This window comes from Coffea arabica, chromosome 2e, assembly GCF_036785885.1.
Source record: "Coffea arabica cultivar ET-39 chromosome 2e, Coffea Arabica ET-39 HiFi, whole genome shotgun sequence".
Lineage (NCBI taxonomy): Eukaryota > Viridiplantae > Streptophyta > Magnoliopsida > Gentianales > Rubiaceae > Coffea > Coffea arabica.
The window spans coordinates 46,996,336-47,068,424 of record NC_092313.1 but is presented as its reverse complement, the minus strand read 5'-3'; the positions used below and the strand labels follow the sequence as shown (position 1 = coordinate 47,068,424).

At 34.9% G+C, this 72,089-nt stretch overlaps 1 protein-coding gene and 2 long non-coding RNA genes across 10 annotated transcripts; all 3 read right to left on the bottom strand.

The window, feature by feature from the left end:
- Window positions 1-5,408: 5,408 nt before the first annotated feature.
- LOC113732538 (uncharacterized) lies at window positions 5,409-11,760 on the bottom strand. 4 transcript variants are annotated; one of them, XR_011840819.1, is made up of 3 exons: window positions 7,548-11,721; window positions 6,908-7,437; window positions 5,409-6,547 (listed from the first exon to the last, which is right to left on the bottom strand). It is a non-coding gene; the product is annotated as an uncharacterized lncRNA (long non-coding RNA). The 4 variants fall into 4 exon arrangements; XR_011840817.1 differs by having other exon boundaries at window positions 5,409-5,723; window positions 7,548-11,719; XR_011840818.1 differs by having other exon boundaries at window positions 5,409-7,437; window positions 7,548-7,878; window positions 9,674-11,715.
- Window positions 11,761-24,418: 12,658 nt separating this feature from the next.
- On the bottom strand, window positions 24,419-27,305 carry LOC140037296 (uncharacterized). The gene is made up of 5 exons (XR_011841219.1): window positions 27,256-27,305; window positions 26,850-26,897; window positions 26,271-26,331; window positions 24,971-25,048; window positions 24,419-24,490 (listed from the first exon to the last, which is right to left on the bottom strand). It is a non-coding gene; the product is annotated as an uncharacterized lncRNA (long non-coding RNA).
- Window positions 27,306-38,926: 11,621 nt separating this feature from the next.
- LOC113732536 (F-box protein At3g54460) lies at window positions 38,927-53,088 on the bottom strand. Of its 5 annotated transcripts, XR_011840815.1 has the most exons (10): window positions 52,411-53,019; window positions 46,803-49,424; window positions 46,506-46,719; window positions 46,130-46,387; window positions 45,987-46,046; window positions 45,762-45,892; window positions 45,333-45,447; window positions 41,646-41,794; window positions 41,135-41,390; window positions 38,927-39,199 (listed from the first exon to the last, which is right to left on the bottom strand). XR_011840815.1 is itself a non-coding variant. In XM_027258361.2 (9 exons), the coding sequence occupies exons 1-8, from the start codon at window positions 52,905-52,907 to the stop codon at window positions 41,648-41,650; spliced, it is 4,044 nt and encodes a 1,347-aa protein (XP_027114162.1). In that variant the 5' UTR covers window positions 52,908-53,088; the 3' UTR covers window positions 38,927-39,199; window positions 41,646-41,647. The 5 variants fall into 5 exon arrangements, 4 of the variants coding, with proteins under 4 accessions (XP_027114162.1, XP_027114163.1, XP_027114165.1 ...); XM_027258361.2 differs by lacking the exon at window positions 41,135-41,390 and having other exon boundaries at window positions 52,411-53,088; XM_027258362.2 differs by lacking the exon at window positions 41,135-41,390 and having other exon boundaries at window positions 38,927-39,188.
- Between the last annotated feature and the right edge of the window lie 19,001 nt (window positions 53,089-72,089).

The window sequence follows — 72,089 nt, the reverse complement described above, 5'->3', positions numbered from 1 at the left end:
CGCCTCTCAAATAATTATAAAAATTAACTAAACAAATATAAGAAAATTTGAATGAACATTTAGATCAAATAAATAAAGCATATAAAAATATATAAACACATAGAAACACGTAGGAGCACATAAGAGTACGTAATTGACATTGAAATGATAATAATAGGGGTACCTCCCTTTTGAAGTGGTGACTAAATGGAGTCAAATTGCCCTATTTATACTCAAAATTAACGAAAGAATCATGGCACCAATTTAATTGAAAAATAATAATAATGATAAAAATACTAAATTCATCTTAATATGTCAAACGTAAAGAAATTTAAGAACATCTAAAAATTACAAGTTAAATATATTCAAAAGTAACATAATTAGCTATTAAAGAAAAGAAACAATCATAATAAAAAAAAAGAGTCAAAATTCACTAGGGACTAAATTGCAAAAATTGAAAAACTTTTGAGGTTAAAAATATAATTTTTCCAAAGTTTAGGGGTCAAATTAAATAAAAGATAAAGTTCAGGGACCAAATGCAATTAATTTAAGGACCCAAGTGAAAGAAATTTAAAATGTTCTAGGCTGCAGTAAAATTACTCCAAAGATCAGGGACTTATTTGCAAAATCTGTTTCTGGTGTCTTAGGAAACAAGGGCACTGGGCCAAATTTTGTTTATTTTCTGTGCCAAAAATCCCTTCAGCCCAAACGAATACCCGAAAAGAGGAACTCTAGCCCACCAAAAAAAATAAAATTTAGCCCAAACACTTTTTCTTTTCTCTTCTTTTTCTTTTCTTTCTTCTTCCTCCCCTTCGGTTTCTTCTTCTTCTTGCCTGGCTAGCTGAAATGCCGGTCGCCGGCGACCTCTCCGGTCGTAGAAAATTACCAAAATACACTCTCTCACTCGATTTTTCGCGTAGATTCCATTTTTGAGCTTAGTTTTTACAAAAATGAACTGAAAATGACGAAAATGGCAAAAGACAGCCCAGTTTTTATTTTTTCAAAACACCATATCCTTCACCAGAAATCATAAAAATTATACTATAACACTTCTTACAACTTCTACAATACAACTATGATTTTAATTTGATAAGAAAACAACATAAAAGGGCTAAAATAAAGCAAAACAGCCCCTAAAATTCATTTTTTCCATTTTGGCATTTTTTCAAACAGTTAACATGCATATACAAAAGCCATTCTTCTTTTCCTAATTTTGTTCATGACCTATCCCAAAATTCAGCAACCCAACAACCAAGGAAACCAGCAAAAGCAAAAGGAAATTAAACAATGAAGCATGGATTTAATGTGCTAAACAAAACTAAAAATTACCTCAATGTAGTTGGCAATCCCTTAGTTGAAGTTTTTGATGCAAATTCCCAAGATCCAATTATCCAACCGATTGCTGCCTCCCTTTTTGTTGTGTACGAGTGTGTTGGGAAACTATTGGGAGAGAGGAGGGTCAAGGGTGAGAGTGAGGATGTATTGGTGTGTGTTTGTGTAGTGGAAGTGTGCTGGAAATTTTTTCTTTTCTTGAGGAGAGGAGGGCAGAGAGCTAGATGGAGATTGAGGGAGAAAAAATTGGAGTGTTGGTTTTGTTGAGAGCCAAAGAAAAGGCCGAGAGCTTAGTATATGGGAGCAAGAGTGGAGTCTTCGAGTCTTTCTTTTTTGTCTGGCTTTTTGTCCAGTTGAGAGACAAGAGAGAGCCGAGAGAGTACAAAAAATTTGGTGGAGTTTTTGGTTAATCAAAACGATGAGTTTTCCACCAAATGAAAAGAAAGATGCATGGAACATTGAGTGCAAAAAATGGATCAATAGTGTATTTGGTGAAAAGAGAAATAATTAGGGGAGGATTTTATCTTCTATTTTTCTTCTTTTTTTTGTTTTTGTTTTTGTTTTTGTTTTTGTTTTTGTTTTTGTTTTTTTTGTTTTTCTTTTCCTAAAACAAACCTGTAAAATGAGAAAAATACACATTAAAGTGCAAGAAAATAAATAACTCATTAAATAGAAAATTCCAAGAAAACATTAAAAATTGACAAAAATTTGGTGTCTACACTAACTAGAAAAAAGTTTTAAATCGTGATTACAAATCACTTTCCTCAAACCTTTATTCATCCACTATAATGTGCAAAAGACCAAGGATGAATATTCCCTAGAATAAGATGTGCAAAAATTCTGCACTAAGTTGTTACAACCCCAAAAGAACAAAGAAGAGAAGACCAGAAAATTTTTCTAGACTTTGTAGATCTTTTTGTCTGCAGCCAAAATACTACAAATTGATCCATATAAATAAGATTTCATGTCCTTAGATGGTTATTGAATGTTAGAAATTTGTCTAGAGATGCATCCCTTCAAATAGCGGTTGAATCATTTGAAACTCGAAAGGTTGTAAGCACAATTGCAGAAAGCTGCTAGGTGTGACCTTTGAAATTAATTGAAAATTTCTTCAACAATTTGTATCGGTTTGCTATTGATTTAAAGCTTACGAGATATGCTTGCTTTCTTTATGTGGATATTGATCCGTATTTCGAAAGATTCCTCTTCCTGCTCTTCCCTTTGTCTTCCTTCCTTTGATAATGTTTGTTAATGACTTTTTGCTTCTAGAAATCCATCAGTTGGGCATGTTTGGGCGTAGGTGTGGTTTCTCGTTCGAGTTTAGGTGAGCTCTCTGAGTTATTCATTTTTTATTGGTTTTCTAATTTTAAATATAGAAACTTTAGTTTACTACAAATTTTTGCTCATTTCTTGATAAAATTGGAGATGTTTCAAAAATATATTGTCTAAGTTTAATTCTGTGTTAAAACGTTATTAGTTTTGATATTTTTCTACTTGATTAATTTGTCAAATAAGTTGAAGTTAACTTCAAAACCATTTCCTCTGCTCCCAAAAAAAAAGAATCATTTGCTCCAGTTTTACTCATACTTAACCATTCATTTATCGTGGATCGTGCTTAATAAGGAATTGCACAATTTCTGTATTCGGATGTTCAAATCTAAAATGGTTTGAATAATGTAGATTTCTTTCTCAATTTCATCTTTAGCCTTGAGAATGTTCCCGAGGACTACTACTGAACAATGGTGGACACCAGGCTTAGAGAACAATGGTGAATTTGACAGCAATACCCAAAAGGCTAATGAGTTAACAAGACTTGAAAGGAATTGATGCAATGGTCCACGGATGGCAAACTTAGTGAAGACTCGAAAAGCTTAAAAGGGAATTGAGAACAATGGGAAGCAAGATAAGAACAATGATGTTCGGAGCGCTACAAACCTTAAGAAAATAACTGGTCCCATCTCTTTGAAGGTCGAATTTCGCAGTAAACAAACGGATTGAATGATGAATGTTAAGACTGCAATTGATTATATTTGTACGAATAATGTTGGAGAAAATTGTGTTCAAAACAATCAATGTCATCAACAACTCTTCTAAATACCCTCCTAAGTGATATCTAAGATTGAGTTCACAAAAGTTGCATATCAAATAATTACTTCATACTATAAACTTAAAATTTTTATTCTACAGTGCTTAATAAAATATATTTCTCTTCTGATAATCTATTTTCCAATTTAACTTGCTACATTTTTAGCAACATGTACTAAAGGCCATAGCTTGATGCAGGTTGCATCCATAGTATATTTTATGGATTAATCTTATATACACTGTCAGTGTATACACTATCACCATTAAATATATGACACATGTGCAAAATTTGAATTTAAAATTCAAAATTTGCTCATGTGTCATCCATTCAACCATGATAGTATATACACTGACAATATATATAAAATTTACTCTTTTCTTAATGCCTATAGTACAATAATGCCAACAAAGAACCCCACTCTATCTCCTCTTGTGAGAGCTTCTTTCTCTTCAATGAAGAGTACATCTTCTGGTTTTGGGAGGCCCCTCACCAAAATGTTCAAAATTCAAAATTAAACTACTAGATCGATAGAACTTGCCAAGATCTGCTTTTATCATCGCTAAATTTCTTAATCCATTTCTGTTTTTGTATCGACAAATTAGGATAAAGTCTTGTGTTTTGTTCTGATCTGTGGACTATCCCTTCCTCTACAGAGAGAAGAAAAAGATCTTTTTAGGATTTGGTCTTATTTTGTTCTATTAATCGTGTTTCCTCAATCTTCCTAGGGCACTGATTGCACTGTTTCTTTATTCCTAAATCCTTAGGATTCATCAATCTTCCAATCATCACTGGAGATTAGCAAGGGATACTTACTCGCACAACCCTGACAGAAAGCTCTTGAAGCAGCATTCCAAAAATTTGATCTCTCACCCACTAAGAAGGTAGGAGTAGATTTAAGCGAGGCTGATATTGAAATAAGTGTGAAGGAATGTAGGCTGAGCTCGATAGGGAAACATGTAGGGGAAAAAATAGCAAACTATACAGGACTCAAAAACTTCACGAATCATGCTTGGGGTTACCCAGGAATTTACAAGTGACAGAGCTAAAGGCCAACATCTTCCAATTCATTTCGAATTTGATATCGATAGAGACAAAGTTCTTAATGGGGGCCCATAAGTCATGGATAACCAGCTTTTGGTGGTTAAACAATAGGACTAGGTGGTAACACCGCGCTATGCGCGGTGGTATACATGCCCAGTTAACGTTTAGCTAGTAACACAGGAGAGAATGAAAATTAGCAGCACAAAATGGAGCTATATTATATAGGAATATGAGCGAAAAATCAGTTGTACTGGAAAGGTGTAGTTATATGGGCATTGTAAATATGTAAAGCAAACAAAATAATATATCACCGTATAATGCTGCCTTACATTTTTTATGTACACAAAAACCTGTGACTTTGTAGCTCAAAATGAAAAAAAAAAAAAAAACAGCCCAATGTAGTATTGCATCAAGGCTTGGCCTTGTTATTAGAATCTGATACAACCAATCACCTGTTTTCGTAATTACATATCAACCTTAGTGAGATAAACTGCATTTGACCAAAAACGAAGGAGGATTACTAATGCAGGGTGTATCCTGTCAATACATCAATAGCATAGGGGATGGTCAACTACTTAACACACACAAAAAAAGGAAAAAGGAAGTTACACAAGCCTTGATGCAATTCTACCCTTGATCATTGGATGGACGTCAACAGCTAGAATCCCATAAAAGGAAAGATGAGTGCATGAGATAATGTACATTTATGAAACTTAAGACCAGTAGACCGCAGTTCAGAGGTTCTCATTACATATCAAACCTGTTCCGGAAGAAAAAAAAATGCAGAGTGTAGTGTTGCATCAAGGCTTTTCCTTGTTATTAGAATCTTACACTTCAAACTAACCCAAGGACCAAAAAACACATTACTGTGTAGTACAATAACCAAAAAGGTTTTCATTAGCCTGTAACTTCAAGAAATCCGATGAAAAGAAACTCTGCTTACATATCACCTTTAGTGGGATAAATTGCATTTGACCAAAAAAGGAGGAGGATTATTAATATAGGCCACAATTCTATCCTCTGAATACATCAGTAGCAAAAGGAATGGAAACTCTTAGTACAAAATAACTGACCAAGTTGTACAAGATTTCAATCCAAACAAAAATATCATGATAACACCATCCACGTGAGATATAAAGCATCAAGAGCTGATATACATTTATAGTAGGTAATACAGAGATCGCATAGCTACTGTTAGTGCAAAAATCTAGTATCCAGGGTCATACGCTTCCAGGCTTTGATCTCGATAATGCTTCAAGGATGGCCGATTCTGCTTCCTACATAACTAAACACGTAGTTTTGTTAATCATATGGCAGAAGCATTCTTGAGTGGTACTGCAAAAATCCACTTTATACGGTTAAATATTAGCAGCAATTACCATATTTTTCAAAAGTATATCATATTTTTTTTTCTTTTATCATTAGCCCTCCCATTTTAAGCTAACTTTTTTCACTTACAAGAACATCAACATCTGTGTCTATCTATGCACCTATATGCCAGACAAGCTTTTTCCATATAATTATCCCTGAAAGCAAAAGTATGGGGCAAAGGTTTTTGTACAATTCATAGGTTGGGGCATACTGCACCAGTGTAGCCAAATAATAAATGAACAATCTTCAATTACAATATAAAACATGCAATAACTACAAATACACAATTTTCCATTACATTATTATATACACAATACAGACACCGTTGTAAAAAAAATTTCCATTCATAGAGATAGTTATATTAAAACGAAAGGTGAAATAAAAAAGGTTACAATCAGCACTTTAAAAGTAGTAGAAGGCCATTATTTGCTTTATTATATGTCGATAAATTTAATACCTAATTCCATCATGAAGAGCCCGGTGTCCATCTAATTTAATGCTAAATAAGGACACAAAGAAACCATTTGCAAGTTAAATAGCAGAAAAGATAATCAACAGAAACTTAATCATTTTCTCTTAATCAATAGAGGTATCTACTAATTATTAATATACAAGCACATCCATTTGACTAAGATATTTTGCTAAATAAAGTGTAACAGCTTACCTGTCCAAAGCTGAACTATGCTAAAAGCCCAAAGCTTGGGCTTAGACTGACTGATACAAAACAAAGCATTACCCCTATAAAATTCAACCCAAAAAGTGAACAACAATAAATATGAGCAAAAATAAATTGTTCATATGCAAAATGGAAACAAATAGAAAAAAAGAAGGTTATAAAATGTTACACAGAAATAATTACCAAGTTTTTAGCCAAAGACATTGTGCTTTGAACAACCCATGAATCCAAAACAACCAAAAAATACACCAAGCAATTTTCCCATACATAATAGAAAATCACATAAGTTTGTACAGGTGCTATAGAAGGGCAGGGAAAAAAGGACAAATAAGTAACAGGAGAACTATTAAAAATGCGTGTAAAAAAATAGTGAAAAAACTGAGATCTAGAAGAATGAAACTGAAAGAAGCAAAATCACATACAATTTTTCTTGATAATGATCTTCTCTTGACAGCCTCGGTCTCCCAAGAAAGCATGGACAGAAAATCAGATTTCCTTGTTTTTGGATTTAATTCTTCCAACCATACTTCTTGTTTTGGAGAGCGAGAAGGGATCGGCGAGAGAAGAGACGGCAACCCTTTGGGATTTGAAGGAGATGATGTCGAGATAGGGTTTCTGGAACTACTACGTTGGTCCAAAAAACTTTATAAAATTTGTTAGTAAATCCTTTTTAATATTTTTTGGGCAAGAGCAAAATCAAGATACAATTTCTTATAAAGGCATTAGATCGGGAAAAGTTCCAAGAAACTTTCTCAAATTTATTAAATCCTTTTTAATGCTTTTTGGCCAACAGCAAAATCAAGATACAAATATGGCAAGAAAAGGAAGAATACAAGGCAAAAGAAAGGGGAAAAAAAGAGCAAAGCTAACCACGTGTTTTAGAACCCAATTAAAAAAAAGGGAAAAAATCTCAGTCTCACAAGAATGGTGGAAAAGATTCGAAAATTTTCACCTGCAATATAAAAAATATATACCAATTAGATTAGATTAGATTAGACAACTAAAGCTAAAAAGAAACACAAAAGGCTAGAGAAATTCAGGGAGGGAAAGGAAAAAAAATACCATCTGTTTTGGTCCTGATGTTGCCGGTTATGGAGAAGAAAAGAGATAGAAGGGCTTTGGGGGCATTTAGGAAAATGAAGAAGAAAACAGAGAGATGGGCTTAGAGAGAGAGGAGAATGGCGATGAACAAGGAAAAGAAATGGGAGAGCAAGTGACCTTCTTCAATCAATCACATCTGCGTTTAAAAAGAATGAAAAAGTAAATGAAATGGGAACCTAAGAAAGGCTTGGACGAACACTCTCCAACCAATCACATGTTGCGGCGTCAGCAACACAAGCACCCTCTTGAGGCATTGCATTCCCCCTTTTATATACATGTTGAAGAAAACAAGCTATGAACCAAAATTTGAATACATCAATACATTGAAACTGCATATAAGCAAGCTAACAAATGAATTTCAAATCAAATATTAAATAATGTGCAATAAATGAAAATTTTCATAAAAATTTAGAAACTACAAAATTACAAGGATCTCATGGTAAAAGAAACATAAAGTAAACAACAATACATCAAAAGACTAAACATACCTAATTAAGGAGAAAAAGGCTAAACATAACACAAACTTAAGTAGCATTAAAACTGGTGAGAATAATCCAAGCAGATTCCCTCCTGGTGAGACGTGTCTGTCGCGCCCCATTTTTCGCGATGGGAAATAAAAGGAGTTTATAAAAGATGTGATTTTATTTTAAAATAAGTGAAAAAGGACCTAAAATGGGACTTTGAAAAATGCGACGATTTGGGTCCAAAATTTAGTCTAAAAAGGGTTTTTAAGAAAAAATAGGAGTCGCCACTTGGTATTGAGTTTGGGTGTACCAAGTCACCAAAAAAAAATATTTTTTAAATAGAAATAAAATAAAACCCTTTTTGACAACTCCAGGTCTTTGAAAACAGAAAAAATGAATTCGGGAGTCACGGTTGAAGAAAGGGAAGGCAAAGGTTCGATTAACTCAAACCTAAGGCACCCTTTCAACCTAGTCTAAGCTAGTTGCGAGGTTTAGTCAAAATTTTCCTAATCTAACCCTTAATTTACCACATTTGGATGTATCTTACATGGATGCAAATAAAAATATCGAGAGAGACAAAATGTTCATTCAAGGATTTAATTGATACCAGTCGCATTAATTGCGAAGGCCAAAACAATACCTTGAAGGAGTCACGAATATGCAAATGATGAAATCAAATAAAAAGAAGAAGACAATTAAATTCTATACATAGATATAAGTGATCAAAGAATAGGGATGCATCGTAATGGGTACGGGAGACAAAAACTCGTGACATAATTTTATTATACAGGGATTAATGGGATATTTAAACTAAAAAAGTCATAATAACCCATTTTCCTGTTCAAAGAATAATTATTCTAATATGAACAAGCAAATGAACTAACTTATTCCACAATTTCTTAAATGAAATGCAATTCTAAATGATATGATTAACATATGTAGAGGGTAAGGGGTAGAGGATAATATAATAGAAAATATCATGCAAATGAGAAAAGATCCTAAAAAATAAAATATGCATGAAAATGTAGTGAATATCATACGACAATGAATCTAATGCATGAACCATATACGGGTCTAGCGTTGGACTAGCCCATTTCTAAAAATCCTTACTAGCGTTGGACTAGCAAGTAAATAGAGGGAGAAGCCACAACTAGCGTTAGACTAGTGTGGTGACGTTATGCATTAACAATACATAGTAAACAAATAAAATATAAATTAAAATAAATAAACACATAAGAGCACGTAACACATAACATGTAAGCATAATATCTAGATGCAAATATCCTAAGAAAAACAGTAACACGTAGCAAGAAGCACGCAAATCACACCAAGTAAATAAAGCAAACAAGCCCTAACTATTACATTAGGGGGAAGCCTACTACAATCTAAAAGGGAAATAAAATAAATAGTTAAAATAAATACCTAACTATTACAATTGTGGTATTTAATTGCCTTCTCAAATAATCAAGAATAAAATAAAATAAAATAAATAAAATTAAAAATGAATCACAATAATAAAAAGAAAAGAATAATAATAAATAAAAGAATAACACTCAAAGCATGTAATTGCACATAAAACACATTGGAGCACATAAGGGGATTTAAAATGATACAAGAAGATACCTCCCTTGAAGTGGTAATTAATGGGAAATTGGATTTGCCCTATTTACCTCCAAAATTAACAAAATCATCAAGGCACCAATTTAAATAACAAATAAATCATAGCAAATGGAAATAAAAATGAAATCAATCAATTGAAACACTTAAATGAAGTGTAATCAATGATTATAGAAGAAAAGCAACTTCTATTTAAGAAGTCCAATCTGTTAAGGATCTAATTGCAAAAATAAACAAAGTTTTGGGATCCAATTCAATTATCACAAAGATATGGGGTCCAAATTAAAGAAAAATAAAATTAAAGGACCTATTTGCAATTACAACAGGGACATAATTGAAAGTAATAAAAGTCATTAGGGCCACAATACAATAAATAAAAAGTACAGGGATCAACAGCAAATTTGTCACCAGATCATTTAAGGAAATGGGGCATTGGGCCGTTCTTTATTTTTCTTCGGGCTAAAATCAACTCAGCCCAAGTAAAGTCCAAAGGAAAACCAGCAAGCCAACCCACTTTTTATTTACTAATTAAACCCAATCAAATTAATCAAAACCCAATCCAAAATCCCAACCCAAAATGTTGGATTTTAACCTCCTAAACCCAAGTAAAAAAAAACTCAAAAAATAAACCAACAACCCATTTCTAAAACCCAAGCAAAATAGGCCAGATTTTTATATCAAATTCCAACCAAACAAACCTCAAGCCAAAAACTCCAATTATTTTACCAAACCCATTCAAAATAATAAATTTATCAAAAAATATTAAACCTTAAATTTCATCCTAAAATTCATAAATAATCTGTTCAAAAATCATATTAAACAAACCAAAGAAATTTAAAATTTAAAGGGGAAAAATGATCGATTTTTCATATTTTCCGGCCACAATAAGATTATATAAAAATTGAGGGCCCAAAAATGCAAAATCCCATTAATCATTGCAAAGTATCTGAATCTTCATTCCGCTGCAAATTTCCCTGCCACATTCAGTTGGCGGCAATGGCTGTGCCGACAGTGCCACCGATCGCTGATCGCCAGCGATTTTTCGGTCACCCAAAAATTATCAAAACACACACTTCCACTCGATTTTTCGAGTAGATTCCAAATTCGGATTTAGTTTGTACAGAAAATAATCCGAAGATAGCCAAAATGCCAGAAACAATCACGATTTTTATTTTTTCAAATCACCTTATCTTTTACCAAAAATTATAAAAATTATACTACAACACTCCTTGTGATTTTCACAATATAACTATAAACTGAAATCAATAAAATCAACAACAAATATTACAACATTAAATCAAAACAAACCCCCTAAAACTCTTTTTTGTTATTTTTGCATTTTCACAAGGACTTGACATGCATTTACAGAAATCATTTTTTTTTAATGTTTATTCATGGCTTCCCCAAAAATTCAACAACATCAGTGAAAGAAATAGACAAATAGGTAGCAACGGATGAGTTTAATCTAATTAATTAAGGAAAAAGAAAAACTGGAAAAAATAAAATAAACAAATACCTCAATGAAGTTTGTATTGTCTTGGCTGAAGTTTTGATGCAATTTCCAGCTCCAATTGTCCAGTTGTTACCTGCTTGTGTCTGAATTGTATGTGGGTGTGTTGAATTTTGGGGAGAGAGGAGGGAGCATTTTTCTTTTTGCTCTGTTTTCTTTCTTCTGCCCAAGTCCGAGAGAGAGGAAGAGAGTTCGGGAGATGATCCAGGGACCTCTACTGCAAATTCCTTCTCTTTTCTGCCTCTGCCTCAGTCGAGGTCCTCGGAGCAATTTTCTTCCTTCCCTTCTTTTGTTCCATTGCTCCACCGAGAGAGATTGAGCCAGGGATCCGTCTGCCAAAATTAATTCTTCCTTCTTTCTGCCCCTTGAACCAGCCGAGAAATTTTAGAGAGTTGGGAGAATTGAGAGAATTCCGAGAGAGTTTCGTGGAAAGGAGCCCCGGGGACTTGTTTGCAAAAATTCCCCCATTTTTCATTCTTCCGTTGCTGCTTTAGTCCGTTGCCTGGTCAAAAAGGAATGAATCATGATGTCTAGACATCATGATGCCTAGAATCATGATGTCTTCCACCTTTTCTTTTTTTTATTTAATTTTTTTTGAATTTTTGTTTTTCTAAAAATTGATTTTTCTTTTTTTGTTATTTTTCTTTTGCTAAAACAAACCTGCAAATATAAGAAAAATACACATTAAAATGTAAGAAAATAAATGACTCATCAAATAGAAAAATAATCGAGAAAAATATTAAATTTGATAAAAATTTGGTGTCTACAGCTTGCCCCTCTTTGTCTAGAGTTTCAAGGAAAGTCAAGACAAAGACGTAGACACCAAATTGCTTACCTGTTTCTTCTAACTGCACCTGTGTTAAAATAAACAGGTCAACGATTGGCTGAAATTATTGAATAAAATGATGCAATAAAGTTGCAAAACACGTGACCGAACTCCTATAGAGTTGCCTACGTATCCCATCATGGGAATCAGGTCAAACGTAGTTCGAATACAAGTGAACCACAATGAAACCAGTGCATTGACCAACTGTGATCTTTGCAAAGTCAAAAAAAGTTTGAACTCTTAGATCTCTAAACATGAAACACAAAATGAATGAGAAAGCACAATTATTAATCAAAACAGTCAAGAAAAGTAACTTGTCACAACTATAAAAACATGCGCGGAGGGACGCGGTTACGCTCCAACAGGAAATCAAATGCAATTGTCAAGAATGGGAGGTAGAAGGGTGCGCGGTGGACGCTAAAACTCACCAACAAGAATTTAAATTGATGCGCGGAGGGACGCGATTACGCTCCAACAGAAAATTAAATTTGTCAAGAATGGGAGATAGAAGGGTGCGCGGTGGACGCTGAGACTCACCAACAGGAATTTAAATTGATAGAAGGGAGATAGAAGGGTGCGCGGTGGACGCTGAGACTCACCAACAAGAATTTAAATTTGTCAAGAATGGGAGAAAGAAGGGTGCGCGGTGGACGCTGAGACTCACCAACAGGAATTTAAATTGATGCGCGGAGGGACGGATTACGCTCCAACAGAAAATTAAATTTGTCAAGAAGGGGAGATAGAAGGGTACGCGGTGGACGCTGAGACTCACCAACAGGAATTTAAATTGATTCTTCTGATCTGTCAAGAAGGGGAGATAGAAGGGTGCGCGGTGGACGCTGAGACTCACCAACAGGAATTTAAATTGATGCGCGGAGGGACGCGATTACGCTCCAACAGGAATTTAAATTTGTCAAGAAGGGGAGATAGAAGGGTACGCGGTGGACGCTGAGACTCACCAACAGGAATTTAAATTGATTCTTCTGATCTGTCAAGAAGGGGAGATAGAAGGGTGCGCGGTGGACGCTGAGACTCACCAACAGGAATTTAAATTGATGCGCGGAGGGACGCGATTACGCTCCAACAGGAAATTAAATTGTCAAGAAGGGGAGATAGAAGGGTGCGCGGTGGACGCTGAGACTCACCAACAGGAATTTAAATTGATGCGCGGAGGGACGCGATTACGCTCCAACAGGAAATTAAATTGTCAAGAAGGGGAGATAGAAGGGTGCGCGGTGGACGCTGAGACTCACCAACAGGAAATTAAATTGATCTTCTGACTTTTTTGATTTTTTTTTTAATTGAAATTTTTTTTTACTTTTTGATTTTTTTGATTTTTTGATTTTTTTTTTTTAAATAACAGATTGGTGGGATAGACCCGGATTCAATGAAATACTGAAAGAAATGAAAACACAAGTCCAATACTATCAAACTGAAAGATTAAAATGCATGTTGCTCAAGTTGGTGGATTTGCAATCTTTTTTTTTCTTTTTTTTTCTTTTTCAAACTTTAGAAGGAATGAAAGAAACACCCCTTTTTTTTTTCTTTTTCTTTTTTTTTTTTTGAAAAAAATCAAAAGTGACGAATTTTAAAACTTGAAGAATACCAATAACAACTCTCCCCTCAAGAGATCTGAGAGGTACATACATATGTCACTATCTTCTCGACTTTAAAAAACTCTCTTTTTTTTTCACAAAGCCGATTTAGAATGTATTACCAAAATTGGAGCTCACTTCTTTTGATATTTGCCCCAGTGTAAATCATGTTTAACGAAAGCCATATTTTTCATGCTTTTGAAAAAGCAAAAAAAAAAGTGATCATATGATACCAATACCATGTGATTCCTTGTGCTCCTTTTGGCCTTGAGAACCATGCAAGCATGATCTTTTGATGTCAAAATTGCTCTTCAAGAGTTGTGCTGCAACTTGTTTTGAATCTTCTCAATTTTCAAGCATCAGTCAGCCATACCTCACTTTGTACCACAAATCAACTTTTCTAATGACCAGATTTGAATGAATGGCCAGTATCTCAAGTATCAGCAACCCACTTTTCGTTCATGATTCTCTTGTGCTCCAAAATCTCACCTTGATGACCTTAACCTTTCGGATTTTCACAAAGGTCACACCTTTTTATTTTATTTTGTTTTCATTTTCTTCTTCTTCTTTTTTTTTTCTTTTTCATCCTTCTCTTTTTTCTTTTTTTTTTCTTTTCAATCCCTTTTTTCTCTCTTTTTTTTCATTCATTTGAAGACACCCTTTCAGGTTTTCGACATTTATCAACTCAGAAATGTATTTAAAGAAGGGATGGCATCAGCGCGACAACCCTTCCCATGTAAAAATGGTGAAGGTGTATTGACATCAATTGCCATTTGATTAAGTGATTTTTATTAGAAATACCACTAAGGCGGAGGTCGGGAATTTATGATTTTGATGATGGGGTCATGTGGGGTGTAGAAAAAGTGTTAAGGTTTCAAAGCAAAATCTTCAAAGAGGTTTCAAAAACCCTAAGACCGCATTCTATCAATATTTGCCCCAGTATGGGGGTATTAAAACTGAAAAAATTGCGCCAGTTTGGCTTTTGACTTCTTTTTTTTTTTATGACAAATAGGAGATAAAAATTGCCCCAGTATGGGGTTTGCAATCTTTAGGAGGGCTATCAAATGAAAGGTTAAATTATTCTGGAGGTTCAATGGGGAAAACTAGGGATAAGATGTTCAAAGAGAAAAGAAGAAGGCTCGCCTTTGATCCGCCATAGATGGTATTTCAAAAAGAAAAATCACATAATCAGATAAAGAATTTATCACACATGTCTGAATTGATTGGATTGGCAGAGGAAAGACCTGTCTATCCAGTTCTGTAAGAATGGATGTTCCTCCGGATAGCACTCTTTGAACAATAAATGGCCCTTGCTAAGTTGGAGCAAACTTTTCTTTATCCTCCTCTTGAATCGGAAGAATTTATTTCAAAACCTTATCCCTCATTTCAAATAAGCGAGATTTATCTTTCTTGTCATAGCCAACGAACCATCCTTTGATGATAGCATTGTCCATGACAAACATTCAACCTCTTTTTCATCAATAAGAGACAACAACTCAGTGTGCTCCTTAATCCATTTGATTTCTTCTGCCGAGCCTTTGTCAAAATGTGCAAGGACGGGATCTCGATTTTGGCATGTATTACCACTTTCATTTCGAAGCATAAGATGTTGCCCCAACTTGGCAATGTAATCTCCAATGAAATTCTCCCAGAGTTCAATTGCAAAATTTGCAAAATCGAAGGAAAAACTCTCTTTTTCTTTTTCTTTTTTTTCAATCCCCTTTTTTTCTTTTCTCTTTTTTTTTCTTTTTCTTTTCTTTCTTTTTTCATTCCCTTTTTTCTTTTTTTTTCATTCCCTTTTTCTTTTCTTTTTTTTTCATTCCCTTTTTTCTTTTCTTTTTTTTTTTCATTCCCTTTTTTTTCTTTTCTTTTTTTTTTTCCTTTTTTTTTTATTCCCCCTTTTTTTTTTTCAAGTTGGCTACCGAAGTATGTACTTCTTTTGCAAAAATAGCCGATCCTCCACTTTGCAAGGTAGCATTATTGCCTTCCTTTATTCATGATAGCTCTCCAAATTTGCAAGATTTTCGCTTGTATCTTTTCCTCGATCTTAACCATAAACACCTGCACAAGTGGGGGATTTTTCGAAACAATTGAATCTTCAAAATTCTTTTTCTTTTCCTTTTTCTCCTTTTTTTTTTTTTTGAGTTATGATATAACAATTAAGATCCATGCAAAGTGTTGACTTATCAAAAAATTGAAAAATATATACTTGACCTTGGACATATCCTACAAATGTATTATAAAATTTTGCCTCAATTTGAATTTATTTGGTGAAATCTCACAGATATATTACAAAAAATTTTGCCCCAATTTGGGCTTATTTTAGTTGCAAAATAATCACATACAATGTGAATAAAAACCATATTTGTCAAATGAAGAATTTAAATGTCATATCCAAACTCATATAGAAGATTCCATGATAAATCTCTCAAAATAGGACCAAATTGCAAAAGATCTCTTCCTCATTTTGGGATCGGTGTTGAGGGAAAAAGGTCCCCTTCTTGTTAGCTCATCTTTTAGAACCAATCAAATGGATATTATTCAGGATTTTGAGGTGGCTCACGGAGATGGTATATCAGGATCTTTTTTTTTTTTTTTTTTTTTTTTGGGTCCAAATTGTATCCAACACATTCAATATCACATCTTAGTGAAAGCAAATGGTTCATCACTCTTATTTCTTGAGAAAATTTAGTCAACATGTAGGCCTGTAATGTATGGGTAGAAACGATAGTTAAACATGTGAAAACTGGTTATACCCTTATGATTACAAAATGATTGATGGATTTCTTATGAGCATAATCTCACTTTGGGTTGTCATGAAGGATAAGTCAGCGATGGACTTTATGAGCTTGTAATGTGGCTTGAAAACGATAGTTAAAGAATAAGACTTTCAAGGACATTGCACCGAAGATCGCATTTTTCCAAAATTGCCCCTATTCTGAACTCAAAGATCTCAGAATTTGTTTGCATTTTCTCAACATTCACCAGGGACTTTTAGCATCAAATCTTTTTACATTTTTCTTTTGCATTCGCTCTCTTTTTCCTTTCCCTCAACTTGGTGGGTTTTCACAGTGCGCGTGGCGTCAACCCCATACCCAGGCAGCTAAAATTTTCAGCATCAGAAATTTTCTCAAGAAGGCCATTGCAAAGAACAGAAGTCAGGACTTTCGGCTTTGTAATGGGGTCAGGTGGGGTGCTTAGAAAAGTTAAAGCTTGAAAACGGATTTCAAAAGTGGTTTGAAGAATCTGAGATCGCATTATTGTGCCAACTCTATTTTAGGGTTAAATCAAAATTTGCCAGAGCTTGTGCTCAATTGAGGCTTTTTCTCTTTCATTTTCTTTCGATTTTTCAGCCTTCTGCCATTTTTTTGAATTTTCACAAAATTTGCCCCAATTTATTTTTTGAACTGAGGTTCTCTTTTCTCTTTTCCTTTTGATTTTGTTGCATTATCACTTTTCATTTCTTGAAACTTTTCAACTCAAACTTGCCCCAGTGTGGGGTTTGCGATTCTCAGAGGTTGCCAAACGAAATAATTTATGATGAAGGCTCAAAAGGGATAACTAGGGATAGAATGTCTGATTGAAACTTACAATAACCCTGAAAAGAAGCTTTCATTAATGCGAAATTTCTTGCATGTATCTGAATTAACTGACTGAGGGAGACCCTTGTTCATCCATATCTGTGGAACATAGGCGATTTGTGCGGACAAAACTCTTCCCTTTTCTTTTTTTTTTTTCTTCTTTGTCAAAATTAAAGCCCAAATATTGATGGTAGAATCAAATTTCCCCAACTTGTAGCATTTTCTCCCTTCTTTTTTTTTTTTTACCTCTTTTTATAAAATTCTCCAATCTCCTTCCCCAATGTCGGGTGCGATCATAAGTGCTTTTGAAACGAACCACCAATTTAGGCTCAAATGAGGATGCAGGGGATAAAAGTGTTTAGATTGCAGAAACGATGGCCAAAGCATCATTCTTACGCTTCATGACAAACCAAGAAAATAATAGCTCATTAAGAATCCATTTTCTTTTGACATTTGAAATTTCTTTTCATGTAAGGTCATGATCATTGAGGCTCTTATTTGAAACGAAGTACTTTTTTTTTTTTTTATCTCAAATGGGAAAACAAATGATAGGATCTGTATAGAGAAACAAAAGCCTAAAGTATCATTCCAAATTTTCAAAACAAATAAGAAATATGTACATTTTTGCTTTCACTCAGATGTGGATTGAATTTGATTAGACACAATGGACATTTTCAAACCAAGGCTGCCCCAATTTGCAATTTATCAATCAATGCGACTGATTTTTTTTTTTTTTTTGAGGGGCCAAATAGTGGTGGGCAAAATAGGGATTGTATAGTGAAGGAGAAAAGGTATCTCATTGGGCCTTTTGAATGGCCTCTCAGTTTGAGTAGTCTCTTTTAATTCCTGGCACTCTTATTGTACAGTTTGGATCACTATTTCTTGTGAATTTCCAAGCAAGAGGTTGAGGAAAAATCAACTTGGTCTTATTTCTTAAAATTCATCATGAAATCTCCAATGAGCAACAGAAAGAATGAAATGTACATGATTATATACAAAACAATAATTGTCTAAAACTTTATTGGTGAAAAAGTTTAAAACAAAAATTTCTCGTTGAATTATAATACAAATGAGAAGAGAAAACTTCTACAAAACCCCACATATACGCTTTTGTCTCCCTTTCTTTTGGAACAAAATGTATAATCAAATCAAATAAACGAAAGTTCCGTTTGAAAAATAATTATAAAGTCTCTCAGAGGCTTTAGCCTAGAGCTTTCAGATGGATCTTTCATGTTTTTATTGTAGGATCTGCCCAAGAATCAAATAATACTTGTAGTTCTCAAATTTTAGCAGACATAGAAAAATATTTTCACCTTATTGAAGCATTTTTATGAATGCAGGGGAAGGGGGAAACAAAAGAAAAATACCCCGAGTCAGTAGGTAAGACTACAAAATCGGTATGCATGTCCTATGGGGGAGCCCTTTTATGCCAAGGGTAGGCCTAACATGAAAATGCAATCCTCTAGTGTAGGCACCATACAATACCTGATGAATCCGATCAACTGATTGAGTGAAAAAAATGATTTGAAAAACTTGACCAATTGGAGTGAGAAGAGACATTTGTTTGAAAAATAAGGACAAAGTCCGAATGGATTGCTTGCTTTGATTGACACATAAAATCAATTTAGTGTGAAAAACTTATTTTTGAAAGAATTGAAATGTCTCGACTAGTTTATGAAACTTGGATCGAAACGTTAAAAGAAATTAACTGATCAAATGAATTGAATGGAATTAATAAATAAAGCTAGTCAAATGAATTGAATGAAACTGATGATTTATTCAAAAATTGATTGTATTGTCCTAAAAATGAATGAATGGATTGAGTTAATGAAAAAATGAATGAATTGATCCAATAGATGAAAAAGAGCTAATGATTTATTCAAAAATGACTTGATAGTCATAAAATGAATGAATTGATAAAATATATTAGATGAAATTGATGAATAAATTGATCAAATGGATTGAATGAAATTGATGATTTATGAAATTAAAAATGAACAAAATTGTATGGAATGGATGGTCTATCCCAAAAAAAATAACTCAATCATCCTAGATTTAAAAATGGAATGGATGAAAATGATGATTTATTCAAAATCGATGGATTGCTCTCCCATTGTGATGCATTAGTTTATGAACCTTCTAAAATCAAGATTTGACCACAATATATTTATTTTTCCAACAAGAAAACCATTTTTGAATTTCTTTAATGTAGTGTCCTTTATGCAAGGAATTTTACCAACTTTAACAAAATGGCCAAAAAATGATTATTAGAGACTCATATTCTAATGTGCAAAAACTATTCTATCATTCTCAATGTCGTTACACGGAGAGGATCGAATCCCACCTTACCTTGTGCACTACCCCTTCGGATGGTACAAAAAAATATAAACGTGCAAGTCTCATTGGATTATATATCCGAGACATAAGGTGGTTTATTCCTAACATGGGATTCCCTATACGGCGTTCCCTCTATAGTTGATGCATGATGCCAATTTATTAAAGCGATTAAATATGCAATGAAATAATTGAAATATGACCTAAAAGTGCCCCCTTTAAATGCCGGGGTAAGCCTAAAATGATGTGCAATACATATGCATATGCAATTGACTAAAATTTAAACATGCTTGATATAAGAGGCGGTCTTATCTTAAACGAGTACCATGTTAGGACTCTTATTTCTAAAGTTTGTGTATGCAGAAAAAGGGAAAACAATGAGAGGTTAGTTCAACAAGTAACATATAACACATTGTGACAATAAATGATACAAGAATAAAAAGTAAATAAAGCAAAGAAAGAGGGGTAAAATCCCTCCCCTCGTGCTTAGTGTCCCTAACTGGATAGGTTGACTCTTATCTTAGGTAATTTCTAATATGAATGCATGAGGTTTGGCTTACTAATGCATCTAGACTCGATAAAGCTCAGGCTCCCAAGCCTTCAGACAAAAGGGCGAAGGGTCATCAATCCCAAGGCCTTCGGTCGGTGGCTTGAGTGATCCCTTAGGTACCGTTATGGGCGCAACGCACACCATCCGCATACCTAAGGAAATCGATTCTAATCCTACAAGGAAATGTGGGATGGCGCCCACGAGAAAATAAAAATAGGGTAAAAAGCAATGCATGCACGTATGAGGTGCTTCCTTTTGAAGGGAAGGATTATTAAAACAAGCATGGAGGCTCTAAGGTGATATTTTCCCTCACCCAAAATGCAAGCGCGATACAAGTATATAAACATAAATAAATGAAAGTAAATAATAAATCATCGTATATGTGAATATCGAGAGACGGTCGCGTGTGTGAAATGCAATAATCCTAAAAATGAGAATAAAGAAAAATTAAAAGGAATACGCAACCTAAACATCCAAATATGATAAGTGAAAGGGTTAGAAAAAGAAAAGACAACTAAACCAAGTGCTTGGACTCTCTAGCGTCCCCAGTGGAGTCGCCAAGCTGTCGCGCCCCATTTTTCGCGATGGGAAATAAAAGGAGTTTATAAAAGATGTGATTTTATTTTAAAATAAGTGAAAAAGGACCTAAAATGGGACTTTGAAAAATGCGACGATTTGGGTCCAAAATTTAGTCTAAAAAGGGTTTTTAAGAAAAAATAGGAGTCGCCACTTGGTATTGAGTTTGGGTGTACCAAGTCACCAAAAAAAAATATTTTTTAAATAGAAATAAAATAAAACCCTTTTTGACAACTCCAGGTCTTTGAAAACAGAAAAAATGAATTCGGGAGTCACGGTTGAAGAAAGGGAAGGCAAAGGTTCGATTAACTCAAACCTAAGGCACCCTTTCAACCTAGTCTAAGCTAGTTGCGAGGTTTAGTCAAAATTTTCCTAATCTAACCCTTAATTTATCACATTTGGATGTATCTTACATGGATGCAAATAAAAATATCGAGAGAGACAAAATGTTCATTCAAGGATTTAATTGATACCAGTCGCATTAATTGCGAAGGCCAAAACAATACCTTGAAGGAGTCACGAATATGCAAATGATGAAATCAAATAAAAAGAAGAAGACAATTAAATTCTATACATAGATATAAGTGATCAAAGAATAGGGATGCATCGTAATGGGTACGGGAGACAAAAACTCGTGACATAATTTTATTATACAGGGATTAATGGGATATTTAAACTAAAAAAGTCATAATAACCCATTTTCCTGTTCAAAGAATAATTATTCTAATATGAACAAGCAAATGAACTAACTTATTCCACAATTTCTTAAATGAAATGCAATTCTAAATGATATGATTAACATATGTAGAGGGTAAGGGGTAGAGGATAATATAATAGAAAATATCATGCAAATGAGAAAAGATCCTAAAAAAAAAAATATGCATGAAAATGTAGTGAATATCATACGACAATGAATCTAATGCATGAACCATATACGGGTCTAGCGTTGGACTAGCCCATTTCTAAAAATCCTTACTAGCGTTGGACTAGCAAGTAAATAGAGGGAGAAGCCACAACTAGCGTTAGACTAGTGTGGTGACGTTATGCATTAACAATACATAGTAAACAAATAAAATATAAATTAAAATAAATAAACACATAAGAGCACGTAACACATAACATGTAAGCATAATATCTAGATGCAAATATCCTAAGAAAAACAGTAACACGTAGCAAGAAGCACGCAAATCACACCAAGTAAATAAAGCAAACAAGCCCTAACTATTACATTAGGGGGAAGCCTACTACAATCTAAAAGGGAAATAAAATAAATAGTTAAAATAAATACCTAACTATTACAATTGTGGCATTTAATTGCCTTCTCAAATAATCAAGAATAAAATAAAATAAAATAAATAAAATTAAAAATGAATCACAATAATAAAAAGAAAAGAATAATAATAAATAAAAGAATAACACTCAAAGCATGTAATTGCACATAAAACACATTGGAGCACATAAGGGGATTTAAAATGATACAAGAAGATACCTCCCTTGAAGTGGTAATTAATGGGAAATTGGATTTGCCCTATTTACCTCCAAAATTAACAAAATCATCAAGGCACCAATTTAAATAACAAATAAATCATAGCAAATGGAAATAAAAATGAAATCAATCAATTGAAACACTTAAATGAAGTGTAATCAATGATTATAGAAGAAAAGCAACTTCTATTTAAGAAGTCCAATCTGTTAAGGATCTAATTGCAAAAATAAACAAAGTTTTGGGATCCAATTCAATTATCACAAAGATATGGGGTCCAAATTAAAGAAAAATAAAATTAAAGGACCTATTTGCAATTACAACAGGGACATAATTGAAAGTAATAAAAGTCATTAGGGCCACAATACAATAAATAAAAAGTACAGGGATCAACAGCAAATTTGTCACCAGATCATTTAAGGAAATGGGCCATTGGGCCGTTCTTTATTTTTCTTCGGGCTAAAATCAACTCAGCCCAAGTAAAGTCCAAAGGAAAACCAGCAGGCCAACCCACTTTTTATTTACTAATTAAACCCAATCAAATTAATCAAAACCCAATCCAAAATCCCAACCCAAAATGTTGGATTTTAACCTCCTAAACCCAAGTAAAAAAAAACTCAGAAAATAAACCAACAACCCATTTCTAAAACCCAAGCAAAATAGGCCAGATTTTTATATCAAATTCCAACCAAACAAACCTCAAGCCAAAAACTCCAATTATTTTACCAAACCCAATCAAAATAATAAATTTATCAAAAAATATTAAACCTTAAATTTCATCCTAAAATTCATAAATAATCTGTTCAAAAATCATATTAAACAAACCAAAGAAATTTAAAATTTAAAGGGGAAAAATGATCGATTTTTCATATTTTCCGGCCACAATAAGATTATATAAAAATTGAGGGCCCAAAAATGCAAAATCCCATTAATCATTGCAAAGTATCTGAATCTTCATTCCGCTGCAAATTTCCCTGCCACATTCAGTTGGCGGCAATGGCTGTGCCGACAGTGCCACCGATCGCTGATCGCCAGCGATTTTTCGGTCACCCAAAAATTATCAAAACACACACTTCCACTCGATTTTTCGAGTAGATTCTAAATTCGGATTTAGTTTGTACAGAAAATAATCCGAAGATAGCCAAAATGCCAGAAACAACCACGATTTTTATTTTTTCAAATCACCTTATCTTTTACCAAAAATTATAAAAATTATACTACAACACTCCTTGTGATTTTCACAATATAACTATAAACTGAAATCAATAAAATCAACAACAAATATTACAACATTAAATCAAAACAAACCCCCTAAAACTCTTTTTTGTTATTTTTGCATTTTCACAAGGACTTGACATGCATTTACAGAAATCATTTTTTTTAATGTTTATTCATGGCTTCCCCAAAAATTCAACAACATCAGTGAAAGAAATAGACAAATAGGTAGCAACGGATGAGTTTAATCTAATTAATTAAGGAAAAAGAAAAATTGGAAAAAATAAAATAAAGAAATACCTCAATGAAGTTTGTATTGTCTTGGCTGAAGTTTTGATGCAATTTCCAGCTCCAATTGTCCAGTTGTTACCTGCTTGTGTCTGAATTGTATGTGGGTGTGTTGAATTTTGGGGAGAGAGGAGGGAGCATTTTTCTTTTTGCTCTGTTTTCTTTCTTCTGCCCAAGTCCGAGAGAGAGGAAGAGAGTTCGGGAGATGATCCAGGGACCTCTGCTGCAAATTCCTTCTCTTTTCTGCCTCTGCCTCAGTCGAGGTCCTCGGAGCAATTTTCTTCCTTCCCTTCTTTTGTTCCATTGCTCCACCGAGAGAGATTGAGCCAGGGATCCGTCTGCCAAAATTAATTCTTCCTTCTTTCTGCCCCTTGAACCAGCCGAGAAATTTTAGAGAGTTGGGAGAATTGAGAGAATTCCGAGAGAGTTTCGTGGAAAGGAGCCCCGGGGACTTGTTTGCAAAAATTCCCCCATTTTTCATTCTTCCGTTGCTGCTTTAGTCCGTTGCCTGGTCAAAAAGGAATGAATCATGATGTCTAGACATCATGATGGCTAGAGACATCATGATGCCTAGACATCATGATGTCTTCCACCTTTTCTTTTTTTTATTTAATTTTTTTTGAATTTTTGTTTTTCTAAAAATTGATTTTTCTTTTTTTGTTATTTTTCTTTTGCTAAAACAAACCTGCAAATATAAGAAAAATACACATTAAAATGTAAGAAAATAAATGACTCATCAAATAGAAAAATAATCGAGAAAAATATTAAATTTGATAAAAATTTGGTGTCTACAGTGTCTTTGGTCAATTTAGGATAAAAGTGAAAGGCAAGCCACCACTATCAACTGTCATCTCCAGTCATCCAGCTAAAGCAAATAAGAAAAGCATTATGGAAGCGCGTCTTAGGGAAGAGCTCGGCGAGACAGAGGCTTTGGACTAAACAAAGTAAAAAGAAGAAAACAATTGTACATGCCTTAGTAAAATGTAGCGTTTGAAGGACCTAAAACGCACAAACAAAACCACATAAAAGTTGTTGCATTCTGGAAATATAAGCTGGACAAATAGATATGAGACCCAAATTCATGCCTTAGTACAAGAAGTCACGAATGAAGTGGAAGGGAGGCATCCAACCTCTCAAGTGAATACAAAGATTTCTAGCCTCGAAGACTTAAAATCTTGGGGTTCTTGAGGCCTAAGTAAACACTTATAATCCAAAATAATACTGTCCGTCCCTTGGGTATGGCGAAACCTCCAAGATTTTAATCCACTTTTAATTTAAGCAAAAAAAGCCACTGAGATGTCAAAGTGAAACACAAGAAAAAGAACGATTGAATAACAAAGCATACCTGTTAACACCAGCTATCACTTCTTGAAGGAGTGCAGAAGAGAGGTTTACCAACCAAATGCAGTGTTTGAAGAAGCACCTAAATCCACAAACAAAAACACATAAAAGTTTTGCATTTTGGAAATATAAGCTAGTAACAGATGCAAGACTCAACAATTCAGAAATATCCTAAAAGTTGTGTACGAATCAGAATTGTTCACTTTAGTAAAGAAGCATTTTTCATGTGAGATTTTAAAGTAAATAAAACAGAATAACAAAACCACTAAACAAAAATAGGTTATGGCACATAAGTTGCCATCTTCACAGACAATTAAATACAAATTTATACACAATACACATCAAGTAGTCAGGACAACCCATCATTTACAACCAATAATAGGCCCCTAAAGAATTATAGAATGACAGGTTTGACAAACAAAGCAAGGCAAGGGGAAAATGTATAAACAACAAATTATCCCAAAACTATATGCAAGCAAAGGAAAAAGAAGAATTAAAAAAAAACCACAATATCACATAAAAATAAACGGCATTTGATTATGCAGGGAGCAAACAAAGAATGGAAGGTTGTTAGAAAACAAATTTAAGAAAATAAAATCAAGCTTCTAAATGCAGAAAGAATTCAGTTAAGATTTAAGAATATTATCGAATCAATTTGCCAAGCAGCCAAAAAGAAAGAGACAACACAAAATATTGCGTTAACAATGCAAGGAAAAATATGCATTTACATGTGAAAAAAAGAGCATAGATTTCAAGTAAAATGAGAAGGAAAAACATGGAACAAGAATAGTAAGTTGGTATTAGGAATAAACCAACAAATTAAAATGATACAAATAACTAATTCTGAAAAACAAAATTACAGAACACGGAGAGGCAAGCCAAACCGGGAGGTTCAGAAACCTTCAAGATTTCTCAAGCCTAGGGTCAGAGACCTTGTTTCAGGATTTCCTGACTCATTAGCAATTTTGATACCTCAGAAATCATATACCCACCTTCCCTATCATTTAAGAGTCCTCAACATTGTACACTTAAAAAAAATATGTTTGTAGTAAGAAACCATTGATAATAATCCCAGCAGGGCCTCGTATGGTTCTACTTTGACCATCAAGTAAGATCACTTACTTCAAAATTTTTCAATACAAAAAAATTATACTCCAAGCAATTTAAACTACCAGTAATTTAAAGCAAATTATACTAACATAAGGATATTTGCAGTAAAAAAAATTCATAGTTGAAACTTAATTACTCAAAAGTGGATTTAACAGATAAAAACGGACACTGACAGAGAGAGAGAGAGAGAGAACCCTTGGGTATGATATTCTGGGAAGCTTTCATTTTTCTCTATTGTATCCTTTCCCTCCAAACCTGCAAATTTACCGTCAAATTCGCCTATTAATTCTTCATTTATACCCTAACAATAACAAATAAACAAATGAAAACACAATAAATCAATTCATACAAATACATAAAACGACACTTCAAATTTTTCTGAAAGATCCTAGATCTCTTGGAGCATATTAGTTAACAAAAAAATACAAGAAAATAGAAAGTGACAATTTTTTCCCATCTCTTTCTCACAAAAAAAAAAAAAAAACTAGAAGTAGTCCTTAGGCAAGAAAAGGGGTTTCCTTTCTAAAGAGAGAGAGAAAAGTAAAAAACTCTGACTTTTGCTTCTCCAAATAACCCATATAAAACATCAAGACACGAGATGGGGTTCCAAAATTCTAACCATAGGATTTATGCAAAATCTTGACAGTAAGGGCTTTTTTGGATCCCAAACTCTAACCTGAAAGCTCTTTAACATGTACATTCCAGAGGATTCCACTACCAGTTGCTAAAAAATCAGGCAATAACTTAGGAAGGAAATAGAAAAACAAACTCACTCTCATCGCGATGCTGGATGCTAAAAGACAGTTCCATTTTTTTTGCACCTGCAACATCAAAGATATATACAAATTAATATATAAAAATTTGACTGCTAAACCCCCACAAAAAAAGGATCCAAAAGGCTAGAGAGAGAAAGAAGAAGAGATTAGAAACCCAAAAAAATCCCAACCATCCTCGTTCTCGTTGTTGTTGTTGTTCTCAATCAAAATCGAAAAGAAAAAAAAATGACGAAGAAGATGAGAGAGATGAGCGGATAATTGAAGAGAAAGATAAGGAAAAGAGAGACAATGATGAAGGGGGGATGGGGGTTTGGAGCAAACAGAGAAGTAACCGATAATAATAACAAAAAGAATAAAAAAAACCACAACAGATTGATACGAAAGTAAGTAGAAAGGAAATTACCTGTAGCAATAGACAGGCGAAACCTGAAGAACAAGCTAGACGAATCAGCTAAAATGGGTCTGCATAAGCAAAAGGAGGAGAAAGGAAAAAAAATTATACGGGAAAGAAACCATACTAAAGCTGAGAAGCAGCAAGCAACAATAAGCAATTTACAGCAAAAGAAAGCAAAGAAATAGTGTAACTGCAGCATACAAAAGGCATATGGGGAAAATTAGAGAAAACAAAAGGGGAACACATACTGGTTCAGCAAAAAATGGGGGGGGCGAGTGCAGGGGAAAACTGGGGGGGATTAATGGACAACAATTGTGGGGCAAAGGAAAATGCAAAAGGGAAATCGGGGATTGGCGGGGGGGGGAAGAGCAGGAGAGGAACGGAAGCGGAAAAGGAGATAAAAGCAGATGAACAAAAGAGGAAGAGAGGTTACCTGGCGCAGCGAAAAGGGCAAGGAAGGGGAGAAGCAACAGCGGCAAAACAGGAACGAAAGAACAAATGGTTGATTGTGGGGAGAGGTAAGGAGAACCAACAAAATGGGGCATCATGGCGGTAACCTAATCTGTCAGCAGGCAAGAGGAGAGAGCAGGTGGAGAAGACGTGTAAGGAGGTCAAGGGGAACAGTAACTCGTGAGGGGAAGGAGCTGCAGGATGGGAGAGAAAGCGGGGGAAAGATGCGTGGGCAGAGCAATCTAGCAGAAAAAAGATAATTATCTGGAGAAAGGACGTGTGGAGAAGATAATTTTATGAGTGGAGAGAGAAGCAATTCGTGGCCGAGGAAGAAAGTAAGAAACGGGGAGAAGGACAGAAGCAGGATGGAGCCGGTACAGAGGAGCTGGACGAGCGAGCAGAGAGGGGCCCGATGGGCTCAAGCTTACGGATGCAGGAAAGAACAGCGCATGCAAACAGGACCAAAAGACACGGTAGCAGAGAGGAAGAAGAGTGGAGGAGGAGGAAAAACTTGGAGTGGGTGGAGCCGGTACAGAGGAGGCTGTCAACCAACCGCCTGCAGAGCAGCGGAAAACAGTGCCAGCGAAAGACAGAAGCACGACCACGCAGGAAGGAAGGATCGGGTGCAACGAGAACACTCGGCAACCAATGCATTCCGCCAACGTCACCATCAAACCAATCCCACGCCGCCACGCGGAGGACGACCACGCCGACGTGGACACCGGGCTTCCGCCCTTAGTCTATATGGTTAATGGTTAAACAATAGGATGAAAGTATGGAATACGACCCAACAGCTTTCACATCTATATATCTGTGGGTGCAAGTGTGCCCACCTCACCCTAGACCTCACCCTAGGGTGTATTCTAGGGTGTAGCGGACCACTTGCCTAACTCTTATCAGGACTCATTTTACTAACTTTAAAAAAAAAAACATATTAACTACTACAAAAAAGTCATATAAAAGGGTGGCAATGGGGCGAGGTTGGGGCACGGGAGCCCCGTTTCCCATGCGGTCCCCCGCAAGAAAAGAAATCAACCTACTATATTTAACAATTTGCTCATCTACGGAACAATTTTGTCACTCATTCTATCTCAAAATATTCAATAAAAACATGCTCAAATACTCAACCTTAGATCATTCAACGAGTTGCAAATACTAATAACTAAAGAAGATTAGCAACCTGTCAATACCATGAAAATGACATTAAAACATCCGACTAAGATGTAATAGGACCAAATCACAATTGTATGTTCATAATTATGTTATTAATTATATTATTAAATATAAAGAATTAGATTATAACTAAATTATTATATTGTGTATATATATGTATTATTTATACATCTATAGATTTAATATATATATAAATTTTTTTGTATGCAGGGGACGGGGCGGGTGTTTGTTATCCGTCCCCCGCATAGTAAGGTCTGAACTCATATCCCACACAATCTCGGATCTAGATGAAAGAATCAAGTTGGTAAGGATGCGAAATATCCTCGACTTTTCTAAACCCCGAGTATACGAACTGAGACAATTCTCAACCCACAAACTAACGATTTAGTGAACCAAAGTGTGTTAGATAGATGACACCACAACCAATCGTGGTTTATTGGTTGATAAGTCGACGAACGCTCAAGAAGAATTTCTCAAGTATTCAAATTGGATCTCTTGGACAAAAGAGTTGCTAATACACATGTGTTTGACGAAAATTTTCACTTTTATTAATCTATCAAAATAACGTGGACTAAGGCTGTATTTGTAGCCTTTACATGACTCAAGAAACCTACTCAATATTGAAAACAATTAACTTACTTTCCTAAAACGACATAAATTCCTAGACACTTAAAGTACTAATATTTTGCACTAAATATGCTATATATGCCTTAGTAGACTTACAGGACCCAAACAACACTAGAAAATAGAAAATAACTTAAAACGATTCTAAAACTGGAAAAATTGATCCGACACTTAACTGCAACCAGTTAGCTAGCGGATTCTCCCGTGGTAAAAACCCTCAGATGGTTTGTAGCGGTTTGTCCCCTGGTTTACACTTCTTCCACTTCACTTGCATTAATGACTTGGATAAGCATGTGAAGTGCTGTTTCATCATGCTCAAGATCTCTAATGCCTCTTGGATTACCTACCTCAGTTTGTACATCACAAACTAAGGCTTGGAATGACTCTCTAAACTTCTTAGCACGAGCTCTTATCATCGGGCCGCTTGGAACTAGTTGGGCATTACTTGAACTCGAGGCTTTTGACCCTTGAGGCATTTGAGTTTGTTCAGCCATGGATTCGTCATCAGAAATTTTCTCTCCCCCCACCCCTGCCCCTGCCTCGCCTTGCCCCATCCCCTACCCCATTTCTACCCCGCGGGCACTCACCCCCATTACTATCCTTAGTCATATAATCTTAGTTACAACTCAAAAGGATTTGAAGTACAAGTTATAAACATAGATCATAACTACAAATTTAGTCTATTACAGTTCAACTTCGAGGCTTAATCCACTATTCCTCACCTCCCTTACCCGCCGTTCCTGTAAGAAAAACAAACTATCGGATGAGTTTTCACCCAATGAGATTCCGATTAGGTAACCAATTATCAACTATCCAATTAGGCAACTATCGGATGACAAACAATTATTTGTCAACCGCAATATCAGCCTATAATAGCATAACAGAATCCACAAGTTTTATAAGCAACTTGAAATAAAATAGTACATTCATTAAAAAGATACAGGCTCACTTTGGAACCAATTTACTATCACCATACCATCCACCGTCAATCGTCCAACGATCCATTTCATTCAATAACATTGGTTACAAGGTAATATTCGAGTATACCACAATTTCACACACCTGGAAGTAGGCATGGCCATGGTTCCACTTGGAACCGGGAACCGGACCGGAACCGAACCGTTTGGAACCGGACCAGAACCGGAACCAGAACCGTGGAACCAGAACCGTAGTAGAACCTTGGATAAAGGTTCCGGTTCTGGTTCTCTAAAAAATAGAACCAGAACCAGAACCGCCGGTTCCAGAACCGTTAAAAAATTTAAAAATAATTAATATAAAAAATAATAAAAGTAGAGGCATCATGATGACCAAGGTCATCATGATGCCACCACAATTTTTGCTCTCAATTTTTGCTCTCGGGGGCTCCTCCTGACTTGCACAAAGGTCCTCAGGCTCTCAACGGAAGAAAGAAACAAAGCAAAGGATAGAAAAAAAACAAGAAAGGTGGCTGCCTGCTAAATTTGACAAATTGGGGGTTAGGGTGAATTACAAGTTTACAACGTTACAATTCAACGTTGTAATTTTGTCCAAATTTTCAATACAACGTTACAAATTTGGAACGTTACAATACAACGTTCCAAATTTTTAATTTCATTTTGTCCTATAAATAAGACTTGAAATTTTATTTTCTACTACACCAAAATCAATCTTCTCTCTTCCATCTCTAAACTACTCTCAATTTCTTCATCTATTATCTATTTATTATTTCGTACTTTGTAGAATAATAATAAAATTAAAATATGATATTTATTTTGTATTTATTTTTTACATTTTATTTAAAATTTTAAATATATTGTTATATTCGTATTAAAATTGGTAAGGATAAGAAATTAAATAAAATTGTATATAACCATACGGAACCGGAACCGGAACCAGAACCAGAACCAGAACCATAAGGAATCGAAATCAGAACTATGCGGTTCTGGTTCTACCTTTTTGAAGAACCAGAACCGCCGGTTCTGGAACCAGAACCAGAACCATCTTATATGGTGCGGTTCTGGTTCTACCTCTTTGAAGAACCAGAACCGGCGGTTCTGGAACCAGAACCGTTGGTTCTGGAACCGTGGCCATGCCTACCTGGAAGTCCATAAATCTCCCATAGAACATCCAGGTTGCGGCACCCAAAACTGCCAACCTACTCGACCAAGCCCGTTGCTAGCTCGAATAGGTCGTCTGGCGATGGGTTTCAAGGTCTAGTTCGGCCGATGAGATAAAGTACGCAATCAGCCTACAAAACTTGCGCAAATAATATGACTACTCGATTTCACTTGGAGTAAGAGCGATGAAGTACACCCCTTCTATCAGTAGTACCTTTATGCATTCAATAGATTCAATATAAGATATCCAAACCAAACAATCATAAACAATTAAGCATACCCCCAAGTATCAACTAAAAAAATAAAAACAAATCATTCAATCACAGATAATAATAGCAACACTCACCAATCAAGGTGTAGTTCACGCATTGTCCTCGAGATGGGGTTCTTGATTAATCTCAACTCCTGAAACCCATCATAAGTATTAAACTATCTCAAATTTTATTTTAATATGTTAAGTGGTGTATTTTCTATACCACCCGACGCCTTAGGTTTAGGTGGAGTCATCATAGCAAGTGTGGAATCTGCCGGTTTCTGGTTAAGTAGATTAGTAGTTAAAGATAGGAGAACTGTTTAACTCAATTAAAGAGGTGATTATTCATCCTATTGTGGGGTGGTTGGGGGCTTTTTTTTTGGGGAGGGAGGGGGGGAGAGAGACAATTGAAGCTTTTAGCAGACATCAACTTAGCCAAGCCTCTAGCGAGAGGAACTATTGTCAAGATTTGGCAGAAATTATACCGGGCAGAATTCCATTAAGAAAAATGCCAACTTCTGTTACAAGTGCAAGGTTATAGGCATGGGGATAAGAATTGTCTAGTGAACAACCCCAACGATATCAACCAACAAGAAGAGTAGTTCGGAGCATGGATGAGAACAAGATTATATTTGTATGAAAAATGTTAGAGAAAACTGTGTTCAAATCAATTAGTGTCATCAACAACTTTTCTAAATACCCTCCTAAGTAATATCTAAGATTGAGTTTCAATCAGTGTCATCAACAACTCTTCTAAATACCCTCCTAAGTGATATCTAAAATTGAGTTTACAAAAGTTACAGATCAAATAATTACTTCATATTGTAAACTTAAAATTCTAGTGTGCTTAATAAAATATATTTCCATTCTCATAATCTATTTTACAATTTGAACTTACCGCACTTTTAGCAACATGTGCCCGCACTTGATGATAGGATCGGTGAAAATTTTTTGTAGTATCCCTGCTGGCCGAACATGTTTAGTTACCTTTAGCCCTGTTTTCTTACAAATCATTGGCAAAATTTTGCTTGATATTTCAAACGTTGATTCTTGAAAATGAAATTTGAAGTTGAAAGGAAATAATTTTTAAACCTGGTTTTGCTAAAAAAATTTTCCAAAAAAAAGGAACACCATACAGTTTTAAAATTTGTGATGCATTGGTGTGATATATATATATACTCATATATACATATACAGATATCATAAAAGAAAAAAAATCCAAAATTTAGTTTCGTTTATTAGACTTAAAAGTTGACAATGGCTCTTTTCACCGTGTAAAATTTCCAAATTTTCTTGAATTCCATAAGCATCGGAAAATTTTCCTAAGATAAATGAAATGTCAAATCCATTCTTGCTTTTCCCATTTTTTAAAGCTGTAATTTAAGGTCAAGATCCATTTATTTACAAATTTAATCTTGAAAGGATGCCTTTTGGGACAAATGTAGAACTTTTGAATGGTATAGGGCTGGTGATTTTTAGATTTATGGAACTTAAAAATACAGACAATTTTGGTTTGAAAAAAAAATGTCCTTTTGAACCTTACGGCCTTAAATTTGAAGATAATGATCTGATTTGAACTTGAAAAGAGACACGAGAAAAAGTTAACATTAACTCGTCAAAGGATATTAATGGTTCGAAACCGATAGAAGAGTTATACAGATAATAGAAGGAAAGATTGATAGATAGTCTTGTATAATCCAATGGGATCCTAGTACTTGATCTAAGTTGAAAACTGAACGAAGAAATGAGATCTACTGGTATTATGATGGATTGACCTAGTTGAGTAACTAGTAAGGTTCTCCCTGGTGAACCTAATGATTACTTTACATATATCTTGTGACTAGCCCTATAGGCATATTTTAAACTTTTACGAATATTTGAACTCCCAAGTTTTGTATTCATTATTTGTGGTGTGACCTGGATGGAATGAAAGTCCTTTCCATTTTTGCTTAACCATTACTGTGTATATATCCAATTACTCGTTGTTCCTTTTTACAAAAAAAAAAAAAAAGAGTTAATATTTATATATATGTATACACCTTGAACTCGCATAAAAATTGAAAATCAGGCAGAGTTTGGGTTTGGACCTTTTCTTAGAAATAAGAATGAATATTGGTCGTGAATTGGAGAGTAAATAGTTAAGTTTTATGTGGCATAAAAGCTAATTCTCAGATTAGGTGTGAAGAGCAGAGGCGTTGGACCGAAGTTTAAATAAATACGAACCTGCATGTCTGCTTATTTTCTTAAAAGCATTTTATTCTCAAAAAAAAAAAAAAGATTTGCGGGGTTAAATGATTTTTCTTGATCAAACGTCCAAATAACAAATGTTAAACTTCTTACCAAAAGTAGAATGCATTTAGAAATTTTGACTATCAAGATCAGAACCAACTTCTTCTCCTCTTGTCTTCCATTCGAATAGCCATTTTATATATATATATATATATATATATATATATATATATAAACCACAATTTTTCCAAATGTGTATTTGATATCCTGTTATTAGTTTGGTTACGAAAGGTACGTGAAAAAGCTTTCCCCGAACGAATAAGATTTTCGGTTGGCCGTTTTGGGACAAAAGAAGCTGGATCATTTCTAAAATTGTTAATTTTGAAAATCGAATTCTAGTAAATCATTTTGGACAATTTGAGTACAACAATTTGGTGAGTGAAATCTTTTATAGAAAATATATCTTCGTACTCGAGTTTCGAACTACATGATTGAGTCATTTGATTTAGTCAAAAAAAAAAAGTAAATTTCGAGGACGAAATTTATTCTAAGGAGGGGAGGATGTGAGAACCCCGAAAATATATATATATATATATATATATATATATATATATATATATATATATATATATATATATATATATATATATTCATGCATATTTCACTTGCATTTTGATTCTTTAATAAATTCTAGCATTATTTCTACTTGTCTTTAAATAAGTGCGTAAAAACAATTTTTATGTGATAAATAATATAATTGTGCCAAAATATTAAAGTACTTGGTTTTGTCAAGATAAATTAATATTTCTTGATGTAGATTATTTATTGCCTTAATATTAATTCCTTGAATGTCGATAGCTAACTTTAAGTGTTAATAATGTTAAGTGCCATCAGAAACCTTAGAATTAAGATGGAATCGATTCTAGGTCAAAACCCTTTATAATTACACTTAGGACGTTAAAATCTCGATAATTGAATTTTTGCGAGAATAGTATACTAGTAAGTAGTCAAATTTCATTTGGGGTAAATTTTCGGAATTAGATTACGAATGAGGACTTAAGTGAAAATTCGGACAAGATGTGAAAAGATTTAATTAGGCTTCTTCCATCTCGAATTAACCAGGCATGTATTATTTCCATTTTCACCGTTAGAATTATTAAATACTAATTCATAGATTAATTAAACGTTTAAATTTAAAACGTATAAAACAAACTGTACGAACCAAATAAAAACATGGGGTATACCGTAACTGGTATGAATTAAATATATTTTAGTCCTAAGCTACTTGTTTAATTGATTTCCTAAAAATTAAATGTGTGAGAATTTATGAGATTAAGGAGATAGAAATAAGATTAGGAGTTAACAAGTGAGTTAAGGAAAATTTTCAGTTTGGTAAAATAAATGATATAATGTTAAAGGACTAAACTAACCCTTCACTCTAGCAAATTCACCATGCGACTAGTGGACTATGGATTGAGTGGAAAGCTTAGGAATCATCAAACCACTAACTGAAGAAGCCTTGTGTTCCTACCTTGATATTAACGGCTGAGGGGAAATAAAAGAAAGAAAACGGAGAGCAAAGCTTTCACTCCATCTTCATACCCAAAGCCGTGAGAAAGAGTGAGAGAGAGAACTCTGTATTTTTTTCTTAGGCAGCAACAACCGAGAGAGAAAACAGAGCATCCGAATAGCTTTTCCACTTCTGCATTTTCTTAACCTCAACCAGCTGCTGATCGTCACCATCTTCATCAGTTCCAACCGCAACTCCACAACTGCAACCATCGAGGGCGTAAGCTGTCCGAGAGAGGAGGAAACTTGACAGCTTTTGTGCCACGCGTATAAGCTTCAGTTCGAGGTAAATCTTGGACTTAGACTGACTAACTACAAGTAGGTGAAGATGTTAAGGAGCTTGCATGTAATGTTTAAGCGTTCGGATGAGTAATTGAGGAAAGGAAAATTCTGATGTGCGCAGAAAGTGGGTTTGCCGAGACTTTAAGGGGATAATGCTGAGATTAATTCGTTTATCTCTTGACAATCTGAGCATGCAATTGTAATTAACTAAGTAAAAAAAATATAAGATGATTAAGACATGCATGTATTGTTTGTGCGTTCGGATGATGAGATTGATAGCTTAAGAAATCTGATTCGGAAGGAAATAGAAATTGCCGAGAGTTGATTAGGAAATGCAGACTTAATCTTGCTTAATTAAAGTAATCTGAGCTTGTAATTTCGATTAACCAACTAAACACTAGGTGATTAAGTCTTGCATGAGGATAGTTAGCTAGGTTAGGCAAGAAAAATAAAAATAAAATGAAACCAGCTTACATGCATGTTCATCCGAGGCTAGCTGGACAAATTTCTGGATTTTTGGGATGTTTGTAGTTGTTATTCGAATCTGATTTTGAACTAGAAATGTTAATTAGCTAGCTAAGTGTTTGCATGTCGAACTTGAGTACTTAAAACACTGATTTAGCCAAGGAAAAGTTGGATTGATGATCAATTAAGCTGCTGGAAAATTTGCTAGTAGCCGAGAGACTTGAGTTGGAAATTTTAACTTGTTTCTGGAATTTTTTTCCTTGGAAGAAAATGATTTAGAAATGCATGAAAAATGTGTATTTAAGCCGTGTAAGTGGTTTAGCTATGAAACATTTGATATGTTGGAAGATTGGACCAAAATGTTGAAGTATAGATGCCGGAAAATTTCCAGTTTGGCTATTTAAGTAATTTTTACAAACATTAAAATTTTGATGAAATTAACTGCTAGAATTACTTGTTATTATTTATACTTGGTTGACAAAACCCTTGCAGTTTAGTCGATGGAACTGCTTGGAAGCCTTGCATTTATTTTGTTCAATTGTGATCTGATATGAGCCTGTTGGATACCAAGAGCTAATGATTGACGAAACCTTGGTCATTTGTTTAAATTTTGATCAGAAATGAATCTGTTGAAACCTAGGGCTAATGATTGACGAAACCCTAGTGAGATTTCTATTTGAAATGTGAGTTTGCTATATTGACAAATATGAAATATTATGTGCTTGTGAATCGGAGTCGTAAGAAATCCGTTTTGGTCCTGTGAACTTGAGAAAGTTTTAAGCAAGCTATTCAAATATATCTTCGCCCTAGTATCGAACGATAAAACTTGGTATTGTACGTTAACGTTAGAAAGTCTTGTGTAGAAATTTTCTAAACTTTGCCGACTCGATATTTCTTCCTTTGGCTTAAACTAACCTTATTACTTCTGGAAAACGACTTCACTAGTTTCTAAAACCCTAAGTCTTGTTTTACCTCCTTTTCTTTCCTTAAAATTTGTCCCTGGCTAGATGTCTAGAGGAAAATTGACAAAATACGAGATTTTAATAATTTTAACTAAAAACGTAGAAAACCTGCTCGGCAAGAAAACTTACTTTAAATAAAATAAAAAAAAAGTACTAGTGGCACTTTGAGAAAGAAAAGTATTATAAAGAAAGCCATATGAAACAATTTACTACTTTTACTAAGTTTAATCCTAAGTGGATTGTCGAATTATTTCGAGGAAATAAACTAGTAATATACCAGATAACCTTTTATATTTATATACCTAGAATTTGAATAGAAAACTTATAGTTCTTAAAACTTGGTTTTCTAGAATTTAGCGAGGACGCGGATTTCGATTCCCAACTTGACATCTGAGCTTCACTCTTGGTGAGTGTCCCTGCTTGTTTTATGACTATTTGTTTACAGTGCTTTCTTGACTCGATATATGATAATTGCAAAGTGGTTTTTGATCCATCGAAGTGAGCAGTGTGTACTTTATCACACTAGCCGTTCGAGTGGTGATTTGTGTGAAATATTTTCGTGAATATCTCAAGTGTTGTGACGTCGTTGGGTAAATTCCTCGACTAGTTTGTGACGTCGTTGGGTGAATCCCTCGACTAGTTTATAAAAGGGCGTACTCGAGTATTACCACTATCATTTTTGGTGTGCGGGCCCGGGACAGGGGTATGAATGGAAGTAGGAACTGGTGTGAAGTGGCGTTCTACATGGACCGTAGGTAGTGAAAGTTGACGGAGGGTCAACTACGAAAAATTTTGATCAAGTTCGTAGAGAATGGCTCCTGAGAACCCCTGTATCCTACCTTGTGCTGTTATACGCTTTCCTAATCGTTTACTTTAGTTGAAGTCAATATTTGCTACTTGCCTTATGTAATTGCATGTTTTGGGACACTATTGAGTTTTAACTCACTCCACGTTATTTTGTTTTCCTCGACAGGTTCTGGCATATGAGAAAGGCCTGAAATCTACTTTACTTGTTATTAATGTATTTCGGATTAAACAATGTAGTTTTGTTTCGGGTTGCCACTTGAAGCTGGAAAAGTGTAAACCCTAGATTGGTTATGTGGCTTGTGTAAATTTGTTACTTAGCTTGTAAGAATGTATTTATCTTGTATGAATTTGTTAAATGGGATTGTTTGACTTTATTCCGTGGTTTGTAATGCGTAAGATATTTAAGAATCGACGAGTCGCTATCTTAAAGTGTTGTTATCTCTGAAGTTAATGTGATCTTAGTTATTGGTCTATTTTGAAGGATCAATACTGTAATAATTTAGGCTATACTTCGGAAGGATTTGGACTAGATCTCTTGCGTGAGTTCTGGCGAGAGTTAGACAGACAGCCCGCCAACCCTCTGGTTCGCCTTAGGGGGAAGTGAGGTCGCCACAATTTTCACGTGGCTAATAATGAAAGCCCATGCTGATTCCATGCCAGTTAACTGAGTTCCAATCTGGTTATTTTTTACTTAATAAACCTGCCAAGGGTTTGCGTGAATTTTAGACAATTGATAGCAACGTAAAGAGCCACATCTATGCAGAGTCATATGGTTAAAGACTATCTATAAGATGATGAAATTTACAAAACTATTGGTCGCAAAAGCAGGAAAAAGAAAATGATAATTACAGGAATAATGGTGACCAACATGGTATCCGACCAACCTAAGTTAAGATGAATAAAAAAAATTGGGTTTCAATGAATCGCCAGCTCTTTTGTCTATTTCTTGCGTTACTCTGCCAAGAAATTAGGGAGAACATCACAAAAATCTTCCATTCTTGTGATCCTTTGCCAATAAATCTTCAAGGCCAGCTGATCAGGACCTTCCACCATACATTCAGAAATCAATTACTATACAAGACCTAAATGCAATGAGAGTAATAAAGTTCCTAGGTCAAATGCATCTGGCAGATCTATAGCAGCTCTATACAGGGTATAGCAAATATTTCCACAAGTATCCTAAATTAAACTCCAGTCAATGAACAAAAGAACGCAAGACGAGTTCCCAAGTAATGAATCATCAGCAGACCATGGGTGAGAAGTTCAATTCAGCATAAATTAGTTGCAAACAAAATGTACAAGAAGCTCAATGAAGGTGCAGCCAGAAGCAGCTTACAGAGAGACAAGGTTGTGACGTTGGAGAGAGAGAGAGAGAGAGAGAGAGAGAGAGAGATTCTTCACAAGAGAAATAACTATCAAACAAAACTCAACCCTCTTATGAAAATTGTCTGAGCTGCTTTTAGCCCCAAGATGCAGAAAACTGAATAAGTTCGAAGAGCAACAAAGATAAGAGAACGCAAGATAGGGCAATAGATTCTAAGACAATATCCTTATTAGACATAAACATAGCAAAACTCAACTCTCTCATGTAAATTGTCTGAGCTGCTTAATGACCGAGCTGCTTTTCTCCCAGGATGCAGAAAACTAACTAACTTCCAAGAGTGACAAAGAAAGGGGAACCCAAGAACAGGCATTGAAAGCTAAGACAACCACCTTATTAGACAAAACGTCTAGCCTTATAAGTGAAGTTGATTTTAACTGAGAAACGCTTATTGTACCAAATTAGATGTATTGTTACATCTTTTGGTGTTGCTTTTGTACCCTAATTGGAATACTTTTCTGTTACCATGGGGCAAAATCTGGTCCATCCCATTGTACAAAAATACAGCAAGGATCCAAGCACTGGATTTTCGCCATCATCTTAGACATCACAACTTGCAACCTTGTATGCAAGAAAATGTGCGAACCAGGCGTAAGCACTTTAGTTATTGAGTTGTCATGGTTCAGTAATTAGTTTTGTTGTTGCCCACTGGACCTAAGAATCTAAGAAAGACCGAGTGCCATACTATGAACAAGCCACCTCAGCAACCCATACAGGCACATCTACAATTCCAAGGCAGAGCAGCCCTTAAATACACAATTCCAAATTCTTTAATTGACTGCTATTATTGTTCAACTATTGTACAAAACTGATATTACCTTTGAATCTTCCTAAATATTTTCAAGCAATAGATCTAAATGTATTTGATTTCAGTGTTCACATTCCTCAATACCAAATGAAAATTGTTTCACTGATTATGCACAAGAGAATACTGTTTCTGCCCCCAAGGACAATTGTTGTAAGTTGAATGTCACGAGGTTGTACTGAAAAAACACCTCTTTAGTTGAGACACTTAGACAAACACTACAAGTTTGCCATGGGTTTTGCATCAAATTGATTTTCCAGAAAGGGTTAATGTTTGCGCACTTAACTAAATAGCATGTTCATCAGCATCATCAAAGAAGCAATTGTGGACACATTACAATACAGAATTTTTACATTTAGAAAGCACAGGCTTCAAAAAAAAAATTGATGGTTGAGCACAGCCATAAGAATTCTAAAGGATGAAAGTAAGAAAATAAGAGAGGAATGATTAAATTCTCTCCAACTCAACAGGAAAACAAGCATTTAATCTTCTTGTCCTTCAAACTATTGATACTACGAGGCAACAAGGAATATTTAGAGGCTAAGAGTTCCTTGACTTTAGCAAACTTAACAGTCAATAAATTTATACAACTATTTAAGCCAAAAGGCTAAGGAAACAATGATTCCAACTTTGACAGGAACCAAAAATATAAATAAACTAATTTCAAATTCTTATTGCCCTAAGCTGTAATGCGACACAAGGACTTTGGCATTAGTTTGAGTTACACAAATACCTTTAGACACCACAAACCAGACAAAACATAATAGTTATCCTATTTATGGGCAAATTCACCTGAATACATTCCAACTAGTAACTGAAACAGACAGCAAAATCCATCTATCCACCATTATCTGTAATACTCGGAGTGCCCTTAATTCTAGTAAGTGAATGCCTCAACACAGCAACTGTCCATTGCTCGACCAAGAAGATACAATCAGGACGTTCAAATGTATGAGAAAAAATCCCTTGCTGCACCAACTTTTTCTTGGTCAGCATAGGCTTAGCACTCGTATACCAGAATAACTCCGTTTCTCACCCCGTAAGTATTCTGGGACCAGTGAGGGTACTGTTTCCTTCAGTTTTCTTTAGCAAGAAGAGAATATTAACAGTATATGCAAACTAGATAAGCATGTGCAAATGTATTAGGTTCCTTTTGTTTTCTTAAGCAAGAAAAGAGAAGCCAATAAGACATGCAAAGAACATATAAACTTTATGTATAGTAGCCATATAAACAAACTGATTCTGTTTAGTTACATAAAATACACATGTTATGATAGGAATCATATAAAAAGTTTACACAAACCTTTACGTCCTTGAATTCCTGCGAACAAAGTTAAGTTGAGCTAAATAATTGTTTTCAGCAAAATCATGTAATGTGCGATAAACTCGTGCCCCTCCACCATCATGTTTGCCAAACTCTTCTTTCAACAATCTTTTGCATTCATCAGCATCCTGCAATAAAATCAAAAACTCAACATTGAAGATAATACATAGAATTTCAATGACCCAAAAACTTGTCATAAGACAAGTAATATTGGAAGACACAATCACCACCAGGATGTCCTCGGAGCAGAAATATATGTTGGTAGATATTTGGCAAATACTCCATACAAGTAATCATCTTTGACACTTTTGGAGTCCTTGCTTTCTATAAAAAGTGTAAAGTGCTTGGATTCCATTTTTGTCCTCCTTGACAGTTTTGTATGCATTTGTTTTGATAAACGAGAAAGGGGTCTTTCATAGTCAGAGCTAGGACCTAAAAGTAGGTAATTTTAGCTAACAAACGTAATCACTTGTTCACATGCCTCACAATTACTTATATGCAATTCATGCAATAAAGATATGTACTGTGTATAGGTCCACAAAATTCAGTCTGGCTATTGAGATCAAGAATAAAAGTAAGAATTGGACATCTCTTTGCTATCTGTGGTAAGGTAAGTTTAATTTTGGGTCAGAACAAAGGAACTACAGCCTTATTAATGGCCACAGGGGTGGAACGCCTCTCTACAGATTTGTCTATTCATGTCCAAACAAAATTTCAAGGAGCATCCAGGACACAAACAAATCAATTATGGAGTTGCATTTATTAAAAGAAGACAGGTCGCTACTCTATCCATGACAAATCAGGGGTACAAACTGTAGAGTATGCATTGATCTAAAACATATATTGCCACAGGCACAAAAATAAAGTTTTGAACCCCAAAACATGCTCTTATCCAAAAGCTGCAAGGTTGTCGGTTCAAAGACTTGAGGGAAGTCAAGAAAGTCTCCAAGCTCTGTAAAGTTTTGTCTGTAGATGAAACTCTATTAAGCAGAAAAACACACACTATTACATGGCAGAAAATCAGATTAAGCATCCTAAAATATTGCTTAGATGTTCTTGAATTCATAATTACATACGATACATGGTGCTTTAGCTTCTCAACATTTTCTTAACACCCAGATAAAAGAATAATTCAACTCAAACATCTCAAGTATTTTCTATACAAATGCCCTTTGGCAGGACAAATAAGTCACCTCACAAGGATTACAACCAAACAACATCTATGTGAAAAATTTTGTACTCCTTAGACTGCTAAGAGGTCACTGACTGCCAAAAATATCCATAAACTAAGCAAACAAAGTGGGCCGACTGCTTAGTCGTCTGGATATGACTGGCACTCGTATATCAGAAACAATGTGTGTTGTGTGTGTTTGTGCTTGAGTTCAGTTTTTTAATAATTTTTTCTGCAAAAATCTCTTGGCAGGGCATGCAAATTCCCACAATTCTTAAAATTTTAATATTCTTTTATACCAAAATCCTAGGATTTCGAAATTCCCAAAATTTGAAAATCCCTCTGAATCATGTTATTGTATAATCCACCAAAAAGTGGTATCCCTTCAAAATCCTGTTATTAGCTCCCTTAGAGCATTTCTTTCAAAATTCAAATACATACTATTATTTGACGAAAATAATGAAATTTAAAATCCAAAAGTTCATTTTCCTCAATTTAGAGAACCATCAATAACTGTGAACTAAAAACAAATAAAAGAGCAAACCCTACGAAGTAAAAGCTCTTTTTTCTTGATGTTCTTTCCTAACATATCACAACAATAAAATGCAACACTTCCGCTCTGATTGAGAAACCTTTTAAAGCCTAATAATTCCATTCGAGTAAACAATACTTTAATTTCTCGAAGCAGTTCTTCAAGCTCCTAAAATACCAAAGAAATTCTCAACAACTTTAAGTGCTTTAACAGTCTCTATAAACTTCTTCAAATAACAGCATAATTTTGACAAGTTAGCAATGCTAGTAAGTCAATGATTGCAGCAAGAAGCCCCAGAAAACTTAACCAACTTCCAATTATCAAATTCAAAGTGGATTCCCTCCAAATTTTTCTTGAGCATAAAATGGGCTATAATGGTTTTCTCTCACACTTCGAGCAGAGTTCCTAAAATTGGTTTTATGTAGAATATGAATAACAAAAAATATTAAAAAATCAACAAAATGTAGCCTGTTTTTCCTTTGAGATTTTCATTTGTACAGGCGTTGCAAAATTAACCCCTAAGTTTTCTGGAGCCTGTAATGGAACTTAATAATTTTCTACTGCTGCCAAAGAACATGTCCATTACAGTCCTTATTTTAAACAAAGTTTCTTAGATTTCTTTTACCTATCATGCAAATAACAAGAGAAAATGGGTATGCAAAGAAACACCTTTTCCGTAGTTAATTTAGTTTGTGAGGAAATTGCAAATTAACCATGGTAACCATGTATTGAAAGGACTTGCAAAGACAACAAAAATACAGGAAAATTATATAACAGAAGGGAAGTCTCAACACAGGAACCAAAATACAGGGAAAAATATTTAAAAAATAAACTAAAATATGAAAGAAATAAACACACACAAAAAAAAAAAAAAAAAAAAATTAAAAAGTAGTCCTTTCTCCCAATTCCATTCCCTAATCCATTCGCATTCCATGAAAACAGCTGCAGCCCCAAACACCCACCACCAAACCCAGAAATCTCTTCCACAACCTCAACTTCCACCAGCTGCAGCAAATCACACATCTCAGTCTAGACATACCACTTTCAATCCAGCTCGGTTTATCCATTCTCTTAAATTTTAACCTCAGTTTTTCTGATGCTCAACTATCATTGGTCCCCAATTTCTTTCCATCAACTAATCTTTGTGAAGGTTTAGCATACGTAACATACTTGAATCACACTACTTGTTTTTCTTTTACCAGAAAATTAAAGATAATTTAGAATTTGTGAATTTAGAGAATGTTATCCTAAAATTAGGTAGCCTTTCTCATACTAAAAGCTATCCACCATCACATAAGATTTTCTTATCTCTTTATGCAAGATACTTGAAAAACTTACTTTTATTTAAAGGATAAAGACAACTATACCAACACTATTGACTAACCAGACGATCTGTTCAACAGGAAAGACGAATACAGGGACATAATAAAAAGGGGAGAGGAATATGCCAAATAGACCAATACAATTGCATACATCAAGGTAAATCAAAATTAGAGGTACAAACAACTATCCATAACCAAAGAACATTTTAGTTTCATGAATATTATACTTTTATCTCAAATTTAACACAAGATACCCTAGATGTAAACTATATTTACAAATCCCTCAAGGTCAACACATTTTAACAACATAATACAGTAAGCTATGCCAATTCAAATATGACTGGTCCAATCTAGATGCCATATCATTTTGGTCTCAGAAGACAAGGTATAAAATACAGTCACGCATGCAAAAAAATCCCAGTTGTGATAGCAACTTGACAAAAGAGAAACCCACTTAATCATATTAGTAGATCCAAGTACAGAATAGAAGACCTGGTTGAATATACACATAGCTGAACTAACCTGATAAGGATCAAGGAATAACAATACCCATGCCAACCACTTCCAGACTAAATTAGTTAAAAACGAGAACAAAGGACAAAAAAAGAAACAAATGTTACATGAGATGAAAAATTCAATACCTGTAAGAAGTTCAACATCTGCTCTTCAATTGTACCATTCATAGCTAAAGTTTCGACATATATAGGACGCGTTGCACCCATCCGGTGAGCACGACTGATAACCTGTTCCTCCACACTGATTAATTTTCCAAAATAGAACAAATGAGTGAGTTAGTAAATGCTTGTCAAGCTTTCTTGCCACTCAAATACAAATAAGAACAACAATATAACTATAATAATGCTAATAACTAAAAAGAATAATAACAATCATTTATGTATAGATAAAAAAACTCTCAAAAGAGAGCAACAATTGGAGAAATCTTAGTCCCAAGCTAGAGTACTCCAGATAAGTTGCACCAATTGTATGCCGAACCACAAAGTTGGTTAACCATAAGGGTATCATTAGGAAAGAACTACCCAGACACCCAAAAACTTCTGAGCTGCTCTTACCTTTTGTCCCAAATCGGTTCCATCAGATAGACATGTGTTACAAAACTCAAATCAAGACCTAATGCTGCACTTCCATCCATCAGAAGAGCCACACAATTTGCATCATTCTGGAAGGTTGCCAGAGATTTCATCTAAATTAAGGAAGAAATACTCAATATCAAAACACTATATAACAAGGGAGAAAATAACCAAAGGAGAAAAGGAAACAAATATCAATAGTCAGACCTTGCTAGCAGAAGGCATCGGATTATACATTCCAGCAAATTGAATACCTGCAATTGTTAACTGGCAAAAGAGAATATTTAAATTTTATTAGTTGAGGAAGATTATAGCAGCAAAAGCCAATTCTGCAGTGGATTAAGGACTACCTGCTGTTCTATGACATGTATATGCTCAAGAAACTGAGAAAATACAATAACTTTCTCTGGGATTGTCCTGGTTAATTGGCCCTTAAGTTCCAAGACATCCTGCTGACTACACCTCCGAGGGGAGAAATGTAAATGCACTCCTTTCTCATCATTGGAATTATCAATTGCTTGATTAGCTTGGAGCAACATTTTTAACCTACTCACAAGATAAGAAACTTTGCTGCTAGATGTTAACTGCCAATCAGGATGCCAGTCATCCTACAATTAAAAAATAATAATAACAAGAAGAAAGAAATGAGGATAACAGCCATAGTATAAGAAAAAGACAACTTAAACAAAAAAGGGCCAGTAGAGGCTTTTCAGAAAACAAGCATGCCTGTTTGTATGATGGCTGCAACTCTATGAGATCTTTTGGAACTGGCCACATTGGATTAGGATTTTCAGGACGAGCCAGTGTTTCAGGGCTCTGCATCTCATATAAGTTGCCACAGCCAGACAATGTACACCTTTCACTGTCCAAAGCAACACAATCAAGGCATAAAAGATGCCTACAAGGTGTAATGACTGGCAACCGACACCATTCCTTGCACCTAGAAAACAATTATAACATCAATCAGACATTATATGTTCACATCATGCGAAAACCATAAGTAATTTCAGAAACCAATCATACCTCATGCAATTACCACCATGAAGAAGGTTAGATTTTAGTAAATCAAATTCCTCTGAAACAGGATCTAGACCATTCTCTTTTAAAACATCCATGGTTTCCTGGATGTCTTGGCCAGCATCGGTCACTCTGATGTGTCCAGCCACACAGCATGATAACCTCAAATTCCTGATAGTAACACTTCGGAATTTCCATTGCTTTGGATTCAGTAGACTCTCCACATGAGAAGGATCATTCCAGTCTGCCAATAATATATTTCGCCTTACTGTTTCAACTAATTCATTGTAACTTCTTGCATGTTCATCATTGAAATCTAAAAATGTTACTTTCTTGATGCAAGGAGGAATGGTCTTCAAGTCAATTTTTCTTGCACTAATCATGCACCTATGAAGTAGCTGTAGTAATCGCATCCTACCATCTTCCATCTCAGCCTCGAATGGCCTGAGAATACCATCTTCCCAAGACTTTTGATTTAGGCCATAAGCTTCTTCATGGAGAAACTTAAGCATTGGTTTAAGATGAGAAAGCTGACTATTAGGAGTGTTGGGAGTTGGCGTTCCTGTTAACAACCAGCGGCTTGAAGCTCTCAGGAAAACAGCCATTTGCAATTTGTTTGTCAAACTGAGACTGGAGCCAAGAGTGTGCCCTTCATCCAATATCACCCGTAGCCAATGGACTTGCATCAAAGCACTTCTTTTTCTCCGGCTCCACTCAGTGCTTAGACGACTGAAAGTCGTTATGACAACATCAAAATCCCAAGCAAGATAATGCGGTGAGGGCTTTTTGTGATCAGTCCAAGCATATACCCTCAACTGACCTGGTCTAACATGCTCTTCAATCTGAGTTTTCCAATGATCAACCAGATTAGAAGGGACAACAATTAATGTTGCCCGCGACACATAAATCCTCAATGAACCTAATGGCTCACAAAGAGCAACTCGAAGGGCATCCAAATCAAAAACAAGATTCGCAAGATTTCTTGGGTAATACCACCTTGTTACATGTTTTTCTATGCTCTTAACGAGCCCGAATGCTTGAAAAATATGGTGATACTCTTGGTAGTTACCATCATCAGTTATACAAAGTTCTGCAACTGGATGTGCCAACCCACCAGTTTCCATTTCTGAGAGCTTCTCCGGTGGAAGTTTAGCCAACCAAGTTAAGACCTTCTTTGTTCTATAGTTTAGTAGCTCATGGTGTTCCCTCAGTACACTAGTAAAAAATGATACATTTTCTTTCAGACCCCCAGGAGTTCCTTTGGTACAAAATCCAGGTAAATAAGTGATGGACTCGTAGTTCCAGGTTTCTTCAGGAACACCACAATTTTGGTATAAAGGATCGCTGTTCATACTACAAAACCAAGCTCTGGATGTATCTGCTGCACTTGCATCCAAAAGCTTCCGCCACTTTCCACAACCATCACACTGGACCCATGTTTCATTAAACTGAAAGTGATCTGCATACATCATTTTAGGTCTCTTTCCCTTACATGATGATAGATCTGAGAAAGCACTGTGCTCCAGAGAACTTTTCCTAGGATCATCTGGAGCCTGCTTTCTTTTGGTTGCAGAGTTCCTAGTCACTGTTTCAGTAGGAAAGACAGAAGCTTCTTCATACTCATTAAGAAGATTTCTCCTGGTCTTACCACAGCTCCTGGCAGCATGAACGGAACATGTTCTTGTTCTTAGGGAACCAGATGTTACTTTTTGTGATACAATTCCTTTCTCAGGACATGAACCCTTAAGATCCACTTGTTGATCTGAAAGCACAACAATGCCATCTTTTAGAGGGCACATTTTTGAGTTCTTTGTTGGAGTAAGGTCATCTTGGCAAAACTGTCCCCTTCTAGGATTATGACCAGTAACTCTATTATTCAATGACACTGTATTACTGCCAGTACTTTGATCCTTAATCTCATAGTAACCACGTTTCTGATCAGAATTGTCATCACACCAGATTACTTGTACACCATCTGGTGGATCTGCAATACTTCCCTGTGTTTTCAGAATGAGAGACAGAGCAGTAATAGTCTTACCCAAGCCAGGTTCATCACAAAACATACCCCCACGGAAATCCTTAATGGCAGGAACCATACCAGTCACTATTTTCCCAGAAACAGTATTAACATAAAAGGGAAACCCATCTTGCGTTGTAAAGTTCAAGTACAGAGGATGTTGCAAGACTTCAGAATGCCGCTCCCTCTGTAGCATCCACTCAACAGCTGCCTGCTGATGAGGAAAAAGTTTCAGTTTCATACATGGCATGATTGGTGCTGCCAAAGACCTTAAATGAAGACATGTTGCAGCTACCCTCACAAGGTCAATAGGCCGAAGTGCAGTTAGAATTTTGATCAAAATATCATCTGGTACCAGCCAAATACCAGTTTCAGAAGCAGTGTTAGCTGGATTTACTTTTGAAAAGTTTGGGTTTCCCCCCTTCATAACACTTGGCAAGCTCCTAAATATTTCATGAAGTTCAAACAACTTCCTCTTAGAAGCTTCTGCAACACTACACTGCTGTTTGCATTCAAGAACATGACAATCAGGAAGGTTCCAAGTTCCACAATCATCTGCCAAATCATGCCTGGAACTTGCAAGCATCAAAAGTCTAGTTTTCCAGTCACAACTGCAAAAGATTTAAAAAAAAATACAAAATCAAACAATTTCATTAGCAAAATAGGAAATAAGTGGTAGAATATTTTCACTTTTCCATCAAAGGCAGCAAAATTGCTTCAAAAGAAGGGTTACATATAAAACCAATTGAGCAGGTTTAGTTTGCATAAAACCAACCTGGTACAGTCAATACTTTTTTCCCAGAGAATTTGCTTTTATCATCAAAGTTGAATTTTCTCATACCGAAAGAAAGTAAGACTTATATTTGCAATACATTTTATAACAAATATTCTAAATGATGAGCAAATAAATATCTAAGAAACAGTTTCAGGTTGCACAACATGTCCATCCGTTCAGGTTGCACAACTTTTCCAGAACTGTCAGCTTCTAAGCCTCTCTCCAGCACAACTCTGATGCAATCCATAAGACATCCAAAACAAAATAAACAACAGTTAGCATCATTTTGGCACTTTAAAATATTTGTTTTTATATTAGTTATGTTTTTTCTTTTTTAATTGTCGCATCAGGAATGTTGGTTTATTCTTCTTTGGTCTAAATTCTTTCAAAATACATCCAGACACCTTAATTCGCAATTATGGAGGCACAAATTTGACTAGGAATCGCCTCCAAATGATCAACCACACCATGCGGATAAAACTAAAAGTTCACTTGCTTCCACCAGATTACAAATAATCTTATAGAAGAAGCATGCACTCTGCTATTTGAGCTTCCAATCCAACAGTGCACAGAAAGGGCTGCACAGCATGTTACACGTTCCAAGGAGACATCACAAGGAACTCAATTGAAGATGATAACCTCTCACGCTGTTATCATCGATGATCTGTATCGAATTATACTCGACAGTATGAAGCAGAACAAAAGTTTCAGACTAAAATATGTCTGGTCTCTCAATGTCATGGATCTCAATCCACTCAAAAAATATTAGCATAATAGCTATAGTGAGAATACCTAAATCACCTCAAGTCAAGGACAGCAATCAACTACTTTAAAACAGATCAACTAAGATGTGATAAATAATACATGACAGTACCTTACAACTTTGTTTTGACAACTGTTTCCTCAACAAAAGTTCACACTTTTGCACACAAAAACCAACTTGGAAAGAAGATAAGCCCAATAGAAGCGACAGTTCAGCTAAGGGTATTTGCTCCAAACAAGCAAATTTTCAGGACATTAATCAACTCTACAGCCATCATCCAATCACTAAAGACTACAATAGTTGGTCATTTTTTATTTTTTTTATTTTTTTTTTTGGGGTCTGGAAGATGGAATGACAAAGATATAGAGGCAGAGAACTAAAGCTATGCAAAAAATATGCTTAAGAAGTTTCTAGCATCCTGTTTTCACAGTTTATGAAAGAAATGGATGGTTTTAGACCATTCTGAAAATGTTTTCGAGACAAAATGAGCTTATAAGATAATCACATAGGCCTTAATTTATACCAAATTAAAATTCGATGAATTAGAAACCAAAAAAAAAAAGTAAAAAGAAGACGCTTGCATATCTCGTCAATTCTTTTTTTTTTTTTGTCTTTGCAAATCTCCCCACACAAAACATCCTCCAATGAGCAATTCACTGGGGAAAAGGAAAATGAAAACTGGCACATGACCAATTTGACCACACTGAAGTTTCTTATCGAATGTGATTGTGCACAATACAAACTTCATGAAAATCATACTGAACGTGGCTTGATTAAGGCTTTTTAACAAGCTAAGAATAAAATGCTTGTCCTTGTCTTAAATTTGTGAAATGCCACTTAAAATTCTCATCAATTTTCATGGGTGACTGACATTGTGAAGCAGTAAAGCTTGCCAGAAATCTATAAGTTCAATGTTATACCCGTCAAAGTTGGTGCAATACAGTTTGGACATAATCTGCTTGACCGGCTGAAAAACTAGGAGAATAGGCCAAAACTTGGGTAGACCCGGTCTTTGAAGACCTGGCCTACCCAAGTGTGAGCCATGAGAATATACCTACACTCTTGTGCAACAAAGAGAAAGCTACTTGTACAAAATAAGCAATTTAACCATCAGCAACCTTGTAGTGAAAGCACAAGAGACTGAGGAGATGGATATTAGAAAGAGTTTTTCTGGAAGCTCTTAAGAAATACTTTGCCCCTTTTAAAAAAAAAATTTGCCCCTTATTAACTTATGCAAGTTTTAAATAAAATACTTGACTCCACTGCCATCTTCTTTTCTGGTATAAGGAAAAAAACAAATTGAACTTAGAAATCAAACAATGCAACACTTTTGACCCAAAAAAAAAAAAACCAATCCATCTGTTAACTCAGAAAGTACAACGGCTCAAAAAGTCTCTTCAGTCTTCGTAAAACTGACTCTTCATCTTTTCTGCATAACAAATTCAGATATAATTTAAAAGACAAAGTAACAACTTAGCATTGATTGACTACTCAAGATATTGATCTTATTCTTTCCTATCCCAAGACATTCCTTCCTGTCCAATTTGTTCCTCAGGCATTTGCCCAAAGTTCAGAGAAACACTCCATGCAAGTATATAGTTCTCATGACCCTCTATTGCTGTAGGGATTCAATCCTATCAGAACTAGTTATTCATTGCTATTCAAAAATTTCAAATGAGAGTTCACAACTTCCATTGTCAATAAAGAAGAAATGTTCCGTTCTATGATGCAAAAGTCCTTTCACTTCAGATTACTAAGTTGGAATTAACTCTTTGATAGTTCATCTAAAAATGTACTGTTTAATATATACAAAGAAAAAGAAAAAAGGAAAACAAAACACGTGCATTAAATCTAGAAATCAGCATAAACGCCTTAACAATAAATTATTCCAAACTAGGCCTTTTTTTTTTGGGTAGAACCAAACTAGGTCTTTTAAGAGAATAATGCAGCAACGATCAAACACAAATAACCACAGCTTCTGCTCCAATACAAAAAACCAGGAAATAGGGAGAGAATATTCAGCCAAAAAAAAAGAACGATTCTGGTCAAGCTTACAAACCTCAGGTGCTTAAAAAGCGCAGCCGCGGTGGTGGCGGACCTAGGGAACTGCCAACCAGACCATAATGCAATGGGCAAATAGACATCCACCAGAAGCACAACCCTCACTTCATCCCCACGCATCGAAACCCCAATTACACGCGCAGCAATGGTCAAACACTTCTTCATTACCAGCGCATGTAGCTGATGCACCACGCTTAGGCTCCCACGAACCATCCCAATTCTCCTGCTCCATTTTTTCTTCGAACCAGCGGGCGTCCTACCGTTCGAGGTTTCGCCGTTTTCCGCCAATGCGAGTGAACTGCTGACCGGAGACAAGACGACGCCGTTGTTGGATACAAAGTGGACGCCGTCGGGACCGTCAACGGAAATGTGACATCGGGCGTTGAGAGGAGGTAGGGTTTGGGAATTCTGAGGAGGAGGAATTGTGACAACTGTCCGGAGGTAACCGCAGAGCTTATGGTCCGGGATTGGATCGTCTTCGCTGGGGTTCTCCATTGTCGAATTATTCGACCGCAGAGGATCTCAGCCCAAAAGGGTGGAATTTAATAAGTACAGAGGAATTTAACTGAAGTGATGGAAATTAGGAAAATCGTTTAAATCACCGGCCTGATTTTGAGCTGAATAGTCAAATTTTATTCAAATTCCAAATTTACTCGGCAAATATTAAAAAAAAAAAATGCCCAATTATTCTCTAAATTCGATTCTTTTTATAAAAATTTCCATTCAAAAAATATACATAGATATATTTTAATTTATTATTAATATTAACAGACTTGAACTACAACTTAATCGAGCACCTTGACTTGTACTCACAAGTAGCTCGGTCAACAGCTCGACTAAAATTCGATCAAAGTTGTATTCGAGTCGAACTCAAGTTACTCGATTGAGTCTACGAGTCAAGATCGAGTAGGGATATTACATACTCGAGAGCGTCGAACTCTATCGAGTATTCGTTATAATATTTAATTAATATTTTAAAAATAACTAAATTATTCTTTCAGCTAAAAATTCTTTGATGAGCTCAAGTACTCGATCTCCAACGAGTTGAGCTGAGCCTAAAATATGTCAGGGCCTCTGGCTGAAATTCAATAGAGAAAGAATTAGCAGGAAGAGAAAATAAGAATCGGATGAGAAAGCAGAAAAAAGAAGAAGAAGAAAGAGTAAGATAACAGAGAAGAGAGAGAAAATTGTGGTAGTTTATTCTCATGTCCCAATTCTGTTACAATTGGCCTATTTGTATACGTAGGCATAACAGAATGAAAATAGCTAACTAACTGTTAGAATTACTCTAACGACACCGTTTAAGCTTTTATCCTCTTATTTGCAGACAGCACTTCAAAACGCATCACCTAATGCATAAAATGAGCATCACCTAATGCATAAAACGACATTCTTATACTCCAAAACTTGACAAAATACATTGTTTCGAGTCGAGCTCAAGCGCAGTATGACTAACTCGCTCGAGCTCGAGTATGTGGATATTTGAACTCAACTCGGTTCGATATCACCTCTACGTAATACACAACTTTTTATTGAATCAATAAAAAAAAATTATGGATAAATCCATTAATAAAGCAAATCAAGAAAGAATTAATAAAAAAATCAAAATGCAATTTACTTTATTTCGACTACAAAAAAAAATCAATGATACTATTAACGATTGGACAAATTCACGTGGGTTTGTATATCCGAAACATCTCTTTTATTGTTATGTCTACTTTCACCACAAATTGCACAATAAATGGAACTATAGAGGTAACTATTAATGTAATTATCACCCCCACTTATAATGGAAGTCTCAATCCAGATTTTGAGACTGAAAATAATTGTCAATGCAACTATTAATATGATTATTCCAACTATACTGAATATCATGCATGTAATGATTATAGTAGGTATCTTCACTCGTAGATCCATTATACAAATAACTAGAATTCCAAAAAGTATTTTTTAGTTCACTCCGAAACTAATGATTGTTGTCAATCTCAAAAATTTGATTTTCAATATCAAAATATATGGAAAATTGTCTCCATTACTATCATTAGCTAAAAAAGTGTCATCCGAAATGAAATTCTGAATGTCTTTAATGACAAATAAATGATTAGCCTTACTGTAACTAGAATCATCATAACCCCCAACTCTGAATAATTTTAGTCATATCATTTATATCCGACTCATCACCTTCACTGGCATTTCCAATGGAACCAAGTCTTTTCGTTGATTTATTTAGCCCACACCGGCATCCGAACTCCTTATTAAACAACATCAAATTAAACCACCATCTTCCCATAGACATTTCTTGCCTCCTATTGGCATAAAAAGACAATAGATGAATAGTCATTCGATTCAAAATTTATTTATTTGAATTTGAATATTTTATTTCCTATTAAAATAAACATAGAAATAAAATCACTAGAAATTTTTTAGTGACTAATAAAATAGACCTTAAACTTTCTTCTTACATGCGTGCCCCGGGTAGGAGAAATAGAGGTTTGCGCTCTAGAAGGGTTTGGTGTTGCTCGTATTTTACAAGAAATGCTTACTTATAATTCTAATCATATTAGAGCTCATCAGGAAGCACTTGGTAATACAATTATTGGAGGAACAATATCGAATCCTGAGGATGCTCCAAAACCTTTTCGATTACTCGTTCGATAACTATAATCCTTAGCTCTAGAACTAAAAAATTTCCTTATATCTGAGAAAAACTTCCAGATTCATAGGAAGGAAGCTTAATCAAAATGAATCATAATTTTCAGAATGAATCATAATTTCATTTCTATGATCAATAGCAATAAACATTAGCAACTCAAAATTAGATTAGTTTCTCCTTAACAAATAAGTACTTGGGCTACTAAAATCCTGCGTAATGGAGAGATAGTTGGAAAGGTGACAAAACCCTATATTTTTCATTACAAAACCAATAAATCGGAAAAGGATGGATTATTTTGTGAAAGAATTTTTGGACCTATTAAAAGTGGAATTTGTGCTTGTGGAAATTATAGAGTAATCGGAGATGAAAAAAAAGAACTGAAATTTTGTGAAGTCAGAAGGAAGAGATTTTACTTGTTAGGATCAGGAAAGGGTATGGCTAAATAATGGGCAATTTGCTTTTTTAATAAAAAATGTAAAATTGCTTTGGTAGAAAAAAAATATCTTAAAAGCGTTTTAAAACTAGGGACTAGACCATATTGAATTGATAGAATTGTCCCTCAAATTGGAGTTAATTACACAATTCGCCAAACAAGCGCATATCATTACTAGTTGGAAGCCAAATCATATGCAAATTAATTAAAAGGGTTAAAATAGTTACTTCCCTTAAAGTTTAGTCAAATTACCAATCAACCCCTAAGGTTTCATCAAATAACTTTTTCACCCTTTAAATCAACAAACATTTATCAAAATTACCCCTAATGCCTTGAGCTACTAGTATGCCACTAGTTGATATGTGCCTGACACTTGCGTATCAGGGGACCTTGATTTGAGTTAATTTGGTATCAATAAAGTTGAGTAATTGGTTGAATGTAGTACGGACCATAACAGAAGTTGGAAACTTCCAAGAGAAACTAAAGAGAATATTAACAATAACAGAATTTCTACAATTCTTCATTTGTGGGAAAATCAAAATAATTCGGAGTGTGGGTTCCGGTGGACAATTGAAAAAACAAGAGGGGAGAAAAGTAAAAGCAAAAAAGGATTAGAAGGGATTTTACCCCTCACACTATTGATAGACAAGAACTTCACTTTCTTATAGAGAAGTACGCAGCTCCAAACACTGATAATATGTCTTCCAATCCTTGGAAGACCCTTCACTAGGGCAACAATTCTGCCACCTGCTATAATGGCATTCAAGAAAAATCTCATCAATTAAGCAAATAGCTCCAGTCTCAAACAATCTTAATTCTTATAATCAAATTCAATTAAGTGCTTATTACATCCATCTCCATGACCACATAATCTCCATATGTCACAATATTTTTCAATCATACAACAAAATCAAATCCCTAAATCTCATCCATGCTAGTATCAGGAGCAGTACTCAACAAGTGAATAGGTTGAAATCATCCCATCCCTTTCTCTTTGACCGCATCTTTATCAATCGGGTCTCAATTAATCCCGAAAAACAAAGTCTTACTCTTTACCCAAGCAACATACGGCAAAATTTGTTATCATATTCTTGAAATATTTTCTCCAAAGTAATTAAACAATTTAATTAATCACTGTATATAGGAAGTTACTCAAGATAGTAATAAACTAGAATCCACCAAAATAATTATGACCTCAACTTCACATTCTATCACTGATTTAGCTTAATATACAACTCATATTTGCGTATTAATGACAAAACATCATGTGTGCCCTAAATCTCACCACCTTACGGCCAGTCACAAAACCATATTTAACTTAAATCAAAATACATAACCAATTCAAAATTCGAAAAAACTGTATAAAATACACAAATAGAAAAGTAAGCACAATAAGCAAATATTAGGAGTTAGTAGTGATATGGCACACAAAAGAACCATAAACCTTAGGCATTAAGATGATAACTACTTTATAGCACAACAGCATATCTGAAACCAAAACTTTCTTAGTTACTAGGGGTGGATATAGATCGGGTACTTGCCCCAAAAGGACCTATGCCCACCCCAAAATGGATTTGGCTGACCCAATCCTAATTTGTCGGATCAGCAATTTTGAAATCCTAGGTACCCGAGGAGTGGGTACCCGATAAAATAGGAATGGGTTATAAGCTACCCCCTTGCCAAAATTGTAAGAAGAACTCAAAAATCTAACATCTCCACTTTTGAGGATTCAACAAAAAATATATGACTTTACAACAATAAAACTCCTGCCAGGATTGCAAGGGATGCACACCATCTAAGTGCAAAAATAGGAAAAATGAAGTGAAATTGATACATCCTCCAAAGAAACAAAGTCTCCAGTAGATTTTATATATATATACACACACACACACACACATACACACATAACCTTGAAAACTATATTGAGTAAAACTAAAGATGCGGACTTCATCATTAAGCAAAGAACGTGACCAAAAAACAGAAACTTTAACATATTCTTGCAAGAAAACTATGCACACAAGCATCTGTAGCATATCTTTAGCTAAGAAAAGCTACTGGTTGCTATTTGAATTGTGTTGCGCCCCATTTTTTTAATGAAAAATAAAGTGTTTGTAGAAAATGGATTTTTGATTTATTTTGAATGAAAATTGGTTTTTGATTTTTAGGAAATAAATAAAGAAAATGGGCCTAAATGGGACTTTTAAAAATACGACGATTTTGATCCAAAAATAATAGTTTAAAAAGGATTTTTAATGAAAAATAGGAGTCGCCACTTGGTATTGAGTTAAGGTGTACCAAGTCACCTAAAATGAAGTTTTTAAAGAAAAAGTAGAAAAAATCCTTTTTAAACGACTCTAAATCTTTGAAAATTAGAGAAAATGAGTCGAGAGTCACATTTGAAGAAAGGGAAGGCAAGGATAATAATCCAATGCACCATTTCAATTTAATCAAGGATAGTTGCGTGATTTAGTCAAAAAATTTCTTATTTTAACCTAAGAATTTATCACATTTTGATGTCACTATATGGATGCAAACCTAGATCTAGTGGTTATCGGAAGGGTCAATATGTTTATTCAAAACTCGATTGACGCTAATCGCATTAATTGCGATGTCCAAAAGTGACTCTTTGAAGAGGTTACGAAATTTGCAAAAGATGAGACTCGAAGAAAAGAAAGAAAAGAAAATAATAATATACAAATAACCTAAGAGAATGCATTATAATGGGTGCGAGAAACTCATATTCGTGACTTTAATTTTCCTTTTAATAGAGAGAATACGAGCGTGCTAAGGTTAGAAAGTCACACTCGTCCATATCCTATATTCGAGGGGTATTTTCTATCTAGTCAAGCAAATGATCTAATTTAGTTCTAATTTTCTTAAATGAAATGCAAGTCTAATGTCATGTCTCACGCATAGGGATAAGGAATATACATATTGTAAATCTGAGTCCCTAACTTTTGATATTTACAAAACAAATGAATGTTACTAATTTTCTCCTCAAAGATCTTTTCAACAATTGAGCAAATCAGGTTCAAAGATTAACCACAATTAGAAAAGACAAAGATTGCTGAAGTTGTTGAACGCTCGTAAAGACTGGATCGGACGTCCGACAATTATTGAGCAACTTCGGACGCATGAAGAACTCCATCACCGGACGTTCGAAGGAATTAAAACATTTTCTCTAAGTTCACTGACCTCGATCGGACGCAAAACATTAGAGCACTGGACGTCCGATAAACTGCGCAACACTTCGGACACAGAGCACTGGAGGTACTGGACGTCCGAAAGAATTGAAAAAGATTTCTCAAACTTTACCATCTACTTTCGCACACAAGCTTTGAAGGTACCGGACGTCCGAAAGAATTAAAGAAAATCTCTTTTGCTCACTGCTTGCTGTCAGACGTAAGAAACAAGACTACCGGACGTTCGACACTACCAACGGCTAGTTGACTCTTCAGCTGCCTTCTATCCGTTGGAATTATTAATGGAGGAGCTTGTTGGTCTCATATAAATAGAGCAAAGTCAACCACTTCAAAATACTTTTGCACATTGAGACTACAAAAGATTTACAGCAATTTTAGTGAAAAAATTCTCTTTAAAGAAGATTTGTACTCTTAGTTATGTAGATTTCGTATAAGCTTTTCTTGTGTGAAAAAATTACTTCAATAGTGTAGCTTTGTGAGGGTTATCTGAGTAATAGTAAAATTTCTTAACTTGACCAAGTGTGGCTTGGGACAAGGAGGAAGTGATCCTTCTTTTGTACATAAAGATTGGTTGTAATTGATCAACTTGAAAAAGTTTGCTCTATGAAGTGATATTCAAACTCAAGAGAAGTTTGGAATTTGGTTTGCTATTCTATCTCTTTCATTTACGATCTTGCAATATAAATTGTTCATCTCTTCTACTCACGAACACTTGTGCTTTCTCATTATTTGCTTCATTGTGTAGTCATCTAAAAAAGAGGGTAAATTTCACATTTAGCCAAAAAAGTATCTCGTAACTTGGTTTGTTTTTAATTAACCTAATTCACCCCCCTTTTTAGGTTATTTTTTATCCTTACAATTGGTATTAGAGCTTGGTCTCCTAGAGATCAAACTCAATCGATTTTAGAGTAAAAAAACAGCCAACAATGCCATATTTTTGAAAGACAATCTGTCACTAGACCCCCAATGTTTAATAGATCCAATTATGTGAGTTGAAAAGAAAGAATGATTATTTTCTTGCAATCTATTGATATTGAACTGTGGTTTATTGTTAATGAAGATCCATTTGATACCTCTATAATTGATGAAGTCACTCATAGATCAAAACTAAAAATCAGAAATGAGTTGACTGTTGAGGATAGAACTCACCTCACTTTGAATGCCAAGGCTATGAATGTGTTGTATAGTGTTTTAGATTCAAATGAGTCTATTAGAGTCAAGGGTTGTAGATCTGCAAAAGAGATTTGGGATAAATTAAGAGAGATCCATGAATGGAGTGAGAATGTAAGAGAACAAAAGAAATCAATCCTAATTACTAAGTATGAATCATTTAATATGGAACCTCATGAAAACATTGATAAGATGTATTGTAGATTCAATGATCTCATTAATGACTTAGAGGTGCTGGAAAAGGAATACACCCTAAGTGAGAAAAATAGAAAAATTTTGAACGCCTTGACCAAAGATTGGAAGAGTAAGATGACTGCCATTGAAGAGGCTAAAGATCTAAATTCTATACCTATTGAATCTCTCATTAATTCTCTAACTTCTTATGAGGTGAAACTTAAGTCTAAGGTGCAAGAGGAAAAATATGCAAAAGTGAGAAGGAGCATTGCTCTAAAAGCTTCTCAAGATGAAGATGATTCGGCTTCCTTGGATGGAGAAGATGTGGAAATTGATGACAATGATCTTGCTCTCATCACAAGAAGTTTCAAAAGAATTCTCAACAAAAGGAGATTCAGAAGAGGAGGACCTAGCAATACATTTCCAAATCAGTTCAACAATGCAAGAAATAAAGGAAAACAAGAGGTCAATAAAAAGCAAGCGGACAAATGCTTTGAATGCGACCAACTTGGACACTACATGAGTGAGTGTCCAATGAAAAAGAAGAAAGAAGGAAAAGTTGAACGAAAACCAAAGTTCAATAACTTCAAATCACATGGAATGATTGCAACTCGGATGATGATATTGAAGAGAAAGAGAAATCTGTTCAAATGGCTTTCATGGCCATTGATGATGATGAGGTAACTACTTGCAACTCTCAACCTGTTAGTAATGATGAATCTGATGATGATGTTGAGTCTTTCATTGAGAGATTGCATAATAGCTTGAAAGAATCTTATGCTAGAAACAAAGAACTAAAACAGAAAATTAGTTATTTGCTTCAAGACAATGCAAATCTTTTTCGACAAAACAAAATGCTGAAAGCTGGAAATGACTACTTAAAAAAGGATGAGAATGTTCTACTTTTTGAGCTTGATAGAAAAACAAAACTGTGTGAGTTGTTCAAAAAGGAACAAGGTGACTTGAAAAGAAGAATGGATGGTCTAAATGACTTACTTAAACACAAGAAATAAGACTGTTTTCAAAAGAATGAATCAAAACTTCACTTTGACATTCATAAGAAAAGGTTGAATTCTAATGCAAACGAATTTAACATCTATAAAAGAAGGCAAGTCAGATTTGTTAAATCTGTCTTTGTAAGCAATTCGCTGACTATGTGTAGCTTTTGTTGCCAAATTGGTCATATGAAAAATAATTGCTATGTAAGAAAGAATATGAGAAATGGCATGAAATGTATATGGATAGTTAGACATAATACTAACTCTCAAGAATCCAAAAAATAAATGGGTACTAAATATCATCTTGTGAACTCTTGTGTAGGTGAACTTGGTAAATATCATTAAGAAATCAAAATGGTTCATAGATAGTAGATGCTCAAGGTATATGACCGGTGATCCATCACAATTCATCAAATTCAAATCAAAATCAAGTGAAAAAGTAACATTTGGAGATGATAACAAAGCCAAAACAGTTGGAGTTGGAGATGTTGGTAAGAATGGTCAAACTTTTGTTCACAATGTTCTTCTAGTTGATAAATTGAATTATAATTTGTTGAGTGTTAGTCAATTGTGTGAGAAAAATCTGTTTGTGCTATTCAAAAAGTATGAATGTCTTGTTCTTGACTCAAAGTTCAACATTATCTTTAAGGAAAAAAGAGTGAATGACATTTATGTAGTTATTCTTAAAAATGTTGATTCTTCTAATCTTAAATGTCTTAAAGTTGCAAATGAAGACCCTTGGTTGTGGCATACAAGACTTTGTCATTTCAATATGAATTTGTTAAAAAAAAATTTCAAAAAGGAACTTGGTAGAGATTTACCAAAAATTAATTTTGAAAAGGACAAAATTTGTGAAATTTGTGAAAAGGAACTTGGGTGATATTTCTTGCTCACAAGGATGATGTTTTCAAAAATTTTGTTTCATTAATTGTAAAAGTTCAAAATCTGATTGGATTGAAAATTATCAAAATTAGAAGTGACAACGGCTCGGAATTTAAATTTTGTGATTTTTCGAAATTCTGTGATAACAATGGAATCACTCATGAATTCTCAATTGTTAGAACTCCTCAACAAAATGGTATTGTTGAAAGAAATAATAGAACTCTTCAAGAAGCCGCACGAACCATGTTGAGTGAATGTAACTTGCCAAAATATTTTTAGGTCGAAGCCGTTAATACCGTTTGCTATGTTATGAATAGAGTTCTTTTGAAACCTATTTTGAACAAAACCTCTTATGAGTTAATGTTTGATAAAAAATTAATTGTTGGTTATTTCAAAATCTTTGGTTGCAAATGCTTTATTTTAAATATCGAGGAACATCTTGAAAATTTTGACAAGAAATCTGATGAAGGCATTTTCTTGGGATATTGTGAGAATAAAAGAGGTTTTAGAGTCTATAATAGAAGGACTCTTGTTATTGAAGAAGGCATACATGTCATTTTTTATGAATCTAATGATGATATTTTCAAGAGTAGTTGTGAGGATGATGATGCAGATATTCAAGAAGGATTTAAGAAGCTCACAATTCATGATCAAAACAATACTCCACAAGAAGAGAGATCAAAGGAAGATAATCCCCAAAACAGTCAAGCATTGGAAAAAAATGACAATCATGATGATGCACCTAGGAATCTTCCAAAAGTTTTGAAATTTGTTCAAAATCATCCTAAGGAACTCATTATTGGTGACCCATCCGAAAAGGTAAGAACTCGCACCTCTTCAAAATAATTGATAGACAATTTTGCTTTGGTCTCACATTTTGAACCAAAAAATATTATTGATACATTAAAAGATGAAAACTGGATTTTAGCTATGGAAGAGGAACTAAACCAATGTGAAAGAAACAAGGTGTGGACATTAGTTGAAAGACCTCAAAATTATCCTATTATTGGCACAAAATGGGTGTTTAGAAATAAAATGAATGACAAAGGTGAAGTGGCGAGAAACAAGACTAGATTAGTAGCTAAGGAGTATGCTCAAGAAGAAGGAATAGACTTTGATGAAACATTTGATCCCGTAGCTAGACTAGAATCAATTAGAATGTTTTTGGCATTTGCATGTTTCAAGGATTTTAAATTATTTCAAATGGATGTTAAAAGTGCTTTTTTAAATGGTTTTATTGATCAAGAGGTATATGTTGACCAACCTCCCGATTTTGAGAATGAAATGTTTCCAAATCATATGTTTAAACTCTCAAAAGCTTTGATGGTTTAAACCAAGCTCCAAGAGCATGGTATGAACGCTTAAGTGGTTTCTTGATCGAAAATGATTTTAAAAGGGGCATTGTAGACACCACTTTTTTCACCAAATAATGTTCCAATGATCTACTAATTGTACAAATATATGTTGATGATATTATCTTTGGTGTTACTAACGAGTGTTTGTGCAAGGATTTTTTCACTATTATGCAAAAAGAGTTTGAAATGAGCATGATAGGAGAATTAAATTTCTTCCTTGAACTTCAAGTAGAACAAACTCGAGAAGGAACATTCATTAATCAAGCTAAATACACTAAGGAGCTGCTCAAAAGATTCGGTATGGAGGAATCAAAACAAGTTGGAATACCAATGTGCACATCTACCAAATTTGACAAGGATGAAGGAGGTATAAATATTGATGAAAAGAAGTATAGAAATATGATTGGCAGCTTACTTTATTTAACTGCAAGTAGACCTGATATCATGTTTGTTGTTTGCTTGTGTGCTCGTTTCTAATCCTTTCCAAAAGAATCTCACTTGAGTGCTGTGAAAAGAATTTTTAGATACTTGAAAGGAACACTGAAATATGGTCTTTGGTATCTTAGATGTCATGGATTTTCTTTATGTGGTTTCTCGGATACTGACTTTGGTGGATGTAGAATAGATAGAAAGAGTACAAGTGGTACATGCCACTTTTTTGATAATTGCTTAGTGTCTTGGTTAAATAAGAAACAAAATGCTATTTCCTTGTCTACGGCCGAAGCGAAATATGTTGCCGCCGATGCATGTTGTGCTCAATTAATATGGATGAAAAGTACCTTGAATGATTTTGAATTAGTATATGATTGTGTGCTTATGTATTGTGATAATACAAGTGCCATAAATTTGACAAAAAATCTCATTCAACATTTTAGGACAAAGCATATAGACATAAAGCATTATTTCATTAGAGAACTCGTCCAAAAAGATGAAATTTATGTATAATATGTTTGCTCAAAAGATCAAAGTGCTAACATTCTCACAAAAGCCCTTCCACTGGATTAGTTTGTATTTTTGAGGACAAAATTGGGCGTTGTTGAAAAGTCTTTCTGAAAAATTATCTGGTCATACTTTATCGGACGTCCAATACTTGATGAAAGGACGTTCGACAGTGTTCTAAACCTTTTTTTCAGAAAATTTTGTTTCGGACGGTAGTGTCGGACGCTTTATTTCGTTCGGCCGTCCGACACTCAAAAATGCTTGTTATAAGTCAGTTTTCTCCTTCATTCAGTTCATTTTTCTAACCGCTATATCGGACGCAACCCTTCATCTTCTCCCACTTTCAAATTTCAAAATTTATCTCTCATCTGAACAAGTTTCAAGAAATTGGTCTGTCCAACATCATCACACCCTCTTTGCGCGTTCATTAATCCTCATAAACACCTCTAACCACCAACCACCACACAAATCCTAATTTTCAGTAGAAACCCTAGTCACTCAAAATTCACTATCTTTGGACGATTCAAGCACACATTACAGTCAATACCGCACTCTAAGTCCATCTCATACACATTTGCATCATTTTCTCAGTTCATCATACCCTGCATATCATCATGGTTAGAATCAGAGGTGGATCTGCTAGTGCCGAACGCACTATCCGGCTTATAGATGAAGATGTTGAAGTGGTCGAACCTTCCACCACGAAATTATCCAAAAAGGGAACTGCAACTCGTGGTGGAAAAAAGAAATAGCCGGCCAGAGACAAACAGATTGCTCAAACTAAGGCACGGAAAACTACTGAGCCGTCTGTTGAGCAAATTGAGGAACATCAAACTGATGAACAAAATGCTAAGGAATAGCAAACTGCTGAATCTTCTACCAGGAAGTCACCAAGAACAAGGTCCGATGTCCAGACTGCTGTGCCAACTGCTCGACGCAGTGGAAAGAAGAAGCATTCTGCCAGAACACAATCTGAGGCTCAACCTAAAAAAAAATCCACTCCATTACCCAAATTTATTGATGATGATGCCAAGGAGAGACTCGAATGGATTTCTCAAAAGGGCTTCATCACTCAGAGAACCATTGTCCCTTCTGAATTTCGTAAGCTTGACCTTGAGCCTGCTCTTGAACTTTTTGCTTTCAAAAAATGGACTCATATTCTGACTATTCCCAATACCTATTACCCTGACATGCTTAATCAACTCTTTGCTAATCTTAGAAAGGGTAGCTCACACACTGATCTTGTTTCTCGAGTCAATTCAGTCGATATTGCTCTCAATCTTGACATTGTCAATGCTATTTTGAAAACCAAAATTGAAGATGATTTCAAAGAAAAAATTGTAAACTTTTTCTCATATGAAGAGTTTCCTTCTGACTATCATTATTTTCATGTTGTAAAGCTGATGACTTATTTTCAAACACACTTTAACACTCCTGCTGAGGTTAGATTGGAGGATTTCAGTTCCCAAAATCTGATCATATTTTCAATAATTTCAAATTTATTGGTTCATACTGATGGTCATAAGACGGATGCCAACAAAATGGAGCTTTATTTGTTTTACTGCTTTGTTGAAAAAGTCCGCATTGATTTTGATTTTGTAATGTACAAATTCCTACTCAAAATCAACACTGATAGCCGTAGGAAACTTTCCTATGAAAAATTTTTAACACCAATCTTTGCTCACTTTAAGATTCCTTTCACTGGGGTATCACCAAAAGAAGGTGCGTCTACTATTTTTTCAAAAGTTTACTTTGAAAGAAAAAGTTTGAGATTTTTTGATGGTAAATGGTGCTACAAGAAAACTGTTTTGGAGTTTAGGACAAAGAGTCGTCATGAAATTCCTATCACTCCTAGAACTCCTCGAAACCAGTCTCAGTTTGTTTTACCTTTTACCATTTATCCCAGAAAATCATCCACTCAGTCTTCCTCATCCACTCATGAGGTCATTTCCTTGTTTGAGGATCTCAAACAACACATCATACTTCTTAAAGATGGTCTGATGATGACCATGTCACCTGAACAACAAGCCACTTTCGTTGACAAAAAAACTTGCTTGTGCCTCCTATCCCTCAAGACGATAAGAATGTACATCAAAAGAAGCCTAGGACTGAGTCAATTGAGCAAACTCCACACACTGAATCCACTCCAGAGGCTCGTGCTTCCAGTTCTCAGCCACAAGACAAGGGAAAGACTCCAGCAAATGAAGACAGTGATGATGATAAGGAAACTGAAGAGGAAGAAGTGGATCCTGCTCAGTTTCGTCTAACAAGGAGGAGGTTTAGATCGTCCAAGATCACAATTTAGGCACTTCTAGGCACTTGCACTTGATGTTTAGGATGGCATCTCATAATAGACATTTGCATTTTCTGCATTTTAACATTTCAAGTACTCTGTATTCAGGATTCTGGTTATTTGGTTAACTCTGTTGGCTTGTAAACTTTAGTTAACTTTAATATTTTGAATGGTTTCTGGTTACTTTTGTTTGGTTAACTCTGTTTATGAATGCTAAACGATTGGTATTCCTATGACTGCTGATTTCTGATAATTGATTGCTGATATTGATGATTACCGATATTGTTTGGTATTCTTGGTTAATGATGTTGCTGATGACATTGATGTTGTATTTCTGGATGTTGGATACTAGATTTGAATCATCTAATGATGACAAAAAGAGGGAGAAATGAATGATAAGAAAATGGAATGCCAGAAAGTTTTAGAGTCTTCTGGTATATGTCTGAGGAGGAGTGACACTTAGAGTCTTCTGGTATATGTCTGAAGGGGAGTGGCACTTACAATTTTTTTTGATACATTATGCATTAAGTAAAGGGGAGTTTTGACTTAATGATTTTTTTCTCTCCATCCATTGTTTTGTCATCATCAAAAAGGGGAAGATTGTAAATCTGAGTCCGTAACTTTTGATGTTTATAAAACAAATGGATGTTACTAATTTTCTCTTCAAAGATCTTTTCAGCAATTGAGCAAATTTGGTTCAAAGATTAAGCACAATTAGAAAAGATAATGATTGCTGAAGCGGTTGGACGCTCGTAAAGACTAGATCAGACGTCCGACAATCATTAAGCAACTTCGGACGCATGAAGAACTCCATCACCGGGCGTCCGAAGGAATTAAAACATTTCATCTAAATTCACTGACCTCAATCGGACGCAAAACATTAGAGCACCGAACGTCCGATAAACTGTGCAACACTTCGGACACAGAGCACTGGAGGTACCGGACGTCCGAAAGAATTGAAGAAGATTTCTCAAACTTTCCCATTTGCTTTCGGACGCAAGCTTTGAAGGTACCGGATGTCCGAAAGAATTAAAGAAAATCTCTTTTGCTCACTGCCTGCTGTTGGACGCAAGAAACAAGACTACCGGACGTCCGACACTACCAACGGCTAGTTGACTCTTCAGCTGCGTTCTATCCATTGAAAGCATTAATAGAGGAACTTTTTGATCTCATATAAATAGAGCAAAGTCAACCACTTCAAAATACTTTTGCACATTGAGACTACAAAAGATCTAGAGCAATTTTAGTGGTAAAATTCTCTTCAAAGATTTGTACTCGTAGTTATGTAGATTTCGTATAAGCTTTTCTTGTGTGAGAAAATTACTTCAATAGTGTAACTTTGTGAGGGTTATCTGTGTGATAGTAAAATTTCCTAACTTGACCAAGTGTTGCTTGAGATAATGAGAAAGTGATCCTTCGTTTGTACACAAAGATTGGTTGTAATTAATCAACTTGAAGAAACTTACTCTAAAAAGTGATATTCAAACTCAAGAGCAGTTTGAAATTTGGTTTGCTATTCTATTTCTTTCATTTACTATCTTGCAATATAAATTATTCATCTCTTCTACTCACGAGCACTTGTGCTTTCTCATTATTGTTCCATTGTGTGACCATATAGAAAAGAGGGTAAATTTCACATTTAGCCAAAAAAATGTCTCATAACTTGATTAGTTTTTAATTAACCTAATTCACCCCCTTTTAGGTTGTTTTCGATCCTTACACATATAAGAAAAATATGGGATAAGAGATATACATATAAGGAAATATGGGATAAGGGATATACATACAAGGAAAATGTCATGCAAAATGATAAAAATCCTAAAAAGTGAAAAATATGCATGAAAATGTAGTGATTGTCACACAAATATGATCTAACGCAAGGACGGTCCCTAAGGATCTAGCGTTGGACTAACCCATATTTATAAGTTCTCACTAGCATTGGACTAACGAGAAATTGGAACAAAAGACCACAACTAGCGTTGGACTAGTGTGGAATCGAAAAAACGGTGCCACAACTAACGTTGGACTAGTGTGGTGACGTCATGCATTTATTACAGTCAAATAAATCATATAAAACATAATAAAGCGAATAAATACATAAATCACATAAAATACATAGCACATAAGTATGGTATATTGATGCAAGACCCTAAGAAAGCGAGTAATATGTAACACACAAGCATGCAAAACACATAAAACAAATAAAATCCTAACTATTACATTTGAGGTCCTAACTACAATCTAAAGGGGGGAAGGAATAAAATAAAATAATAACCTAACTATTACAATTTTGGCATTTAATTGCCTTTCAAATAATTACAAATTAAATTAAAAAAAATATACAAAATCGAAACAATTAAAGTGATTAAATAAATAAATGAAATAAAACATTCAAAAAGGCATACAATTACACACATAAAAGTCACATAGGGGCACACAGGATCAAATAAAATCAAAATAAAGGAGTAGAGTGTACCTCCATTGAATTGGTTGTCTAATAAAATGCAATTTTCTTATTTACCCTCCAAAACAATAAAATAGTCAAGGCATCACTTTAATTAACAGACAATCATAAAAGATGAAAATAAATGTGAAATTAAATCAATTAAATCATGTAAACAACCTATATTTAAGAAATTAAAACAAGTAAGGACTTAATTGCAAAAATTAATAAAGTTTTGGAGGTCAAATTATAATTATTACATAGATTCCGGGGTCACAATTGAAGAAAAATAAAGTTTAGGGACCTATTTGAAATTAAATTAGGGACCTAATTGAAAGAAGTTAAAAGTTTTTAGGGCTATAGTGAAAATACCCAAAAGTACAAGGACCCATTCGTAATATTCATTTTCTGATTTCTTAAGAACATCAGGTCCTTGGGCCATTTTTATTTGTTTGGGCCGAAAACTTACTAAGCCCGCCGCAAAGCCCAGAGGCTACAGGTGGGCCGGCCTTCATTTCTCAACAAAGCAAACCCAACCAAAAGGGTGGGCTTTTACTTCCTAAGCCCAAGCCAGAAACTCAAATAAATAAGCTAAACCCATTCCCTTAAACTCAAGCAAAAATAACCTCTTAACCCAAATCACCTATTTCATTAAAACCCAACATGATAAAATCAACTAAAATTATTAAGCCACAATTATGACCTAAAATCAAGAATTAATCTACCTAAAAGACTACTTATGCATATTAAAAGATGATTAAAATCTAAAAGGGAGAAATAAGTTCAATTTTTTCAATTTTTGGGCCATATCAGAATAAGGGGAAACTCGAGGGGTTTAAATACAACAAAAATAGGGACCCAATTGAATGCATTATGAAGGTTTTTGGGGTCGAATTATGATGTTCAAAAAACTTTGGGGTTAAATCACAAAGAAAAGGGAAAATTGCGGGACTGAAACTACAAAATCAGACAAATAATCATCTTCTCCAAACGATCTAAATGTCAGCTACCATTTCAGCTTTCTTCACGGACAAGAAAAATTCAACTCTGACCATTCCCAAAAGAAAAATACAACTCGCACAAGCTCTCTCTCTCACACCAATTCCAGATGGAACTCGAATTCATACAAGGGAAAGGATAGAAAAACAGAAAAGGCGCAATGCAAGCATATCGAAATTTCTCAAAATTCTCCTTTCTGCCCTGACAAGCATACAAAATTTTCCAGATTGTTTTCTTTAGCTCAAGCTTTCGCAGAGGCCTTTTATCAAACAGGTCAGGTGCATTAATCAAAATTGAATTGATTCATCAATTTGCGCAATAGCAAAAACCAAAATTCACAGCAACCCAATCAACTTTCTTATAGACAAGACCAGAAGCATCAGAAAGAGGTGAGAGAATTTTACTAAAGGAAAAGGAGAGAAAAAACAGGTGATCAAAACAGGATTTTTGTACAAAGTGCCGTTGCCATATCATGAAACAGGGAAGAACCAGAACAAAACCATATAAACATCATCCTCGTTCTACGGCAAAAAGGAAATAGAAGAAAAACATAATCGGTCTCTCTCAAATTTCTGGGTACACTCACGGGTTTCAACTAAGCTTTGGGCTGATGGGAACTCTCCTCCCATGCATATGGAACCTTATCAGATTTACTCCTTTGGTTCAAGATTTTCGGTTGGGTATTTTATCAAACAATCAATGGGCATGAAGAATTTCAACGATTCTTTGTTCAATTGATGCTATAACTAGCCCCAAAATTTGTCAGAAACCCAAAGAAATTCAGTCCAATCAACATATAAAACATGCATATTTCACAATCGTGTATAATCAGCAAACATTGCAATGAACAAATTCAGAAAAAACATGCTTTTGAGAGCTTCCACCGTTTGTGTTTGAAAAGAAGCTGAAATTTGAAAGCAAAGGACAACTTACAATACTCTCTCTCCGTGAAGTTCCGGAGCCGACAGCAAACTGCAATTCCTGCTCCCAGCTTTTCTTCTTTTTCCTTTCCTTCTTGCCCAAAATTCCTCCTTTCCTTTGTTTTCCTTTTTCCTTCTGTAGACAATGAAATTTTAATTAAATTCTAAAAAATTACCATTGGTCTATTAAATATTTTTGTCCAATCAGATATTGCCATATGGCATGTACACTTGAAAAAATTGGTTATTAAATGGCCAATTATATTTTGCCACATGTCAAGTCGAGGTATTCCAAATTGCAGGGATATCTCCTCCAACCAAATCATATCATATCACATGTTTATTGGATAAATATCTAAATATTTATTTCTTATTAAAGGGATAATATTTAGGGTTGTTTAATCCAAGTATATTTCTTATATACTGCAATAGCCTGGCCAGTCAAACGGCGCCACGTCGCGTGTCCCCACGAGTTTGGCCAATCGAGGAATTACTTATCTCTTTATTAATAAATATAAAATGAAGAGATAATATTTGGCTAGCACAGTCCTAATATGACTGCACGTCTTGCAAGACAAATAAGTGGTACACAGGTCTTCAACCTCTATCCCTTGCCACAGCTATAAATAGAGGTCTTTCAACCAAATCAAACACACACAGAGATATACAGGGACACACAGAGACACCCAGAGGCATCACATACACTCAAAGCATTGGAGCTCCAAGCTACAAAGGCCCGGATCTTCAAGCTCTCCAAGTCCCCCGTATATCAAGGGTTGAGCCTCCAAATATTTTCAAGTTCTTCAAATCTTCCATATCAAGATTTGAAGGAATCGGTGGTGGATCCAAGAATAAGTTGCGAAGCCCTTGGATTAGCATTTGAGGAGGAGAATCGAGGGAAACTCTCTACGAGTTCGAGAAAACCCCAGAGATTGTACTCACATATTTTCTTAAATTTATATTACACATTTGTCGTGTATATTTCTTGTTTTTGTTTGCAGACTTGAAATTTTATCGCGTACAAATTTTTGGCACGCCCGGTGGGACCTTCTCTGCCTTCCATCTCTTCTCCTCGAATATTCAACTACGTATATCACCAATGGCACCCAAGAGCAACAAAATCGTGATTGCACGTTCCAAGGCTATTAATGCTAAGCCTGTTCAGGAAGCTGCGCATGTTGCCAACAATACCCGCGCTATTGGTCCCGTGACAAG

Bases quoted from the DNA above. Each gene is read 5' to 3' on its own strand.
- LOC113732536 (XM_027258361.2), bottom strand. From the start codon at position 52,907: ATGGAGAACCCCAGCGAAGACGATCCAATCCCGGACCATAAGCTCTGC. The intron at 46,047-46,129 runs GTAGTCCTTAAT...CTCTTTTGCCAG, and splicing joins TACATGTCATAGAACAGCAG to TTAACAATTGCAGGTATTCA. The intron at 45,893-45,986 runs GTCTGACTATTG...TCCTTAATTTAG, and splicing joins CGATGCCTTCTGCTAGCAAG to ATGAAATCTCTGGCAACCTT.